At 41.3% G+C, this 57607-nt stretch overlaps 2 protein-coding genes across 2 annotated transcripts; both read right to left on the bottom strand.

Moving 5' to 3' along the window:
* Positions 1-11399: 11399 nt before the first annotated feature.
* Positions 11400-30462, bottom strand: ADTRP (androgen dependent TFPI regulating protein). The gene is made up of 6 exons (XM_087707464.1): positions 30138-30462; positions 26637-26771; positions 24906-25007; positions 16348-16463; positions 12370-12521; positions 11400-11543 (listed from the first exon to the last, which is right to left on the bottom strand). Exons 1-6 carry the CDS (start codon positions 30306-30308, stop codon positions 11503-11505), a joined length of 717 nt encoding a protein of 238 aa, XP_087563590.1. The 5' UTR covers positions 30309-30462; the 3' UTR covers positions 11400-11502.
* Positions 30463-33264: 2802 nt separating this feature from the next.
* Positions 33265-43129, bottom strand: LOC148049265 (DGAT1/2-independent enzyme synthesizing storage lipids-like). The gene is made up of 6 exons (XM_087703874.1): positions 42838-43129; positions 38134-38298; positions 37784-37977; positions 35858-35918; positions 35161-35300; positions 33265-33369 (listed from the first exon to the last, which is right to left on the bottom strand). The coding sequence occupies exons 1-6, from the start codon at positions 43127-43129 to the stop codon at positions 33265-33267; spliced, it is 957 nt and encodes a 318-aa protein (XP_087560000.1).
* Between the last annotated feature and the right edge of the window lie 14478 nt (positions 43130-57607).

The following is a 57607-nucleotide window of genomic DNA, read 5'->3' as shown; positions in this document are numbered from 1 at the left end:
CTGAACGGGTTAAAGTCAATGGTGAGCATCTGTTTTCAATGGAGAGACGATTATGCTTAAATAATGGGTGGTAACTTCTATACTTTTATATTCTCCAAGAATGTAAGCATGCTGTATTTCTTTAGTAGTCCACGCTGGACAAGATGCCACAGCATGTGATAATGTCTCAGTACTTACTTACCTGACTGTTCTGACCCCCCTCGTCCTACACCAAAGCACGCCGAGACAAAGATACTTCAAAGGTTTATTAACACACAGACTAACCTTGGCAGCAATCCAGCCTGCCAAGAGAGCCACGATAACTTCTCCAACTCTAGTAAATACGTTGACTCCTGTGACGAGCGTGTGGAAAGCCATTCCTTTTATAGTCTTGAGAGGAGCCTAATTACCACCAGCTGAGTTCAATTATCCCCTGTAACTGCATAACTGTTCTTTACACCTATTAGCCCTCCGTTTGCCGGGCATCCAGGACCAACTCTCTAGTCTCCTCCCCACTGCTCCAATGCATGACGTCAGGATCACACTCCCTTGTTTCCTCCCCACTACTCCAAGGCTTGACTTCGGGAGCACGCTCCCTTTGACTCTCACTGCTGCTCCAGGCCAAGAAAAGGCAGAAATCCAGTTGCCTCTTGAAAACGCACCTTTGGGATAGCCTTGCTTGAACAGCAGCTGTTCAGATATATCTTTTTTTGGCAGATTTTTGAGCTACCTCGGAACGTGTTGATTATTGCAAGTGGCATGTTGTAATTAAAGGTGAGCATTCAATTATCCCGTCGGTTTTTATCAGCTGGTATTGTACTTAAGTAAACGCCTAGGTATATTGTTGAAATCGGTGGAAATGTGTGTCCTTTGTCGGGTTTGTGGCTGGCACTTAAGCCTAAAACATTCCTTTATTTGAAATTTGCTCTTGCCAGTGGTGCACACTTCAGGAGCTCCGCAGCGATTGACACAATGAATTCATCCAATCCAGCTGCAACTTTTTCCTCCTTGCCAGAGTTGATGCAAATTTGCAATGGAGGGAAACCATGGTGGTAGAGATGGTCAACCCAATAATGATTCACTAACATCTCCTAGAGAAGTTCAACAGTTGCAAATATTAGAACATCCCGAGGCAGCAATCGTCTCTCCTTCACACGAGAATACAGTAATCAGGGAAATATGTGTTAGTTATTTAGCAAAAGGGTCAAATCCATTTAGCCGGCATTAGATTCTTGCTGTAATAACAATAGCAGGAAACCTGGGGCGAGAGGGGGGAACTTCTTACTTGGCTTCTGCCTGCAAGCCTCAACCCCGGGGTTGTTGAAAGAGCTGGCAGGACTTCAGGACTGCTTTCTGTTTCTTTGTACCGAAATACCGTGATTTGTTCGAATACAATGGTAGACCCTGAGGCATCAAGCCAACTGAAGCAAAATTACAGGAACCTCTTTTTTTTTAATGATGAAAAAAAGAAATTGGCCAGGTAAACTGCTCGGCTGAATGCTTGTCACCTCTTGTTTGCAAAGGAGGCATATACATTTAAGCTTCTGTATTACCTTTGGGAAAACAATGTTCAAAATAAATGCACAAATTAAACATACGCACGATTAGCCAAAAGACATTTCAGACCATTTGCATCGGCATTAAACTGGGCAGTCAGCCCCTGCGTTCATTTGTTAAAAAAAATGCAGATTTGAATTTGAATTTTAATGGATTTGTATCAGGGGTGGGTTTCAACCGGTTCGCGGCGGTCCCTGCGAACCGGTTGGTCGGCGAACCTGGAAGTAAGTAACTTCCGGGAACGGCGAAGGGCCCAGCCGCCCGCCCGCGCTCCTTACGCGGTTTTGACGCGTTCTGCCCTTCCACGCATGCGCAGGACGCATACAGCGCCTGCACGATCCTCCAGGAACAGCTGGAGCATTGCACAGACGCTAGTACACATGCGTGCGCCACGCACATGCACACGTGCGCCGCACGCATGCATGAGGACGCCGCCGGCCCCATTCCAACCGAACCGGTTGGAAGGGGGCGAGAAACCCACCCCTGATTTGTATGCTGCCCAATCCCAAAGGCCTCCAGGCGGCTCACATAAAAACAGTTAAAAATACTAGAAAATTTAAAATACAAACAAAGAGGTTAAAAAAACCACAACATATATTCAGTTCTTAGTGGGGCTGGAACTCAAATCGAGGATCAACAGCCCCAGGCCTGCCGGAACAGCCAGGTCTTAGTAGACTTTCGGAAGGCCGAGAGAGTGGGCACCTATGTGATGGCTTCCAGTTTCTTTAACTGTTTGGAGAAATTATATTCACAGCATAAAAGCCCAACTGTAAATAGAACTTCTGTTTTTTACCTCCCTATTCTGTAATTTGGGTCTGGCATATGCTCTAAACCAGGGGTAGTCAACCTTTTTATACCTACCACCCACTTTTGTATCTCTGTTAGTAGTAAAATTTTCTAACCGCCCACCGGTTCCATATTAATGGTGATTTATAAAGTAGGGAAGTAACTTTACTTTATAAAATTTATAAAGCAGAGTTACAGCAAACCCCTACCGCCCACCATGAAAGCTGGAACGCCCACTAGTGGGCGGTAGGGACCAGGTTGACTACCACTGATCTAAACCAAGGGTTACAAACTCAAGGTCCAACAGCTGGATCTGGCCTGCGGGGTGCTTAGATCTGGCCTGTGGGGTCGCCCAGGAAACAGAGAAGGACCAGCATGCAGTACAGAGGTAGGTTCCTACCGGTTCGGACCGGTTCAACCGAACCGGTAGTGGTTTGGAAGCCTGGGTTGTTGGGACTGGCAGCGACCCAGGCCTGCAACGCTCCCGAACCGGTTCTCCTACAGGGCCACCATCTTGATTTTTTGTTCTGCAAAAATGTTTCTGCACACTGAACTGGCAGTAATGCTGGGAGGCACCCCTGCTGCAGTGCCTCTGTTGGCAAAAATGGTGCTCACAAGGCCCTTCCAATTCTGTTTTCACTGGCAGAGGGTTGCAGGAGGCCATCACAGCAAAAATGGAGCTCAGAAGTCCGTCCCCGACACGAGTAACGTTGAGCTGGCCATGCCCCCTGGTCACACCCCACGGCCCCCCAGGTCAGATACAACCAGGATATGGCCCTCAATGAATGAGTTTGACACCCCTGCTCCAGAGGTGGGTTCCTACCGGTTCGCACCGGTTCAGTAGAACCGGTTCGTTAAATTTACCGAATCGGTTAGAAGAGGTTCCACCAGTGGACCCGGAAAACAGGCCACACCTACAGAAGAGGTTCCAAAAATTTTTGAAACCCACCACTGCCCTGCTCTAAACCAAAGTTAAGTTTCTTATGAAGCAGGTATTTAAATTCTCCCAGTAAAAGCAATGTTTAAATCTGACTGGCTCACACATTTTTTTTCCCCTTACAAAACTTGTATGGCCTGAATAGATTCAGGCTGATAACACATCTGTGGGATTTATTTTACACTGTACACCAGTTGCTCCCAGTTGGCAGCATCAGGCAGTTGCCTGAGGCATCGTACGATGAGATAGGAAAGCATGGAGGATGTTAAAGGGCTGAGCTTGTGCCACAAATTCCCAGCTTATCTCTTTTTGGCTGGGTCAAAGAGAGAAAAGTTCGTACAGATCTACAAACCAGCTCGCAGCATTACATGTTGAAAATCAAACACTAAAATGGCAAACACCCACACAACTGCTTGACGTTCGAGCCGAAAATAAACCACAAGAGGGCTTTAAAATGAAACTCTCTTCCTTCCAGCGCTTAAAACTTGATAACATTTTTGTCCGTTGGCTTTTAAGGAAGAGCTTCGCCAGAGTTCTTTAAAAAGAGGCAATTGAGGGTAAGATGGAAAAAAAAAAGCAGAGAAACACACTAATTTTTTTTTAACCCGGGTGACAATACATACTTACTCATATATTATCAGATCCCCCCAATTTATTTTCCCTTTTTGTAGCTTTGGGTGCAGCTTGTGTTATACAGATTGAGGTGGCGGGAATGAATGTGAAGGAAACATCTCCAGATGGTGACTGTTTTAAACAGGAAGATGCCTTACGTGCATGGCGTATTTGTAGGGCTATCTTCCACTGGAAATGGACATTCAGATTAAAGGATGAATAACCTAAGACAGTGTTTCTCAACCTTGGCCACTTGAAGATGTCCGGACTTCAACTCCCAGAATTCCCCAGCCAGCATTCGCGAATGCTGGCTGGGGAATTCTGGGAGTTGAAGTCCGGACATCTTCAAGTGGCCAAGGTTGAGAAACACTGACCTAAGAGAAGCAAACCTTGCTTTCTGAAGCAGGCATGTCATTCAGACTCCTATTACGTACTTTTGAACAATGCAGTAATCTATTAATAAGCACATGGCATCAAGAGACCCTAGAAATACAACTTACTGAATCAACAAAAGTCTTGCAGGTACTTATTCCCGTCTGAGGCAACAATAATAGCTTCAAGGCATGGCTTACCAGCAGACTTGCAAAACGCATGTTAATATTTGCATGGGGCACAAATGATGTATTTGCATGACTTCAGCTATTCGCACAGGTTGAAGGCATTTGCTGCATTCGTGTGCTTGAGCAAAAACGAGGAGATTCCTTTAAGTCAAAGAAAGCAGTGGACGTCCTTTCCAATCTGATTTTTCTGAGTGAAAATAAACATTTATTTAAAACTTCCCACTGATTTTTTTTATTTTTCATTCCTTCACCACCTTCTTTGAATAATTGTTGCTGGCATTTTTGAAACACGGACTTTGTCTGCCTGTTAGAATGCATAATAGCCTCCCTACAAAGCAAACCCCTGCTCTAGAAGCTGTTTTGTTTTCAAGAGTTGTCGCGGAGCCAGGAGTGGGAACACACACAGTAGCCCCAAATATTGCTTTTGGCAGTCCTTCGAGCCATGCACAAGGGCCATTGTTCACTTACTGGCAACAAGGAAGAGTTGAGAATGTGCCAGTTGCTTAGAATGGAGAACATGTTCCTTATCAGGGCATGTCTTAATTGTTGATCCATGTAGATGTACATGTACAAATTAAGTCGTTGAGCAATCCAGCAGAATAAAGTTATTGTTGATAGAATGGCACAGAACAATTTGTTAGATGGGAACTGAGATGGTATTCAGCAGGTTCCGACCAGTTCTGGAGAACTGGTAGTGGAAATTTTGAGTCGTTCCGAGAACCAGTAAATACCACCTCTGACTGGCCCCACCGCAGTGATGGAGGTTCAAATAATTTAACTACCGGTTCTCTGCCATAATGACCAGCTGGGTAGGCATAGCTGGGTGGTCATGTAACAATGTGGCCATGGCCAACTCACGTCGATGGGCGCTTCACCTTAGCTGTTACAATGTAATAAGGGTTAACCGGAGAGGCAGTTTCTGTAAGCAGGGCAATAAAGATTAGGCTAGAAACAACACCAGAATGTTTCCTTCCTGCCTTCCTTACAGGATTAGCCCCATAAAGTGGGAAAAAAATAAGATTTCTTCCAACAACCGGTTCTCCGAGCTGCTTATAAAGTTACGAACCGGTTCTCCTGAATAGGTGCGAACCGGCTGAATCCCATCATTGCCCCACCCCCATCTATTCATGACGATGCAGGTTTGACCCCGGTGGTCTAGTGGTTAAGGCATTGGACTAAAAGGCAGGAGATTCTTAGTTCAAATCCTGCTTTAGGCCGTGAAAGCCAGCCAGGTGACCTTGGGCCAGTCTGTCTCAGCCCAATTCACCTCACAGGATTGTTGTTGTGGGGAAAATAGGAGGTGGAAGCCATCTTGTATCTGTTTGCTACCTTGCGTTATTTGTAAAAATAATAAAAGTGGGATACAAACAAATAAATGTACTTGCTCCTGTTTATGGATACTAGGCTTCAGGATAATCATGTAGGTGTGAGCATTGCTAATAATCTATGGGCTGAAAGTCTGCTTGAAAAGTAATGCCAATGTTTTACCAATAGATGGTGCTAAACAGTTGCTCTTGAATCACTTTTTTTGAACTTGAAAAGTAATGCCAATGTTTTACCAATAGATGGTGCTAAACAGTTGCTCTTGAATCCCTTTTTTTGAACTTGAAAAGTAATGCCAATGTTTTACCAATAGATGGTGCTAAACAGTTGCTCTTGAATCACTTTTTTTGAACTTGAAAAGTAATGCCAATGTTTTACCAATAGATGGTGCTAAACAGTTGCTCTTGAATCACTTTTTTTGAACTTGAAAAGTAATGCCAATGTTTTACCAATAGATGGTGCTAAATAGTTGCTCTTGAATCACTTTTTTTGAACTTGAAAAGTAATGCCAATGTTTTACCAATAGATGGTGCTAAACAGTTGCTCTTGAATCACTTAAAAAAAAAACAACTATAGCTTTATGGAGATAGTTGACAAAGATACTAGGTGGAGCTTTTACACCTGTGAAGAAACTAACAATCAGATTCCTCTTAAACTTCGTTTCAGCTGGACATTAAAAAACAACAACCGAGTTTACATAACTAGAAAAGGTGCAGAAATAATGGCCAAAATAATCACAAGGTTGGAAAAGCCTTATAGTATTTAATATTTTTTAAAAAACCTAAACACTGGAGAGGTGGAACCATGTTATTTATAAATTTAAGGAGTACATAAAAATTATCTGTCATTCGTCTAAATTCTAATGAATAATAATTTTCAAGGAAAACATGACGTCTTGTTCACACACATTGCAAAGTCAACCTATAGTGTTTGCTCATCACCAGATTGATGGATTTTAAGGGAAATTAAATCCATTCTGGGGAATGTCTTATGACTGCCATGTTGCAATAGATCAGTGATTCCCAAATAAGACTTGTGGACTTCAACTCCCTTGAAGAGACTAGTTGAAGTCCACAAGTCTTAAAGTTGCCAAGTTTGGGAACCACTGCAATAGATCATATCCAGCATCAAAAATAGAAGCACAGTTCCAGCAGAGACTCTTATCCTATTTACTGGAACCTGGCTTTACCAACAAAACAAGATGGTTATTAGACTAATAAAGGATAATTGTAGCTCAGGGTTGAAAAGTGTTATTAGTTTTTGCCTCCTCCAGTTCCTTCAGTAACTGAAGACTACATTAAGACCTGACATTGCAGAGAAAATAGGAAGCTATCAGAAATTTGCAGTCCTGTGCCAGCACTTTAGAGTTGCATTCAACCTGAAAAACTGCAATGCCACCTCCCTCTCTAAGAGTACCAATTGGTCCCCTTTTATAGTCCTTGTTGACCAACCACTCACTTAGCAGCTATTCAAAGTTATAATGGTGCTAAAACTTTTTTTTTATACAACCAATTTATGACTTTTGTAGCATCCCTCGGTCATGTGATCTCCATAACATCAGTATGAGTTGTCGTGTGCCTGACCTGTGGGTTCCCCACAGTAGTGGGTTTCAAAAATTGTTTGAACCTACTCTGTGGGTGTGGCCTCCTTTGTGGGAGCGGCTTGCCGCCCATGTGACCGGATGGGAGTGACTTGCCGCCCATGTGACCGGATATGAAGATGCCGACGACACTTGTCAGAACCACCTTAAATTACCCCACACACAGCACTGGCATGCATAAGAATAGGATGTAAACTTGTTTTTTAAAAGGCATCTTTGGTTTGCGTTAAAACAACTTCAACACACGCAATGTTCTGATTGCACCACAAACGCAGTAGTCATCCTTACCTTTCACAGAGGCCCTGAGTTTTATAAATAGGAGCATGATAGTGTAGAATAATCATATCCAAGGACCAGCGGTGGGTTTCAAAAATTTTTGGAACCTCTTCTGTAGGTGTGGCCTGCTTTCCGGGTCCACTGGTGGAACTCCCAACCAGTCACATGGGTGGCAAGCCACTCCCACAAGAGGCCACACCCACAGAGTAGGTTCGAACAATTTTTGAAACCCACCACTGCTCCAGCTGTTCATCTGCCTCATTGATGTCTGACTCTGAAGGCAGCTGATAACTGGCATACGGCTCTGGCCCCCTCTCTGCTTCCAACACAGAGCCCTCACCAGAGCCTTCCCCAGACTCCAGGACTGGCCCATGTTCCTCTCCAACCTCCTCACTGTCCGAATCTGCTGCCAGCTCCACTAGCTGCTGGCAGGCCCCAACACGTAGCTATCTTCACATGATTTCCCATTTAGCAATTGCTTCACTTAGTGGGGAAGTTGCCAGTCTCCATTAGGACATGAAATGGGGACTACCTGTATTTGTGATATCGTTCAGGCATTAGTAGCCACTCAGCTTTCTGTGAATAAAACATGGCTTTCTAGAGTAACGGTTGAGCCAAAAGGCAGGTAAGGGCATTTGCTGTTATAGATCCTGCATAAATGTTTTTGAAATAATGTTTTATATGGGAACACACTGCATTGCCCTTCAGTTTGATTTTCATCGCAGTTTTGTATCCTTATTATGGCGCTTTAATTTTTAAAAGCAGACCTAATCACAATTTATTTTCTGTAAATTAACTGAAATTGATCCTACTCATGATTTAAAAGTTAAACACATAATGTAATAATTAGGAATAAGGCTCCGGCTTTCTTATTCATCCTCTATAAATATGCAAATTACAAGAACTATTCATTAACGTATTTATAGCATTAATTTTCTTTTGTTTAAATATGAGGTTATTTCAATTGCATTTTGATTTATACTGCACACCCTTATTCCAAGTTCTGAATTCCTGGATTTTTTTCATGTGTTTATTGTTTTTTTTAAGGAATATATAGATAGTTCTCATTCAACTTATTCAGAAACCGTTATAACGTATGAATGGTGCTCAGTGTAAAGGTTCCCCTTGCACATATGTGCTAGTTGTTCCCAGCTCTAGGGGGACAGTGTTCATCTGTTTCAAAGCCGAACAGCCAGCACTGTCCGAAGACGTCTCCGTGGTCATGTGGCCAGCATGACTAAACACCGAAGGCACACAGAATGCTGTTACCTTCCACCAAAGATGGCTCCTATTTTTTTCTACTTGCATTTTTACATACTTTCGAACTGCTAGCTTGGCAGAAGCTGGGACAAGTAACAGGAGCTCACTCCGTTATGTGGCGCTAGGGATTCGAACCACCGAACCGCCGACCTTTCCGACTTGACAAGCTCAGCGTCTTAGCCAAAGAGCCACCGCGTTCCCAGTGCTCCGTGACTGGTCCTCAAAAGTGCTGGCTGCCACAGCACTTTTGCTGTCAAGTGATTGTCTCTGTAGCTGCCCCAGCCCTATGGAACGATCTACCCCGAGATCCGGACCCTCCCCACTCTCTCGGCCTTCCGAAAGTCTACCAAGACCTGGCTGTTCCGGCAGGCCTGGGGCTGTTGATCCTTGATTGAGTTCCAGCCCCACTAAGAATTGAGTGTATGCTGTGTTCTTTTTAACTTTTTAATTTTTTTTTAGTATTTTTAAATTGTTTTTATGTAAGCCGTCCAGAGTCCTTCGGGATTGGGCGGCATACAAATTCATTAAATCTTGAATCATGAATCTAGGTGCTTGGTAACCAGCCAGGATATCAGATTGTTGAAACGTTCCCCCTGCCCCCCCGCCATGCAATTGTGATTTCCAACCTTCCCAGTTGGCTTCCCACAAGTGAAGTCAGTGGAGGAGCTGGCAGGAAGTCAGAAATCCTGATCTTGCGAGATTCTCACTTAACAACCCACATGGTCTTGGCTTAACACCAGCAACATGGCAACTTGTTGGGATTGCCATTGCTAAATCACATGGCATCATGCTTTACGACTTAGCAGCAGAAATTCCGATCCTAATTACAGTCATTAAGCGAGAACTACTTAGACACAAGGCACTTGAGAGACCGCCTGCTGCCAATTACCTCCCATAGACCCGTTAGATCGCACAGGGTCAGCCTCCTCCGGGTTCCGTCTACCAGCCAATGCCATCTGGCTACCACCCGGGGGAGGGCCTTCTCTGTGGCAGCTCCGGCCCTCTGGAACGAACTCCCCACAGAGATTTGGACCCTCAACTCTCTCCAGGCCTTCCGGAAAGACGTCAAAACCTGGCTGTGCCGGCAGGCCTGGGGTTGATGAGTTCCCCTCCCCTCTCGACTTGTATGGCCGTATGACTCTTGTGTATTTTAATTACGTGTACTGTGTTTGTATCCCCTTTCCCCTTTTGAGTTGTTCGCCGCCCTGAGTCCCTCCCGGAGAAGGACGGCATACAAATAAATTAAATCTTAAATCTTAAATGTCTACATTATTGTATTTGTAGCTTGGGCTCATCTAAAGAGGTCAAGAGGAAGATCAGACGTTATTCCATTTTATCCTCAAAATAATCCTAATTCATTCTAGCCATTTTTGTGGGCCTCAGCTGCCTCACTGGACTCTCGTATCTATTATTTAACACTGAGCATTTTATAGTGTCAGATTTCATATTACAGAAAGCCAATTATCATTTAAAAAAAGACGTGACTGACTTTGCGGTGTTTTGTTCTGTTACAGTTTAGTCACTTATACCGGCACATGTTGAATAAAGAAAATAGCTATAAATGCATCTGAATAAATTTAGAATTGCAGTTGAATTAACAAACAAATAGAATTTCACCTCATTTGTTATGCACTTGGGGGAGACAAAAACCATGTTAGTCATCTGGGTTATTTTGTCTCTTAGCGGGTTGTGAACATCCCATATAACAATCGGAATGCTCTTAATTCCGTGATGGCAAACCTCTGGCACACACGCCACAGGTGGCACGCAGAGCCCTCTCTGTGGGTACGTGAGCCGTCACCCAGCTCAGCTTGACTGCACATGCACGCACGCTTCCTGCCGGCCCGCTGGTTTTGGGGTCTGTGCTGCACATGCACAAGGGGTGGGGTGCACGTGCGGGGGTTGAATGAGCACGCATGGGAGGGTCCGGGGACACATGGGGGATCACACGTGCATGTGCAGGGAGGCTGGAGGAGCGCAGAGGGAACACACACATGCGTGGTGCGCACACAGGGGTGGGTGCATGCATGTGGGGGTGGGCGCGCACGGGCCGCCCATGCGCCAGGGGTGGGTTTCAACCGGTTCACGGCGGTCCCCGCGAACTGGTTGGTCGGCGAACCCGGAAGTAACTAACTTCCGGGAACGGCGAAGGGCCCACCCGCCCACTCTCCTTACCGGTCTTTGAAGGCTTCTGCGCTTCCACGCAGGTGCATGGCACATACAGCGGCTGCGCGATTCTCCGCGAGCAGCTGGATGGCACATACAGCGCCTGCGCGAGTCTCCGCAAGCAGCTGGAGCATCGCGCAGGCGCTAAGACGCATGCGTGAACTGCGCGCGTGCATGAGGAACCGGTTGGTACGGGATTAGCAACCTACCCCTGGGGTGTGTGCACACTTTTGGCACACAACGATAAAAAGATGGCTAACCATCTGCTCTAATCAATGGCAATATTTTCTTGACCGTAGTCCACATGTTCCCATGGATCTTTGTTCTTCTGTACAAGCAAAACTTTTTATTCTAAAGATTTTATTTTGGCTTTATACAGAGAGGTTCCTTAGCAATTTTCTTAGTTTCATCATCTGTCTGGCTCTTGGGATGACACCATCAGCTTTTCATTTGCATTTCCTCTTGTGAACACCAAGCGCTGCTTCACCTGGGCAAAGGCATAAAAGGGAAACAAAAATAGGGGAAAAAGGAATCATGAAGATTTAACCACAACATAGTTTTGCTGTCTGCCAAAGAGGTGTGTCACTACCTGAAGAATTGGCAAATGACAGCTACTGAACGAAATTTGGCACTGCTGCTGACTTTCATATGTGATGAAAATGAATTTTTTTCCAATGAAAAATTGGGAAATGGGACTCAGTAAATAGAGAATAATATTCTTACCTCTGCTCACTTCTCAGCATGGTCTGTGAATGGAGAGCTAAGCATTTATTTGGTTTAGCATGATGTGTGAATCTACCCATTATGTCTAGGGATTATCTGTAAACAATACCAGTATTGGATTGCTCAACAAATCCTGGCTTAGTATTATATGCAAATAAGAGAATTGAGCCTGCAGCAAAAGAAATAATTTGCTAGGAAAAGGACCTTCTGTTACCCACAAATAGCCAACTCTTGGCTGAGAATTAAACCACTTTCCCAGAGTATCTCTGGTTTGATACCCCAGGGGACTCCAATCTAGATCTCAGAACTTTCTACTTTTATGCTGATTAGCCTATTTATTTATTCAGCCCAGCCAAGTCTTATTTTCATACGCTAAGTAATAGACAGGACAGGAATATTTTCTACTCTTGAAGAATATACTTATCATAGCCTGCTAATTTTTAAACTCTCATTTTCTAATGAATGTACAAATCAATCCGCATCTGAAAAACAATGACAAATGGACAGAATACTGGATCAAAACATATTCAAATAGATACATAAATGTGCTCTGATAAGTTCAAAGGATTTCTTTGTAAAAGCAGACTCACCCCAAATCATGCGGTTGAGAAATCTTCCTAACATGTAGTAGAAGAAAAGAGAGATAACAGCAATTCCTGCAAACACTATCATGCCAACTGGACTTAAAAACTTGAAGATAGGATATAGCCACTTTCCTGTTTTAGCAAAAAAGTAGAAGATCCTGGAAAGAGAATCAATTTCTTTCAGTTAGGATATCTCATTATGAAACAAACAAGACCAATTGGTTCAAGTTTAATTAGAATTAGAATACTTTCCCTAGTAATGATCAACTCAAGGATCAGTACATCATCCGTCCATCCATCCAATGCAGAATTTATATCACTGCCAGAAAGACTCCCGAAGAGGCAATGATCTCACTGAGGATGGGATCAAATCATCCTCAATTCCATGGGATCTGTGATCCGTTTGATACACTAAGCCTTCTTCAGTATAGATATCCAACCACACATACCAAGGACTGTCATCCAACGTTGCCACTCGTGTGACATCACGCCACATCCTCCCTACTGCAGCTCTATGCTAGTTAATGTAATAAGAGGTATTCCTCAAGTTATGAATCTAATGGAGCCTCATACTTCGAACAGTTCACTTCCTCCTTTCACCCACCCATTTGCTAATCAAATGCCAGGCTCGTTAAGTGCACATAAGGTACTGTATTTTTCTGAGTGTAAGACGCACCTTTTCCCCCTATAAGAGGGTGAAAATTTAGATGTGTCTTATACACCAAATGTAGCCCTGCCCACCCACCCTTTGCCTTCTGCCTCCCAGCAATTTACTTCTTTGCAGCAAATGGAGAAAATGGGGCTTGCAAAGCCGACGATAGGTTATGGCAATCCCTGCAGTCGGAAACAGCTGATGATCGGGAGGCCACAATTGAAAGGGAAACTTGCTGTTTGCTTCACAGAGGTAAATGGCTGGGAGGCAGAGGCAAAAATTTTTTTCTCCTTGTGCTAATCAGGCTGTTTGCTGCAAGGAGATAAATCGATAACTATAAATGCCTATAGAACGTTCAAATTATTAGACTTATTTTTTTTAAAGATTGCTTTATTGTTGTTCTAGACAACTTAACAAAATGAAGAAGCTTTTAAAATAAAAGCTTGATCTGAAGAGGCCCAGTGCTATTGTATTTTCTTTTTTAAATAGCAGAGAATAAGGTATACTTCCAGAAAGCCACTTCAATTTTAACAGCATCTGTACGAGTAGAGTCTGAAATGTAACACCACAAACAGTGTATATCATCTGTACTGTTTGCTGTTTGTTGCAAGGAGGAAAATTGCTGGGAGGCAGAGGAAGATTCCTCCCCCCGTTTTCCTCCCCAAAAGCTAGGTGTGTCTTATATTTCGGAGCGTCTTATACTCAGAGAGGGGAAGGCCATTGGAGGCCTACTGATGGACTAGGCCACCTACTGTTCTGACCCCCCTCGTTTCACACCAAAGCACTCCAAGCCAAAGATACTTTATGGAATTTATTAATAGACAGACAGGTCCTTGGCAGCAAACCGGCACAGACAAGCCTTGGCAGCAATCCAGCACAGATAAGCCTTGGTGAGCCTGCCAAGCTCACAATACTGTTCATCAAACATTAGTTAATGCATTGACTTCTGCAAAAGGGGCGTGTGCACAAGCATTCCTTTTACAGTCTGGAGAGGAGCCTAATGACCACCAGCTGAGTGCAATTACCTCCTGTAACTGCGTAATTGTTCCTTACGCCTATTAGCTCTCCGGTGCCGGGCATCCAGGAACAACTCCCTTGGCTCCTCCCCACTGCTGACGTCCGGATCACACTCCCCTGTCTCCTCCCCACTGGTCCAAGGCTCAGGCGCCTCTTGGTGGCCAACCAGCCTCTCTGCGGCCTGCTCGGAGTCGGAACCCTGTCCAGGGTCCTCCACATCCTCCAAAGCCGACTCATAGGGCCCCTCGCTGTCGGAGTCTGGTGGCAGCTCCAACGGCTCCTGCTGGGCCACAACACTTACCTAAGACCACCCAAGGCCTCCCCGACCCACTGAAATACTTCATGCTCCCCAAATTGCTTCCCCCACCCCCAACGTGCCTCAATGTGTCATTTGACTTGTGAAGCTCTAGCAAGCAGTCTCCTCTCCAGCCTCGTGTGTCCCGTCGACACTCCGTTCAGCCCTCCACGGGCCTCCTCTCGCCCCAGGAGGCTTCATTTCGGCTGGCAAGGTGCTAAACGAGGCCTCTGGGTGGCCGAATGGGGCTTCCAAGGGGCAGATCTGCCCTTTGGGAGCTCCATTTTGCCTGGCAATGTGCCGGGTGAATGTTGCAGAGCCTCTGCGGTTGTTTGTAAGGGTGAACAACTGCCGTGGTGCTGCAAGATTCGTAGTTTCAGGCCTCATTCGGAAACACTAGGGGTCACTGATCACGTAACTTCAAACATTTGCTAAGGAAATGTTTGTAACCTGAGGATTACTTGTAACTGAACTGAAAATATTTGTGTAATAAGTTTTAGAGATAATTGAGATTGGTTGCTAAATAAGGCAATCACTAAACAGTAGTGGTGACTTGCAGGTGGGCCTACTCACCCAGGTTCTATTCTGTCCTATTTAGCCACGTTTTCTAAGCTGTGTGCATGCATGCAAGCCATGCGCACGAACCAAGCGTATGCGGAAGGCCGCACACATGTGTGGAAGACATGCATGGACTCACAGTTTTGGTGCGCTGGTGGTGAAATTATGTGAAATTTCCACTGTCCAGCATCTCTTGCCTGAAGCAACCAGTTCATTTAGTTGAGTCGAGGTGGCGCAGTGGTTAGGGTGCAGTACTGCAGCCACTTCAGCTGACTGCTAGTTCTGCAGCTCGGCGGTTCAAATCTCACCGGCTCAGGGTTGACTCAGCCTTCCATCCTTCCGAGGTGGGTAAAAAGAGGACCCGGATTGTTGGGGGTGATATGCCGACTCTGTAAACCGCTTAGAGAGGGCTGAAAGCCCTATGAAGCGGTATATAAGTCTAACTGCTATTGCTATTGCTATTATTAGGCTGGCCTAAAGTATCAAATATCTAAATAACCTAGTATTATTAGGCTAGTCTCTCCCTCCTCCTCCTAATCTGGTTTAGGGACTTTCTCCAATACATGTGGGAAACCCCTTTAAAATAAACTTCCCTAGCTAACATCCCCTTTGTTGGATTACAAGTCCTATATTTGAGAGTTCTAAGGAAGTTGTAGTTCAGTATTTCTGGCGAGTACTAAGTTGAAGAATACTCATGTAAACTTTACATTTGAAGGAGGGTTGGGAATATGCTATGTTCCACAAATTACAATTCCCATCGTTAGCTACATTTGCTGTAGCTATTAGGAACTATAATTTTTCAATAGCAGGAGGACCAGGAGGTGCTTCCCAACCCTTGGTTGAAAACAGAAGTTGTGAGAAAAGTTTTAAAACAGGAAAACTAGTAGAGGCAGTGATTTGTGCAAACTGGCATGACTAAACACTGAAGCTGCACAGAACGCTGTTCCCTTCCCACCGAAGGTGGTTCCTGTTTTTCTACTTGCATTTTTACCTGCTTTCAAACTGCTAGGTTGGCAGAAGCTGGGACAAGTCACGGGAGCTCACTCCGTTACTCAGCGCTAGGGATTCGAACCGCCGAACTGCCGACCTTTCTGATCAACAAGTGCAGCGTCTTAGCCACTGAGCCACCACATCCCAAACTGGTACTACGGAATAGCAATTTGATAACTAGCATGAATAATCTGAATAACCTTAGGAGTTAATTATCTCCCCATGTGACATAGATAAGGGTGTATAATGCAAATTCCAAAGTCCCTCAAGGTCAGATCAGAGTTCACTGCAGCTGTATTTGAGGATATTTTTCCCTGCAGGAGGGAGAGAAGAAAGTTGCTTCCAATGAGGACACTAAGGTTGGATATTCAACTAGATGAGGAACAGAACTGTTTCCTCACTTTTTTGCCAAACATCATGTAAAAACAAACAAACAAAACCCCTTTAATTCATTTATTTTTTAGAAACTTACCAAAGTAGATAGGCCAGTGCAGCCGTTCCTAAGATAGTGAGACTTTTACCCACTGCTGGATACTTATGAGGGATAACAAACATTTCTACCAGGACCAACAGAAATACCAAAGTGTGCTGGAAAAAAAGACAGTGCTTTAGACAAAGTGCATTTGTGATGAAAAAAAAAAGTTAAAAGTACAATCCCCCAAGTAACAAGAGAGTTATAGTTTGATGTAAGAGGCAAGGATGTAGGGAAGTATGGCTACTTTGACAGGCAACAGAGATCTTCCAAAGAATCTGTAGAGGTACCAACCCCCCCAAAAAAGTGGAGTTCTTTCATCTTTTCCTCCTTAATGTGGCTTTTTAAATGGAAAATTAAAGGAAGGAAGTTGGGAGAGTTTCAAAGAGAAGTCGTAGTCCTCTGGGTTCTAAGGATAACACTACGAATATGGCAGGGCAATTGGAGAATAAAAGTCCTCAAGCCTTTTTTACCTTTTAAAAACTTTATAATTCTTCTATCCCAAACCTCCAGATGGCAGCAACCGACCAGGCTTGGCTTGATTCAGAAACAAAGTCAGGTTGAGCCTGGTTAGTACTTGGATGGAGGGTTAAATAATCCCAGAAGAAAACAGCAAACCATCACTGTTTGCCAAGAAATGTGAATACAGGTGAGTCTATGAAGTCACCAAAATCATCCTTCTGGGATTCTACAGTCCCTTCTTTGTTTCTGAACTCACTTTAACAAATCAGATATTTGTTGTATTATGTATGTATGTATGTATGTATGTATGTATGTATGTATGTATGTATGTATGTATGTATGTATGTATGTATGTATATCAGTGGTGGGATTCAAATAATTTAACAACTGGTTCTCTGCCATAATGACCAGTTGGGTAGGCATAGCTCGGTGGTCATGTGACAATGTGGTTGTGGCCAACTCACGTCGATGGGCGCTTCGCCTTAGCTGATAGAGCCGAGGTGGCGCAGTGGTTAAATGCAGCACTACAGGCTACTTCAGCTGACTGCAGTTCTGTAGTTCGGCTGTTCAAATCTCACCAGCTCAAGGTTGACTCAACCTTCCATCCTTCCGAGGTGGGTAAAATGAGGACCCGGATTGTTGTTGGGAGCAATATGCTGACTCTGTAAACCGCTTAGAGAGGGCTGAAAGACCTATGAAGCGGTATATAAGTCTAACTGCTACTGCTATTGCTATTACAATGTAATAAAGGTTAACCGGAGAGGCAGTTTCTGTAAGCAGGGCAATAAAGATTAGGCTAGAAACAACACCAGAATGTTTCCTTCCTGCCTTCCTTACAGGATTAGCCCTGTAAAGTGGAAAAAAACAAAAGGAAATTTCTTCCAACAATCGGTTCTCCGAACTGCTTAGAAAGTTACCAACTGGTTCTCCCGAATAGGTGCGAACCGGCTGAATCCCATCACTGATCTATCTATCTATCTATCTATCTATCTATCTATCTATCTATCTATCTATCTATCTATCTATCTATCTATCTATCTAATCTCTATCTCTCTCTCTCTCTCTCTCTATCTCTATCTATCATCTATCTATCTATCTATCTATCTATCTATCTATCTATCTATCTATCATCTATCTATCTATCTATTTATCTATCTATCTATCATCTATCTATCTATATATATCTCACGAGTGTCAAACTCGCCACATCACGTTGATGTCACGTGACATATTCCACCCTTTTTTTTTGCCTTCAGGGAGCTGGGGTGGGTGTGGCCTGAGTGTGACACATCTAGTTTGACACCCCTGTTGAAGTATACTATATTATTACTTGCTGTATATAATGTCTAAGGGGCATGTGAATGGGTAATTACGAAACTAAATAAACCAAAGGTTTGGGGATGGTAAAACTGAGCTGGGCAAGGATTTTTTTTAAAAAAATCATTCAAGTTTGCCTCATTTGGGTTTTATCCATTGGTAACAGTACACAGTGAAAGAACAATAGTTTACAACAGCAAATTAGCTCACAGTGATTAACGTTGATACAGCCAAAGACCACAATCATTGCATGATTGGCCGCTTAGTGCAGTTTTCTATTTGCCAATGGCTTTTAATTAGCTCTCCCGAATGAATTCCTTTTGCTAGACAATGGAAAGCTGACTGCAGAAATGACATTAGTAATGGACCATATACTGCGGCTTAAAGCTAGTTGAAAGCCCTTTAAATGCATTGTTTTTTCTTCTCTGGAAACCGGTCTTTTCTCATAGCAATTTTTAATATAACTTCAGTCAAATTGCATGCCACGAGCCATTAAAAGCAATTAAACTTCATTTCCACTATAACATATTGTTTAATTTACCATTCATTCAAATAAATGCAAGCTTTGTATTTTGAGCAAATTAAAAACAAAACTGTTTGAAAAGCAAAATCGTCATAATTATGTCTCAACTCTCATCAATCTTTGAGGGTTGATAAAAATGGGACAGTGACTCATTTTTTTACAGTTTTCATTCTCTGTTTTCTTTTTCGTTTACTTGTAACAAATAAGAAAACCAACAAGGGAAAATGATGATTATACTGGGATGATCCTCCTGCTAATAAAAAGAGAGAAGAGAAAACCTGATCTGAACAAGGCATCTCACTGTAAATAATCAAAATACATGACGTTTACTTCAGTTCAGGGGTGGGTTTTTCGCCCTGTTCCAACCGGTTCGGTTGGAACGGGGCCGGCGGCGTCCTCGTGCACGCGCGCGGTGCACGCATGCGTACTAGCGTCTGTGCGATGCTCCAGCTGCTCCTGGAGGATCGCGCAGGCGCTGTATGCGTCCTGCGCATGCGTGGAAGCGCAGAACTCGTCAAAACCGGGTAAGGAGCGCGGGCGGGCGGGCCCTTCGCCGTTCCCAGAAATTACTTACTTCCGGGTTCGCCGACCAACCGGTTCGCGGGGACCGCCGCGAACCGGTTGAAACCCACCCCTGCTTCAGTTGCTCACAGACACTTTCTTTCGGTTCTGTATTGCCTTGCTTTTATTTATTTATCATAACAGAGGTATTGTTTACTTATTCATTAAAAAAAAAGGTTTGCTTTATTCAGCACCTGCTGCTCTGAGATTTTATGAAAGGGTAATAGCACGTTCAACTTATGTGCAGTGAAATACTGAGCAGAAGACTTAAGATTTCCTTCAAAGACAAACTGCAGTGTTACTCCTAAGGGAAGACTTTGCAGTTTGATTAGTTTGCAATGATAGTACAAGGTAGTCCTTGTTTAGCAACTCTTCAATTACTACCATGATGAAAAAGTAATTTTATATATTTACAATCCTTGCCGCTCTATAAAGGAAAGGAAAAGCTGACGTGAGACCATAAGCACCATCACAATTTCACATAGTGACTGCTCTGCTTAACAACCAAGTTGCCGGTCCCCAATTGTGGACACTAAATAAGGACTATCTGTATCTGCAGGTCTGTCATAATGTGTGACCCGTCAAAACCGCGGTCCACAAAAGCGCGATCGACGAAAGCGCGCATTTGACGTCATCACAGCGCGACGAAAAAAATTTAAAATTGAAATAAAAATTAAATTAAAGCAAGCCGATTCACATAAAGGTAAGGGTTAGGGTTAGGGTTAGGGTTAGGGTTAGGGTTAGGGTTAGGGTTAGGTTAAGGGTTAGGGTTAGGTTTAGAGCGTTAGGGTTACGTTTAACGTTAGGTTAAGGGTTAGCGTTAGGTTTAGCGTTACGTTAAGGGTTAGGTTTAGGGTTAGGTTTAGGGTTAGGTTAAGGGTTAGGTTTAGGGTTAGGTTTAGGGTTAGGTTTGGGGGGGTTAGGGTAAGGTTTTCGCTTTATTTTTACATTTTTCGATCACAGCGCGATGTTTTCGTCGCGCTGTGATGACGTCAAATGCGCGCTTTCGTTGACCGCGATTTTGTCCTCCGCGGTTTTGTGGTGGAACCGTCATAATGCTGCAGGTTATTTTAGGATGCACATTTAAGACCGTTCTCATTTCCACTTGTACTTAATCTCCTGGCAGTATCTGTTTTATGCCACATCCCCTTAAATTTGCCTTCTTTTTTTCCAGTCCCTAAGTGAGACAGACTTAAATTATCCTTAACTGTACCTGTTGTTAAGGTAGTGTTTTCTTCCTTATTCTGACGTTATCTAAGAGCAGTTTTAAAGGATATAAAACCTGCTAGATTTTATTACCTTGGAGGAAATAGGTAAATGCAGTGACTGAGAACAGAGGCAACACAGGATGGCAATAAGGGATAGCATAATCCAAGTGGATTTGGCTTTTTGCCAGTTGGAGGATTCTCTTAACAAGTGTGGCAGGCTTGTTACTAATTTAACTGCAGTGATTCACTTAACCATTGTGGCAAGATAGATCGGAAAATGGAGCAAAAAGCAACTGTCTTGCTTAGCAACAGAAATTTTGGGCTTCATTATCAAGAACTACCTGAGCTCTGTTACTGGACAGGTAACTGACATGAACTGTCCAATTTAATCTGTGTCATTTGTTCTATTTTAATTCTGGTAGGGAGAGCAGTGTTTCCAAGTTTTTCTATCACAGGTCTCCAAACAACTGAAAACCATCTGGGATACCTATGGTCTGCCAGGCCTGCATTTATATTCCTTTTAGAATTTTGGCCTGCCACACTTTCTCTTATTTCATTATGCTGTTTCTTTAAGTACAGTCAATGGGAGGGGGGGATTAGAAGGAGTAGGACTTTGGAATGTATTGTTTTTCATTCTTTGCTAGAAGCCAAGGTCATCCTTTGTCTCCACACCAGTACACCTGACCGGAAGAAGCTGGGCATGGACTCCAACGTGGAAGGAGATTGGACCATGGGATGGATCGTGGGTGTGGGGGCAAGATCATGAACTTTTAACTGGGTGGGATTCTGATGTAACTTCCAGAGTTGGGACCCCACAGCTATGTGCCAACATGTCTGCTTTATTAAATTGGAGCTTTAAGCATAGTTTTGCCTTCGACTCTGATTTAATTCTGCATGGTATTTGGAATGCTGACATGGTTGCTATTACAGAGGAAAGGGGCACTAATTGACGCTTCTTATGTATTGGGCTAGACCGGTTGACTTGCCAAGTCAACATGACGAACCAGAAGAACAAGAGCAGGTTATGTGGTTGAGTCCTGAAATACCTAGACGTTCAACTCGTGTAACTAGACCACCTGACAGGTTATCAGGCGTCTATAACATGTCAGGCAAATAAGGTTCCTGCAAATTACCAAGAATTAACTCTATATCCAACTGAGGAACAGAAAGCTTGGAAAGATGCAATGGAAAAGGAATTGAAATCATTGCAAAGTTTAGAGGTGTATGAAAACGTAAGGTTACCACCAGGTAAACATGCCATTGGTTGTAAATGGATTTTCAAACTTAAAAATAGTGTAGATGGGACTGTGACCCATAAAGCCAGGTTAGTTGCACGAGGGTTTGCTCAGTCAGCCAATGACTATGATGAGGTTTTGCGCCTAGTTTAAAGGCTACAACGTTACGTGCAGCATTAGTGTGGACAGCTAAGAATGAATATATCGTTAATCATTTAGATGTAGAGACAGCATATCTTCATGCACCGTTGCAACATACTATATATTTACAGAAGCCTGCAGGATTTAAAACTGATAGTATAACTGATTGCTGGAGGTTGAACAAAAGTCTGTAAGGCTTGAAGCAATCAGGATATGAATGGAACCCACGTATAGTGAAAGAGTTAACTAAGATAGGTTTCAAAGCTGGCACGGCTGATCCATGTTTGTTTAAGAAAGAAGGTGATGGTGTGATTTCATTGTTGCTATTGTTCACTGATGACATAGCATTAATCACTAAAACTGAGCAAGAAGCTATGAGTATTATAACACTGTTAAGGACGAAGTTCAGTATAAAACATCTCGGTGAGATTAGGCAATATCTTGGGTTAAAGACAGATAAAACTAGGGGAGGATACAAAATCTCACAAACCGAGAAGATTAACCAGCTACTCAGAATGTTTGTGATGGAACTGTGTAAACCAGCTAAAACTCCAATGGGTCAGGAATTTAGCCATGATGATGTAAAAAGCCTTGTGTTTGATAAAGGTATTTATCAATCATTGATTAGTAGCTTATCGTATCTGAGTAATTGGTCAAGGCCCGACATAGCATATAGTGTAAATCAATTAGCCAGGTTTAATGCTGAACCTACTGAAAGGCACTGGCAAGGCGCTAAGAGGATATTAAGATATCTTAAGCAAACGATGCATTATGCAGTGTATTTAGAACCTAAGAATGATCTGAGCTTAACTGCATATGCTGATGCAAGTTTTGCTACAGATGTGTCTACACGGAAATCAACATCAGGGTTTGTTGTATTCCTGGGAAAAGCACTAATTGGATGGCGGTCTATTAGACAAAAACATTTAAGTCTATCGACTATGGAGGCTGAATTCTCATGTTTGCCATTATTATGTACAGATGTAGTTTGTTACAAACAACTCCAACAGTATATGGGAATTAATGTACGAGAGCCTATTGTTGTTTACGAAGACAATCAAGCAGCAATTCAGATGGCATCCAATCTTGCTGTAAAAACTAGGTCAAAACACACTGATATAAGATATCTGAATGTACGGCAAAGTGTGAATAGTAAATTAGTTTCACTGGAGTATTGTATGTCTGAAGATAACATTGCAGACCACTTTACGAAAGCCGAAGGTACTATAAAGCATAAACGTTGTTGCGAGGAATACGAATTAAGATTGTAAGATTTATATATTATCCTACCCAAAGGGGAGAATATTAGGAATATAATCTAATGGTTGGGTTGGCAATATATAAATCATGTAGCAATGCTGTACCTGTTTCTTTAAATCATACTGTAAAATGTGATTGGTTGCTGTTTTCCTCAATTGGCCATAAGAGGGAGCCAGAATGACTGTTAGCTCTCTGTTTGTTAGATGCTGGGCTGATCTGATCTGAGTGTTTTGGAAGCTGGCTGTTAGAAAGTGCCATGAGCTATTGTAAGTTTTGCAACTGCTAGCAAACTTTGAGTACCGGACTGATTGTATGATACTGGACTATGTTATTTGGATTATCCCTTAACTGAAAGACGTTGATGGCTGACTGTCTTATCCGTGTATGACTTGCACTGTTTGATGGACTCTGATACCTCTATTTCCACGAAAGTAAAAGCCTATTTAAACTGCAGTGTCTCTGTATGCTGGTTTGTGTGTTCTCCAACACAACTCTCACAATGCTTCGCTGAATGTACTCGCACTCCCAACGGGGAGCCAAATTTCCGGCTGTGTGAATGATGGAAATTAATGTTGGGAAGTGTTATACATTTTGTATACATGGTATACATTTGTATACGCTGGCATGTTATACAAACTGGAGAGAGGGGTTCATGGCAGACGTGACCCGACAAATGCGTGCCCAACAGCGCGCTGACAAAACCGTGGTGATAAAACCGCGACGTCGACAGCGCGCCCACAAAAGCGCGCTGACAGAAGCGTGATTACGGTTAAGGTAAGGGTTAGGGTAAGGGTTAGGTTTAGGGTTAGGTTCAGGGTTAGGTTTAGAGCGCGCTTCTGTCGGCACACTGTTGTCGGCGCACTTCTGCACTCATTCATCGGCGCAATTTTGAACTCACGCTTTTCTCCCCACAGTTTCGTCGGCGCGCTTTTGTCGAGCACACATTTGTCGGTGAACCCATGCCAGATATTCCTGTCATTTGATCCCATCATCCTGAGTTGAAAATCTATAGCCAGTAGCCATGCCAGGGAAGATTTTAAAACTCCAGATATGATTCTCTTTGTTGGATTGACTGTTATGACTTAAGATCGTACCAATCTTTCCTAACACTGACCCTCCAAGGACTGTTAGTAAAGCACACCCCTAAAGAGCCTGTTTTGCTGGAAGCATTGTTGCCCTTGATCAGCCAAAAATGTGTCTACATATTGTTGTTGGTTGGCTTTGCTTAATAGCATACCAATTAAAACACTGAATCTAGAATACAAGATACATATAACTGTTAGCATCCGTTTTCATAAATGATTAGTATACTTAATCATTTAGTATTCTCATTTGATGCTGCTACGAACCTTAGTTGGCAACACTTATACTATGGATTTTAGGCTGTTTCATTCCTTCCCAAATTATTTATAAATAATTATCTGTATTCCCAGTCTTTCTCAATTTATATACGTACGGTTCACAGCCAAGCCTTTTCTGTAGGAACTGCAGAATAAAACCTAGAAAAGTTATCTCTGCCCTCATGTAATGAATTCACATCTTTCCATTGATTTACTCTACATTTGGCAAGGATGAATTCCACTTACATTTCCTTCAAGGCTTCTTTGGCAATTCGCACTCCCACTTTTCACATATAATAGTATGAAAAGTTAAAGAGAGAAGATGAAATGAAAAATTGTGATGTCTGGCCATGATTCTGCCAATTTAAAGCTCTTCTCGTTAACTTTTTATAACAGATTAAGTGTGCGACTGACTATTGAAACAAATGAACCTAAATCTGAATAATTAGCTGGGATAATATGCTTATTCTGACTGTTTTTGTTATGTTCAGCTTTGGTTTTTTTTACTCACCATTCCATGATTAACCCATTCAGGAACAATTGAATCCAGATATTTTGGGTAAACAAGGTTCCGATCATAGAGGTATATACTCCAAAATGTAGCAAACACAAACTAGAAAAAAAGCAAAGAAGAAAAGTGTCAATTGACCAAATTTACGATGTTTATCTACAGTATATATAGCAATAGCAATAGCAGTAGACTTATATACCGCTTCATAGGGCTTTCAGCCCTCTCTAAGCGGTTTACAGAGAGTCAGCATATTGCCCCCAACAATCTGGGACCTCATTTTACCCACCTCGGAAGGATGGAAGGCTGAGTCAACCCTGAGCCGGTGAGATTTGAACCGCTGAACTGCTGATCTAGCAGTAGCCTGCAGTGCTGCATTTAACCACTGCGCCACCTTGGCTCTTTTATACCTATCTTACAGTGTCTGTCTGTTTGTAATAAATAGCAAAACTGTCCACATTTACACTTACAAAGGATATGGAGGTGGGTTTTTAAAATGGCAACTTTTTAGATCAACTGTGTTTGAAATGGGAAGGTGGTGGGTTTACTTAGACAAGGCTTGGAGACCTTCTAAAATAAGGGTCTCCAACCTTGGCAACTTTAAGACTTGTGGACTTCAATTCCCAGAGTTCCTCATCTGGGAATTGAAGTCCACAAGCCTTAAAGTTGCCAAGGTTGGAGACCCTGCTCTAAAAGGTAGTTTTCGGTTAACTATAATAACTTGGACCAGGAACTTAGTTGCTAAGCCACGCTATCATAAATCAAAACATCACATGACCACACCAACTTATGGCTGCAGTTCTGGCAGTTCCAGTTGCTGTTGTTAGGTGAATCCAACTGGGTGTTGTGACATCTTATGGTTCAGTCGTGGGTTGCTTATCCTGTTCCAACCGGTTTGGTTGGAATGGGGCCGGCAGCGTCCTCGTGCAAGCGCGCAGTTCACGCATGCGTCGTAGTGCCTGCGCAATGCTCCAGCTGCTCACGGAGAATCAGCTGCTCGCAGAGAATCGCGCAGGCGCTGTATGTGCCATGTGCCTGCGTGGAAGCGCAGAAGCCTTCAAAGACCGGTAAGGAGCACGGGCGGGCGGGCCCTTCGCCGTTCCCAGAAGTTACTTACTTCCGGGTTCGCCAACCAACCGGTTCGCAGGGACTGCCGCGAACCGGTTGAAACCCACCCCTGTTATGGTTGCCATTTACGACCTGAATTACTCTACTCCTGCAAACGGAGCATTTTTGAGAATGTTATTTTGGTACTCTTTGATACCTGTCTTACTACCTAGCAGCCTAAACTTGACTTCTCAGATGTTTTTCCTATGTCATAACTATTGCCTCCCCCCAGTGCTATCACCAACTTTTCTAGACAGCTTGTAGTACCTATAGCTATATATCAGACAAAGAATTCACTATAACATATATATTTTTTGCTTGAAATTATCACATCAACCACACTAACAAAGCTTCCGTTTTAAAAGGAGTATCTTCAAGTATGACAGGATCTGGATTCGTTACTCAAGAATTAGGTTCTGTCTATAACAGCATTTTTGTTATCCCCAAAATGATGTACTCCTTCCGATGACCCTTATAAACACTTGGAATTATACTAAACTGGGTATCAGCTACAATTCGCTCCTGCTATAACACTAGGAATTAACTTAAAATCAAATTATTGTTTATCCAAATAATTATCTAATTCATGTAATTCATCTTGCATTGGTAAATATTATTGCAACTTACTGTGGCTACTGGAAAAGCCAAGCTACTAAAGATCAAGTCTTTAATACATGTCATGGTCGTGGCAATTCTTCGTTTCTTCATTAGTATGAATGCACTGGTCAGCAAGGCGATTGCGTAGAAGAGAAGCTGCAAAATCTAAATTAATTACATCTTGTGAGCAATTGATCATCCAAAATTAAGTTGTACATACTGTACCTCACCAAATTATATGCTTACGCTTTAGAGGATAGTTTTCAGGTTAAATGTATTTTTCTTGCTGGAAATATTTTAATGATTTAGTTTGGGTGATAAACTGCCTCATTGAATGAACTTAAATAAGAGAAGGCAATTAAATGTGTAAATATCCAGGCATTAAAAGAAGAAAATCACCTAAATAAAAAGTAATATGGATTCTACTCTCAGAGGAATTTTAATACAAAAAGGTTATTTCACATTATCTAAGTTCATGTGAAGTTGTGTATTATTCTGATTAGCAGTACTGTTTTGCTCCAAAAAACCAGATTGCTTCGATGCATCAGAACAATCCAATCCAATATTTTGAAAAAAAAACACCACCAAATTGAATCATCAAAGCAGAGCAATTCAATATACAAACAATAACCAAAAGAGAACAAATCAAAGTGAGTTGTTGCTTCAATTTTGCATTCCACATCAATGGGATTAAATTAAATCCCTTTTTTTCAATCCAGTTGAAGCCTTTATCATTTGAATCGTCCCCATGGAAATGCATCACAAAACATTATGCAAAATCAAGTCTACATTTGATGGAATGATGCTTGAGGTACCAAATAATAGAAGGGAGGAGAGCTAACCTCTCATTGCTCCTTCTTGACTGTTGTGGCCCATCAGGAGCCGTTGGAGCTGCCACCAGACTCCGACAGCGAGGGGCCCTATGAGTCGGCTCTGGAGGATGTGGAGGACCCTGGACAGGGTTCTGACTCCGAGCAAGGCGCAGAGAGACTGGTTGGCCACCAGGTAGCGCCTGAGCCTTACACCAGTGGGGAGGAGACAAGGGAGAGTGATCCAGAAGCCAGCAGTGAGTTGTTCCTGGATGCACGCCATCAAAGAGCTACTCGGGGTCATTATGCAATTACAGGAGGTAATTGCGCTCAGCTGGTGGTCATCAGGCTCCTCTCCAGACTATAAAAAAGACTGTGACATGCCCCTCTTGCAGAAGTCAACGCATTGACTAAAGAGAACGTAACTAACTTGGCAGGCTGGATTGCTGCCAAGGTTTGTCTGAATTGCTGCCAAGGTTTGTTGGACTTGCTGCCAAGGTCCTTATCTGTTTGTTTGCTTGGCTTTCAGCCACTGAGATTCTGGTCTTGCTATTAAAGGACATTCTAATTAAGCTTGTCTCGGCTTTCGTTACTGGACGGAGGAGGGGGTCAGAACACTTGACCATCCATGTCATTCCCTTCTGCTGGACCAAACTTGCCATAGGGTTTATCCTGCATTACAAATTGGTCTACTACTTCTACAGCTTTCAAGTAATATCCAATGACAGTCCAATTAACTTACCACAAACTCATTGAAGGATAGGAGAATACCATCTTGTTTGTTTGCCTCAAGCAGTAAAATGTCTAGGCTAGCTCTACAATTATATCCCAGATACTGTACTAAAAGAACCAATTTGACACAAATACATTAAAGAGTATAACATTATGCCAGGAAAACAGTATTGTATTTATTTTACTTGGTTTGGTTGGTTTATTGGATTTATATGCCACCCTTCTCCCAAGGACTCAGGGCGGCGTACAATATTAAAAAAAAACCACATATTATGAAAGACCCCTGGGTGGGGCCTGACTAGTAATCAATGCCAAATCCGCCGAAACAACTGGCTGCTGTGATACAATTCTGTTGTTGTTATAATAATAATAGTCATGATCATCATCATCATCGGCAGCAAACCGTATCAACCATTAGCACCAGTCACTGGTATTTTTAATACATTTTTGAATGTTCAGTTGGCTGAGTCTCATGTTTAATGAATGAAGTATATAATAATAATAATAATAATAGCAATAGTAATATTTGTGATACATTTTTGAATGTTCTGTTGACAGAGTTTCATATTTAACGAATAAGGTTATTATTATTATCAACAACAACAATAATAATACATTACGACGTCCTAGGCCCCTGGGTGGGGCCCGACTAGTAACCAATGCCAAATCCGGCGAAACAACTGGCCGCTGTGATACAATTGTATAATAATAATAATAATAATAATAATAATAATAATAATCGCAATAGTAATATTTGTGATACATTTTGAATGTTTTGTTGACTGAGTTTCATATTTAATGAATAAGTTTATTATTATTAGTAATAATAATAATAATAATCATCATCATCATCATCGCTGGCAGCAAATCGTATCAACCATTAGCACCAGTCACTGGTATTTTTAATACATTTTTGAATGTTCAGTTGGCTGAGTCTCACTGTTGACTGAGTTTCATATTTTATGAATAAGTTTATTATTATTATTATTATTATTAATAATAATAATAATAATAATAACACCAATCATCATCATTGGCAGCAAACCGTATCAACCATTAGCACCAGTCACTGGTATTTTTAATACATTTTTGAATGTTCAGTTGGCTGAGTCTCACTGTTGACTGAGTTTCATATTTTATGAATAAGTTTATTATTATTATTATTATTATTATTATTATTATTATTAATAATAATAACAACACCAATCATCATCATCGGCAGCAAACCGTATCAACCATTAGTACCAGTCACTGGTATTTTTAATACATTTTTGAATGTTCAGTTGGCTGAGTCTCACTGTTGACTGAGTTTCATATTTTATGAATAAGTTTATTATTATTATTAATAATAATAATAACAACAACACCAATCATCATCATCGGCAGCAAACCGTATCAACCATTAGCACCAGCCACTGATATTTTTAATACATTTTTGAATGTTCAGTTGGCTGAGTCTCATGTTTAATGAATGAAGTATATAATAATAATAATAGCAATAGTAATATTTGTGATACAGTTTTGAATGTTCTGTTGCCTGAGTTTCATATTTATTTAACGAATATGTTTATTATTAGTAGTACCAATAATTATTATTATTCATATTATAATTGCCATCACTGTTATTTTATTTGCTGGCAGGGCATGGATCTGTCAATCAGCTCTCACACAAACGGCTCCCTTTGTTTTTAAGCCGTTTGGGGTTGAAAAGCTGGCGGGACAGAGTCCATCTCTGACGTCTCCCTCTCCATCTTCTTGGCCTTTCAAGGATTCCTTTCTGCCACCGTTTTAACTCTCCTCTCTCGCGCCGACTGCTTTAAACCTTACACGGACTTTTTCTCACATTTTTACCCGTCCAACACCCGGGCTGGAATCCCCGCCAGGCTGGGCTTCTTTGCCGGAGGAAGTTTACAAACCGGCTCCTTCTTTGGCTGGGCTCCTAGAAGCGGCTGGGAGAGAGAGAGAGAGACGGGCGTCGTAGCGCACTTACCACGTCGAGAAAGCTCAGATATTTCCACTGGCTGCCCGAATACGGTTTGTGGCTGCTGCTTTCGGCTGTGCGGGGCTCCGGCAGGTTCCCCACGAAGGTGATGGAGTAGAAGAAAAAGACATACCAGGCGAAAACAACGCCGTAGTAGACGGGGCGGGCAGAGGGGTGCATGGTGCGGCTGGGGACCGAGCAAACCCTTCTCCCTTCTCCTCGCGTCTTCTTCTGCAAGCCGCGCACTCGCTTGCAAGAGCGCCGCCGGTTGCAGCGACAACTCCGGGCCGGCTTTTTTTTGCACAGACGGTGCAGGCTGAGGCTTGGCAACCGGATAGCCCAGTAAAACACTGGTTTTGCTTTTGCTTTTTTTTTCCCCGCCCGCGTTTCGTTTGGCAACCCTCCCACAATTCAGCTATTCGGGCAGAAATATCTAGCTGCAGATAAGCTGCCCGTTTGGACTTTGATCTTCTAGAATAAAGGATGGGTGGTATTTGCTAAGGCAGTGTTTTTCAACCTTGGCCACTTGAAGATGTCTGGACTTCAACTCCCAGAATTCCCCAGCCAGCATTCGCTGGCTGGGGAATTCTGGGAGTTGAAGTCCAGACATCTTCAAGTGGCCAAGGTTGAGAAACACTGTGCTAAGGTGACCAGATTTTCAGATTGGTAAAGAGGGACACCTTTGACCGGGTGGGTGGGTGGGGGGTGTTGATTAAAATTTTTATATGGAACAACAAGAATTTTCATGCAACGCAAAAAATAGTCTTGTAATATTTTTTTTTAATTTCGACGTAACTACAATTTGCAAACATAAATTGTAACTGTTGCCAAACATCCAAATTTTGATCGGTTCCACCACCAAACCGCGGAGGACAAAATCGCGCTCGACGAAAGTGATCGAAAAATGTAAAAATAAAGCGAAAACCTTACCCTAACCCCCCCAAACCTAACCCTAAACCTAACCCTTAACCTAACCCTAAATCTAACCCTAAACCTAACCCTAACCCTTAACCTAACCCTAAATCTAACCCTAAACCTAACCGTTAACCTAACGCTAAACCTAACGCTAACCCTTAACCTAACGCTAAACGTAACCCTAACGCTCTAAACCTAACCCTAACCCTTAACCTAACCCTAACCCTAACCCTTACCTTTATGTGAATTGGCTTGCTTTAATTTTAATTTTATTTCAATTTTTAATTTTTTTCGTCGCGCTGTGATGACGTCACATGCGCGCTTTCGTCGATCGCGATTTTGTCCTCCGCGGTTTTGACGGGTCACGGTGCTGCAGAGTCAGTCAGTGAGGAGGTTGGGGAGGAACATGGACCAGTCCTGAAGTCTGGGCAAGTCTTTAAGAAGATGTTGGATAGCCATTTGTCTGAAACAGTATAGGGTTAGGGTTAGGGTTGGTATATGGTATAAGGTTTCCTGCCTAGACAGGGGATTGGACTAGAAGACTTCCAAGGTTCCTTCCAACTCTGCTATTGCATTGTATTAGTTCATATGGTCGGTTCAATCTCTGAGAAGTCCTATTTGACTCTGTGCTATGTTTGGCCTTGCAAAACTAATTGGCAATGAGGGCTCTGGAAGAGTTTCAAGGGAGATAAATGTGGGTGCTTGTCAATATTACCCTGAAAGACTGTGGCAACCTGAGCAGCGTGACCCGTCAAAACCGCGGTCCACAAAAGCGCGATCGACGAAAGCGCGCATTTGCCGTCATCACAGCGCGACGAAAAAAATTAAAAATTGAAATAAAAATAAAATTAAAGCAAGCCGATTCACATAAAGGTAAGGGTTAGGGTTAGGGTTAGGGTTAGGGTTAGGGTTGGGTTAGGGTTAGGTTTAGAGCGTTAGGGTTATGTTTAGCATTAGGTTAAGGGTTAGCGTTAGGTTTAGGGTTAGGTTAAGGGTTAGGTTTAGGGTTAGGTTAAGGGTTAGGTTTAGGGTTAGGGTTAGGGTTAGGGTTAGGTTTAGGGTTAGGTTTGGGGGGGTTAGGGTAAAGTTTTCGCTTTATTTTTACATTTTTCGATCACAGCGCGATGTTTTCGTCGCGCTGTGATGACGTCAAATGCGCGCTTTCGTCGACCGCGATTTTGTCCTCCGCGGTTTTGTGGTGGAACCCCTGAGCAGACATCTGTCGGAGTGTTTGTGAATGACCATAATTCACAGCCGTCTAAATAAAAGAGGGATTTTGGGACTAAGATTGTGATTTATGCTGTCTGAGGAAGTCTAGGTCAGAACAGGCAAACTGGTTGCTGAGAAAGGAGAATGGATCCCTGGCGGACTGTTTATTGAAAAGGACTGCTAGCTGAACCAGTCGGCTATCGGATGGTGGTTGAATGGCTAGAGATCTGTCCAGGAGGACAGAGCATGGATCCCACCTACAAAACACGTGGCTTCCAGTGATGACTTCACCATTAACTTTAACAGGCCTCAATTTGTGCCGAGGCCCCAGCCGAAATAAACGTTGAGATTCTGTTTCACAGTTCCAGAGTGAAACTGTTTTGGCTAAGTCTGAACTTTGGACCATTGAGACCAGGAACATGAAGGAACCCCCAACTGGGTGTCCTCTGGGCAACAGTGATCTCTTCAACTAATCTTTTCAATCCAGACGCACTTCAGTCCTTCTGACACAAGTGTGATGTCACCAGGATTATCCAAACATAATTCATAAAAGGATGGAATGATAATCATGTAATGCCTTGGTATTTTCAAATGAAATTTATTCTGATGTTGGGCCGAGGTGGCGCAGTGGTTAAATGCAGCACTGCAGGCCACTTCAGTTGACTGTTATCTGCAGTTCAGCTGTTCAAATCTCACCGGCTCAAGGTTGACTCAGCCTTCCATCCTTCTGAGGTGGGTGAAATGAGGACCCAGACTGTGGGGGCGATATGCTGACTCTGTAAACCGCTTAGAGAGGGCTGAAAGCCCTATGAAGCGGTATATAAGTCTAACTGCTATTTAAACACATTGAAATAAACATATATTCTTCCCCATCTCAATCTTTCATTTTTATTTATTTTAGCAAAGGTTCATTGGGGAACCAAAAACTACACATTCACATATGTTATCTAAACCCGCACGCACGCACACACACACACAAAACACACACACACACACAATTGTTGTTATATCACTATTTTTCTTTGTTACATGTCTCAAAACGTTGCCTTAGAGCACGCAATATGTTTCCTGGGATTTCCTGGTGTTTGTCCCGTAAAGCCTCTATTGCCCTTTGAGTCTGTTGGAGAGATGGAATGGCATGGGTGAGATGCGGAAAAGAAAGAAAAAAGGTGACATAATTAGATTTATGTTTCAGAAATTATAGAGAGAACATTTCAGAATTAAGATATAGACTATTCTATAGAACATATTTAAACATACTATATATGTAAAATTCCAATTTATGGCAAAGATTTTTTTTCTCTGTTCCTACTGATACCACAATGTACATAATCAGATAAATCACATTTTTCCTTTGGGTTAACTCATATGGTGCATATACAGTGTAGAATTACTTCTCTGCCTACATTCAGTAGTATAATTAAAACAAAAAACAAAATAGAACCTGGATGCCTTTCATTTAATTTGCTCCTAGCTGTGGCTTGTTGAGTAAACCACAATTATCTGGATTCAGCATTTACTTGAATATGTAAACTTACTTGAGAGACCGCCTACTGCCAATTACCTCTGTGCGGCCAATTAGATCACATAGATTAGGCCTCCCCCGAGTTCCATCTGCCGGTCAGTGTCGACTGGCAACTACGCGGAGGAGAGCCTTCTCGGTAGCAGCTCCGACCCTTTGGAACGATCTCCCCGTGGAGATTCGTACCCTCACCACCCTTCAGACCTTCCGCACAGCCCTTAAAATCTGGCTATCCCGTCAGGCCTGGGGCTAAAGATTGTAACCCACCTGAATGGTATGAATGTTGTGCTTTTTAATTATGTATTGTTCTTATGTGTTAAATGTTTGTTTCCCCCTTCCCTTGAGTTGTAAGCCGCCCTGAGTCCCCCCAGGGAAAAGGGCGGCATATAAATAAACTTTCATAACTCATAACTCATAACTCAGTTTAGATGCCACAATAATTGGTTTTTCAGAACATGCATATCCCAAAGGAAATTGATTATGGCTTTATAGGCTATATGAATCTTTAAATTTCGCAGCTGAGCTTCCCTCTTGCATTCTATGTCGAGCCCATTTTTCCTCTAAGGAAAGGATGCTCCATTCTATTGATCAGAAAAATAAAGAAGCAGGACATATAGAAAGGTGCTCTAAGGACTATAAAATACTATAAATGTGACTGAGTTGAATCACTTTGTCTTCAACAATCTGGAGCCTCATATCATTAATGTGATGATATTTATCAGCATTACAAATTAAACAGGAGATAAATGGCAGACTTGATTGCTGCTTGGATTTGTGAAGGACTTGAAGGAGTTAAGAGTTGAATCCCAGAAAGTCAGATGCTTTATTATACTGAAATCATCTGATGACATGAAAATTCTGCCTACTGATCTTGACATGGTTGCAGTCTTTACAAAAGAAGTTAGTATGCAATGGGATATTTGTGAACTACAGCATTTGCTCGAACAGGAGATTGAAGCTGTGCCCTAAACAGTCCTCAACAGATCTGAAAGCTATACCTATTCTTGGACTCCGTCTTCAGACACTGACTCCTGCCTTTGTCATTTCTCAAAATGTTTTCATTTATTCTATGTGAAGCTACCATTGAAGAGAACTTTAGCTGTTTGCTGCAGTTCTTAGGGCTTTAGTATGATAGCAATTTGATGAATGTTTTCATTTAAGCAAGCAGCTAGCCTTGTTGAATAGTTTGAATAAGTGATGTTTAAACAGTGATGGATGGATGATGGATGGATGGATAATAGTCTTACACTGACAGTTAAGTACCAAGCACTGAACTATAATTCTGTATATCTAAGTTGTGTATTCTAATAACTGTTACTATAGAATTATAATTTCATGGACAAAGTGAAAATTTGAATATATATTTTATTCCCTTATAATACTTACTTTTTCAGCTAATTTTTCAGCAGATATATTTGGATCATATGGAATTGGTTTTCCAATATGGGTTATAAGTTTAACTGGAAACAATCCACGTACTGGAAAGGTAAACCATGGAATTCGCTCATATAACCATCTCATTGGTCCTGGGTACCAAGATTTAGAAAATTTTAGAAACACATATTAGCAGCAGTCTGCGAGTTATGTATTAGTCTTTCTAAAATCCTATATTTGAATATTAGCAATTTTTAGTAGCAGTATTGGAACTTAGTAAAGTAAAGGTTTTTCAGTTGAAAGGGGGGGGGAAGTTCCCATGTTTGAGAGCTACAATTTGCAAAGTTCAATTTATATTTTAAAAGGCTTAGAAAATTAGAATTATGAAAAACATACGTATAGATCTCACAAGGCTGATAGAAGGCAAGATGATGGATGGACAGACAGGTGGGCTTCCTGTAATAAGCACCAATGCATTTAAAATATATGGTTAACTTTGCTGAATTTCCATAATTTCTGGGTCAGCCTTGGGTCCATAAAATCCCATGACATCACCTTTGGGAAATGTACTGAATCAGATTTTACAGCAAAGGTCTGATGATTGAGCTACAGTATCTTTAAATTAAACATGGTAGGCAAAGATGCGGATGCATACATTTCTAGCCTCAAAAGTAATAATATTCCTGAGAATAAATAAAGTTTTACTTACGTATATTTCCATATGATACATATGCTTCTCTAATATTTTGTGTAAACATAGGTACGATTGGCTAGATGAAGGAAAAGAAAGAAATAATGAGACCATTTTAGTCCCTGTACATGAAAGAAATAAAATACTGGGTTTCACTGTCTCTTATAGGACAGGGATTATCATGGATCAAATTTCTAACTGACCGCCTACTGCCAATTACCTCCACGCGACCTATTAGATCTCATCGATTAGGCCTCCTCCGAGTTCCATCTGCCGGTCAATGCCGACTGGCAACTACCCGGAGGAGAGCCTTCTCGGTGGCAGCTCCGACCCTATGGAACGATCTCCCCGTGGAGATTCGTACCCTCACCACCCTCCAGACCTTCCGCACAGCCCTCAGAATCTGGCTATCCCGTCAGGCCTGGGGCTAAGACTGTAACCCGCCCGAATGGTATGAATGCTGTGTTTTTAATTATGTATTGTCTTATATGTTAAAAGTTTGTCTCCCCCTCCCCTTTGGGTTGTGAGCCGCCCTGAGTCCCCTTGGGGAAAAGGGCGGCATATAAATAAACATCTACAATCTACAATCTACTTTCTCTTTCATATTTAATTCTAGGAAAATAACGTAGAGAAAATCTTATTCTTTTGATGGGGATTAAATGAAAGGTTGATACACAAAAAGAATAATTGAGGACTGCAAGGAGAATTTTTTTTTAAAAAAAATATTTATGTAAAGTCACAGATTGGAAATCCTTTGGGATTCACATAAAGCCTTCATGAAATATTATTTCATACAACATGATATTAACTTAAAAAGGAATATCAGCAGAGAGCACAACCTATTTTTGAAAAACAAAACAGAAAAGAAAGAAAATCCCAGAGAAATTAAGTATTCCTCAACAAATTAGGCCCTTACAGTGACATTATCAATAGTATCAGTGAAAATTGAGGGTGTAGATGAACTAGGGATGTAGCTAGCATCTGAATAACAAAAAGAAAAAGAAGAGAAAATAATATTGCAATTAGAACAGGAAAACATAATACTAATGTAAAACGTTGCCAATAAAAAAAATCCATAAATTTTAAATGAAAGAGAAATATGTAGATAATAGTAGTATGTGTAAAGAAACCAATTTTTTGGAGCATAAGAAAGGACAGATTCGCCGTTTCCTGGTCTGTCAAATCTGATTGATGGTTGCATTCACTTTTCTGTTCTTTTGCCAATAGGTATAAATGATTGATATGAGTATTTGAGTATTTGAGTATTTGAGTATTTGAAAATTTATTTATAGGCCGCCCTTTTCCCTGAGGGGACTCAGGGCGGCTCACAACTCATGGGGAGGGGGATACAAACAATAGCACATAAAAGCAATACATAATTAAAAGTAAAACACAACATTCATACCATTCGGGTGGGGATGAGTTACATTCTTTAACCCCAGGCCTGACGGGATAGCCAGGTTTTAAGGGCTGTGCGGAAGGTCTGGAGGGTGGTGAGGGTACGAATCTCTACGGGGAGATCGTTCCAAAGGGTCAGAGCTACTACCGAGAAGGCTCTCCTCCGCGTAGTTGCCAGTCGACACTGACTGGCAGATGGAACTCGGAGGAGGCCTAATCTATGTGATCTAATGGGTCGCGAGGAGGTAATTGGCAGAAGGCGGTCTCTCAAGTATCCAGATCCACTACCATGAAGGGCTTTATGGGTGGTAAGTAGCACCTTGAAGCGCACCCGGAGATTGACAGGTAGCCAGCGCAGCTCGCGGAGGATAGGTGTTATGTGGGTGTACCGAGGTGCACCTACGATCGCTCACGCGGCCGCATTCTGGACTAGCTGAAGTCACCGGATGCTCCTTAAGGGCAGCCCCATGTAGAGCACGTAAGCATAGCCTTTACAAATACATTTTTCAGTTAAGAGCAGGACTAGGAAAATGACAAATGGCTCACCACTTTTGCATTGATGGCTGTATGAGCAAATCCTTTCCGTTTCCCCCATATTAGTTTGTAATGATTATTTCCATAGTTCTGCTCCCGCAGTCCTCCTGGTACAACTATCAGGTGGTTCCCTTGTTTCAGAATGTCTACGCTCTCTTCTCTTGTCGGATGAACGTTGTGTTGAAGGTCAAAGTACAGAGTTAGTCCTGCAAAAGCAGACCTAAAAAATCATCCAGTTCTTGCTTGTAAAAGAAAACATCATAATTCAGCTAAGAGATTAAAGGGGGAAAAAATTGGACTTTCCACACCACTGAATCAATGTCTTTTGATGATAATTAAAACTAAACGTATAGTATTTTTACCTGGTAGCCAAAAAAGAGTATGATGCATCACGCAATACCAAAATTTCCCAGTAAGTCTATACATCTTATGGACAAAAAAATAGATGTCCTTTGGAAAAGCTCCATGGTAAAAAACAAAGATTGCTGGTTCTTTTGGTAGATTTTCTACTCCAGAAACCTCATAACCTGTTAAACAGAGGATCAATGAAATGACTTCAGTATTGTTTCACAAGGGTCTCCTCCAGAAGAAAATATGATTGTATAGAAAAATTGCTTTCCTTATCTTTCTTAGCTACTTGTGAAGCTAAAGGTGGCGCAGTGGTTAGGGTGCAGTACTGCAGGCCACTTCAGCTGACTGCTAGTTCAGCAGTTCAGCGGTTCAAATCTTACCGGCTCAAGGTTGACTCAGCCTTCCATCCTTCCGAGGTGGGTGAAATGAGGACCCAGACTGTGGGGGCGATATGCTGACTCTGTAAACCGCTTAGAGAGGGCTGAAAGCCCTATGAAGCGGTATATAAGTCTAACTGCTATTGCTATTGCTAAATATTTTAAATCATATGTCACTTCTGGAACAACGTGCTGTCACATTGATCAATCAGAACATCAATGTCAATCAGAATCGTATGATATTTAGGTGTTATATTACATTTGCGACACAACATATTCCTTCTAACTTCCAATAAATCATTTAGATTCATACCAATTAAACTGACATAAAAGCTTATCTTTTATCTTAAATATCTCAATACAATCTTAGGATATTTTGACCTTTGTAAAACATTTTTAAAAGACAATTTTGGTATTCTGCTTACATTTCCAGAATTATTAACAGACATATAAAATGTTTGATGTCCATATTGCGCCATGCCAAAACCATGGTAAATGATGGGTTAGTATACAATGTAAAGGCATCAGCTTTTAAACAGTTACTGAACTGACTGAAACCTTTGGACTTTGCAGGTCATCCTTCACTTACAATCAGAATTGGACCCTAAAATTGATTTGTTGAATGGAGCGATTGTTAAGCTAATACCATGTCACCACTTTTCTTAATGACAGTAATCCTAACTGTCCTAGTTTTGATCATTAGGTGACTAGATTAGATTAGATTAGATTACTTTATTTGTATGCCGCCCTTTTCCCTGAGGGGACTCAGGGCGGCTCACAATTCAAGGGGAGGGAAGGACAAACAAGTTACAAACATGAAGACAATACATCGTTAAAAAGCGCAACAGTCATACTATTCGAGTGGGGTTGAAGTCTTTAGCCCCCAGGCCTGTCGGGACAGCCAGGTTTTAAGGGCTACGCGGAAGGTCTGGAGGGTGGTGAGGGTACGAATCTCCACGGGGAGTTCGTTCCAAAGGGTCGGAGCAGCCACCGAGAAGGCTCTCCTCCGGGTAGTTGCCAGTCGACATTGGCCGGCTGATGGGATTCGGAGGAGGCCTAATCTGTGGGATCTTATTGGCCTAGTGGAGGTAATTGGCAGTAGGCGGTCTCTCAAGTACCCAGGTCCAATACCATGAAGGGCTTTGTAGGTGACAACTAGCACCTTGAAGCGCACCTGGAGATCAACAGGCAGCCAGTGCAGCTCGCGGAGGATAGGTGTTACGTGGGTGAAATGAGGTGCACCCACGATCGCTCGCGCGGCTGCATTCTGGACCAGCTGAAGCCGCCGAATACTCTTCAAGGGCAGCTAGATACATTTTTAACTGGATTGCTGAGAAGGGACCCTGAGCTTCCTCGGAATAACGGGACAGGAGAGGACACAGGTTTCTGAATACATTCAGACTAAGGCAGAATATCAGCAAATGGCTCGAGCCTGTAAAAATGAAGTAAGGAAAGCCAAGGCTCCCAATGAAGAACGGCTTGCCACAAAAGTAAGAAATAACAAAAAAAAAAGCTTCTTCCAACATGTTAAAAAAAAAAAGAAAAAAGTTAAGGAAACAATTGGTCCATTGCTGGGAGGAATTGGCAAGACGTGACAAGCAACAGGGAGAAAGCAGAACTATTTAGCTCATTTTTTTGCATTTGTCTTTTACACAAAGGGATAAAACAGTCCAACCTATCAAAAACAGCACCACAAAAATCAGATTAGGAACACAAGTTGAAATAGAGAGGAAAATGGTAAAGTGAGCACCAGTCTACCCTAGACAAGTTCAAATCACCAGGACCGGATGGATTGTACCCCAGGGTTCTGAAGGAACTGTCAGACGAGATCTCAGAACCACTGAACTATATCTTTCAGAGATCCTGGAGCACCGGGGAACTGGAAAAGAGCTGATGTGGTTCCCATCTTCAAAAAAAAAAGGGGGGGGGAAGATCCAGGAAACTATAGACCTTTCAGCCTGACCTCAATATCAGGAAAGATTCTGGAAAAGATAATCAAGCAACGAATTAGTGAACACCTAGAAGCAAACAAAGTAATAGCCAACATGGGTTTGCAATAGCAATAGCAGTAGACTTATATACCGCTTCATAGGCCTTTCAGGCCTCTCTAAGTGGTTTACAGAGAGTCAGCATATTGCCCCCAACAATCCGGGTCCTCATTTTACCCACCTCGGAAGGATGGAAGGCTGAGTCAACCCTGAGCCGGTGAGATTTGAACCGCTGAACTGCTGATCTAGCAGTAGCCTGCAGTGCTGCATTTAACCACTGCTCAGATCATGCCAGACTAAGCTTATTGCATTCTTTGACAAAGTGACAAAATTAGTGGACCAGATGCCGTTGATATAGTTTACTTGGACTTCAGTAAGGCATTTGATAAGGTAGACCATAACCTACTACTAGATAAAGTAGAAGAATGTGGTTTGGACAGCATCACCACCAGATGGATTCGTAACTGGCTGACCAACCGCACTCAATGTGTAGTCCTCAATGGAACGGCATCTATATGGAGGGAAGTATCCAGTGGAGTACCCCAAGGCTTTTTTTTAGGACCAATACTTTTCAACATCTTCATCAATGCTTTGGATGAGGGAATAAATGGGGAACTCATCAAATTTGTAGATGACACCAAGCTGGCAGGAATAGCCAACACTCCAGAAGACAGGCTTAAGATACAGAAGGATCTTGACAAACTTGAACGTTGGGCACTATCTAAAAAAATCAAATTCAATGGTGAAAAGAGTAAGGTTCTACATTTAGTCAAGAAAAATGAAATGCACAGGTACAGTATAGGTGGTACCTTGCTCAATAGTAGTAACTGTGAGAGGGATCTTGAAGTCCTAGTGGACAACCATTTAAATATGAGCCAGCAGTGTGCAGCAGTTGCCAAAAAAGCCAACACAGTTCTAGGCTGCATAAACAGAGGGATAGAATAAATAACACATGAAATGTTAATACCACTTTATAATGCCTTGGCAAGGTTGCACTTGGAATACTGCATTTAGTTTTGGTCGCCATGATGTAGAAAAGATGTGGAGACTCTAGAAAGAGTGCAGAGAAGAGCAACAAAGATGATTAGGGGACTGGAGACTAAAAGATATGAAGAATGGTTGCAGGAACTGGGTATGTCTAATTTAATGAAAAGAAGGACTAGGGAAGACATGATAGCAGTCTTCCAATATCTCAGGGGTTGCTACAAAGTAGAGGGAGTCAAACTATTCTCCAAAGCACTTAAGGGCAGAACAAGAAGCAATGGGTGGAAACTAATCAAGGAGAGAAGCAACTTAGAACTGAGGATAAATTTCCTGACAGGACAATGAATCAGTGGAACAGCTTGTCTCCAGAAGTTGTGAATGCCCCAACACTGGAAGTTTTTAAGAAGATGTTGGATAGCCATTTGTCAGACAAACTGGGCTTGGTCCTTATCCCACAGGGGAGGACAATGGGGTGTGTACTATTGTTTCCCAAGATTTGAGATCCATCCTGTTACCCTTTTCTCCTCTTGGGATCATTCCTATTTGATTTTTGATGTTTTGTACCACTGGACATGAAAATTATACATTTTTCTAGTTATTTTTTAGGGATATAATGATACCAACATGTACATGCCTAAATATTTTTGGTAGCGTATGGGTTATATATGAAGTTTTTCTTTTTAAAAATATGCCTGACCATAGGATTCAATCAACTTCTAAGGGAGTTTCTTGACTAGTTTCTGAAGCATTTTTACAAAAAATGATTTATACATAAATTGACGCTTTACATCAGTTTTCTATTCAAATTCTATTAGATTCAGTTGCAGCTCCCAGATGGACATTACCGTGACCCGTCAAAACCGCGGTCCACAAAAGCGCGCTCGACGAAAGCGCGCATTTGACGTCATCACAGCGCGACGAAAAAAAGTAAAAATTTAAATAAAATTAAAATTAAAGCAAGCCGATTCACATAAAGGTAAGGGTTAGGTTTAGGGTTAGGGTTAGGGTTAGGTTAAGGGTTAGGGTTAGGTTTAGAGCGTTAGCATTACGTTTAGCGTTAGGTTAAGGGTTAGCGTTAGGTTTAGCGTTAGGTTAAGGGTTAGGTTTAGGGTTAGGTTTAGGGTTAGGTTTGGGGGGGGTTAGGGTAAGGTTTTCGCTTTATTTTTACATTTATCGATCACAGCGCGATGTTTTCGTCGCGCTGTGATGACGTCACGTACGCGCTTTCGTCGAGCGCGATTTTGTCGTCCGCGGTTTTGTGGTGGAACCGGACATTACTGCTCGTTATGGGTGGTCAGAAAAATGATGCTTAGACTGATAGTAAATTCCTCATCTCTGCCTAAAGAATGAATTAAGATATACTTACCGTGCAGAATTTTCCCATGCCACTTAGCTGCCAGTGCCAAAAATTTCTTTGGCTTGTCCCATTTTTTGCTCTCGGTATCATCTGGCAGATTGCCAAGCATTTTCCATGCAAACATTATTGCAGTGTATAGATACATGAGAGACAACATAGATAAAATGGGATAATATAAAATTATCAGAATTACTATCCAAGTTGAGGGATATACAATAAACCCTGACCATCCTTCCAAAATGCAAGTTGACCAGATGGCAAATTCATTTCCTAAGGTACGATATATATTTTCCTCAGACATGTTTGAAGTCAGACTTCAAGTCAGTGTATAAACTGAAATCCATTCACAGATAAAAGTATTTCTTCCTGGAAATGAAAAAATAAACATACAATCAGGCTTTATTATGAGCTCTGGGGAGAACCAGCAGAATATCAGCTGGCATTGTATACAAGATAATGACACTTTTAAATAGCCTTTGGAGGAGATTGTGCTGAGGGATGGTTAAAAAAACCAAGGGTTAGTACAATCAATCTGATTATTGATCCTTTTAATCAAACATTACTGGCGTTGTTAAGAGGTCTTTTTTTTAACCAACCAAGAAAGAAAAGGTTTAAATGACCCGTGACCCGTCAAAACCGCGGTCCACAAAAGCGCGCTCGACGAAAGCGCGCATTTGACGTCATCACAGCGTGACGAAAAAAATTAAAAATTGAAATAAAATTAAAATTAAAGCAAGCCGATTCACATAAAGGTAAGGGTTAGGTTAAGGGTTAGGGTTAGGTTTAGAGCGTTAGGGTTACGTTTAGCGTTAGGTTAAGGGTTAGCGTTAGGTTTAGCGTTAGGTTAAGGGTTAGGTTTAGGGTTAGGTTTAGGGTTAGGTTTGGGGGGGTTAGGGTAAGGTTTTCGCTTTATTTTTACATTTATCGATCACAGCGCGATGTTTTCGTCGCGCTGTGATGACGTCACGTACGCGCTTTCGTCGAGCGTGCTTTTGTCTAGCGCGGTTTTGTGGTGGAACCTAAATGACCAGCCAAAGATGTCTGTTTAGGAAGGGGTTTGTGATTTTAGAAACAACTTGTTGGATATTGTGCACACAGGACAATTCTGGACTTCTTTTCTTCCTCTGATGATATCCATTCTTTTCCTTCAACTTCAATGCCCTTTATTTTTTATGAAAAGAAATCAAGTGCAGATACTTTGCAAGAACCCCACTTTCCTTTTCCCCTCTGCTAATACCTGGTCAATACCAGGCTGTTTGGGATGAAGAGAACAAGGGCACTAGTTCTATTTGAAAATATTAATCTTCTAAAATTTTGGCAAATTAACACCATCATCACCAAAATTTTCCTCTTGTAGTTCTTTTACAGAGAAAATATCAAGGATGAGTAAAGTACGCTACATCATTCTCCAAAGAACTTCCATTGTGCTCCTTTAAACATAGGAAGTGCCCCCCCCCTTAATAAAACTCTTGGATGAGAAGTGAAAAGTCTTGAAAGGAAAATGAAAAAGTCCAGTTGCCTCTTGAAAAAGCACCTTTCTGACATGACATTCTTCACCTTCTGAAATTTGAAGGGAGGAGAAATGTGAATGGAATCATGCCCAATCAGACACATAAGTGTAGAAATGGCACCACTCCTTTAATAGTTCAATAGAAGTGCTTGATACAGGCTTCATTTAAAGATTTCCACAACATCACAGAGTAATACACAATAAGAGAAAGAATAGCTTGTTTCACAATATAAGAAACTCTGATCTGCTGACACAATGAGTCTTTCCTCTTTGTTTTTGTCAGCTAAGCTGCTCAAAGAACTAGCAGAAGTCTGATAGAAGCAATAGAATATTCCATGTACTCTGACAACTGGTATCACTATCAGTCTCTCTTCTTGGCTTTGCATGAAAATGGAAGGAAAATAGCTGTAATATTTCAGATTTTCAGGTATCTGAGGAGCATCTTCAGAAAAGTCATAAAATCCTGGAATAATATTTAGTTTTCTGCAAAAAGATTCTAAGCGCTTCATCTGATGCCCTAAGTCACTTAGAAGTAGTGTTGAAAATGGGCAATTCAACAGAATTTCCTTCAAAAGGAAGGTGCAAATTATATATTAAAAACCTTTCATCAGCCAACCTTTTTGCAATAAAAAATATCACTCTCAATTCAGTATTAAAATATGAATGGAGTTTAAAAATAATCAGAACATTATTGATTAAAAATAGAAAAATAGAAGAACCCCCCAGCCCCCCCATTCAATAAAAGAAGATGAATTTTACCTGGCTACCTCTTACAAACAGCTTGCTTGGAAAATCAGTTTTACTCTGATGTAATAACTTTTAAAATGAACTAATGTTATGTTCTCCTCCCTCAGAGGGTGGAGTGAGAACAAACTCAATTGAAATAAATCACGACCTAGAATTAACCATCATTTTAGCCAATGCCAACTAACATCGATCTAATTTTTACTACATGGAACTCGGGAGCTGTACAGATTCCTTTGCACAGCAGCCAAATTGAATAATCTAGCATATTTGCAGAACTCGATGCACGAATAAACAAAAGCGGTTATGCAAGCCCAGTTTACTCATCGGAGAGAGGAAAGGAAAACCAGTTGCTTATCAAAGAGATGGGTTGAAGTTTGACCCAGAAGTGTTTGAACATCCCCATTGCTAGATAGAAAGATAAAAGTTCATACTTTTTTTTTCATTGAAAATTTTGAAAAAAATTGAAACTTTTAAAAATGTTTACTTCCCTCCCCCTATCCTCCCCCCCAACCCCCCCAACCCCCCAACCCCCCCAACCGTCCCCCCTCCCCAACTTCCCAGAACCAATACAGGGTATAAATCTTTAACAAAGATATTCTAAAATAAACTTTAAAAAAAGTTAATATCATCTTTCATTTGAGCTTTAACTCCTCTTTGCTAGGCTAGCTCTAAACAGATTATATCATTCCTTGTTTCTTCAGTCATAAACTATCTGGAATTTCTTAGTCCCATATTTATTTTGAGTATAGTCAATCCATCTTCTCCACTCCAGTTTATATCTCTCATTGGAATGGTCCTTGAGATATGCTGATATTTTTGGCCATCTCTGCTAGGTTTGTTACTTTTAATGTCCATTCTTGAACAGTAGGCAAATCTTCCTTCTTCCAGTATTGTGCCACCAGCATACTTATCTCCTCCTCTCCGTGATAAGGGTAACGTAGAAGAAGCATAGTATTAACCCCTACCTGTTGCAGATTTTTTTTTTTACTTTAATATATTTTGCAGGATTTGATGCTTTGATTTGCATTTTCCAACAGTTAAATCCTAGCCAATATGAGCAGGTATTTGTATTTGTATTTGTATTTAAGTTTATTTATATGCCGCCCTTTTCCCTGGGGGGGACTCAGGGCGGCTTACAACTTAAAAGGGGTGGGGGGAAACAAACTTTTAACATATAGAACAATACATCATTAAAACACAACATTCATACCATTCGGGCGGGTTGCAATCTTTAGCCCCAGGCCTGACAGGAAAGCCAGTTTTTAAGGGCTGTGCGGAAGGTCTGGAGGGTGGTGAGGGTACAAATCTCCACGGGGAGATCGTTCCATAGGGACGGAGCTGCCACCGAGAAGGCTCTCCTCCGCGTGGTTGCCAGTCGACATTGATTGGCGGATGGAACTCGGAGGAGGCCTAATCGGTGAGATCTAATTGGTCGAATGGAGGTGATTGGCAGTAGGCGGTCTCTCAAGTACCCAGATCCACTACCATGGAGGGCTTTATGGGTGGCAAGTAGCACCTTGAAGCGTATCCGGAGATCGACAGGTAGCCAGTGCAGCTCGCGGAAGATAGGTGTTACGTGGGTGAAGCGAGGTGCACCCACAATCGCTCGCGCAGCCGCATTCTGGACTAGCTGAAGTCGCCGAATACTCCTCAAGGGCAGCCCCATGTAGAGCACATTGCAGTACTCCAGCCTAGAGGTCACAAGGGCACGAGTGACTGTTGTGAGAGCCTCCCGGTTCAGGTAGGGGCGCAACTGGTGCACCAGGCGATCCTGGGCAAATGCCCCCCTGGTCACAGCTGACAAATGGTGTTCGAAAGTCAGCTGTGGGTCCAGGAGGACTCCCAAGTTGCGGACCCTGTCTGAGGGGTGTAATGTTTGACCCCCCAGCCTGAGCGATGGAACACTTGCCAAATTGGCGGGAGGGAAACACAACAGCCACTCGGTCTTATCCGGGTTGAGCACGAGTTTGTTAGCCCTCATCCAGTCCCTAACAGCTTCAAGTCCCTGGTTCATCACGTCCACCGCTTCATTGAGTTGGCACGGGGTGGACAGATACAGCTGGGTATCGTCCGCATACTGGTGCCATCAATAAGGGATAAAGGGAAGGGGCAAAGATTGTAGATAATAGGGCTTACTGCTCCCAGTAATAGAAGTAATGCTTTCATGCATTTAAAAAAAAAATAACATTAGTTTCCCTGTGTTGCAGGATTACAGAATGGAATAAAATACTCAGTTACTTGTAGAAATGGATACAGAATGATCCAGAAAATACCTTTGCATAACGTGAGAAATCCAGATTTCCAAATCTGGAGTTTCCATGCTGTCTTGCCGTCTAATCTATGCAAAGCACCCCAGAGAAATATTACTGTTTCTTATGCATAGAAGTGTGTGTTTTGAAAGCAGCATATTAGCATGAAATGTGACTCCTGGTGGCATTTTAAAAGTTCCAGTTTAAGAGTTTTCTAGTCAGGACCAGAAAATGATTGATAACACAATGTTAGCTTTCTATCTCTTGTGAAAATGCCTTAAGAAGTTAATGAATCAATGACGGTTATCGGTAATGTTTGTAGTACATCATGTACTGTATTCAAAGGCTGCAGCTGAAACTGTTGCAGAAGATGACAGGCTTTAGACTTCTCAGGATACAGGGAAAGTTTAATTTGGCAGCCAGGTTGAGAAAGTTAGCGAAAATTCAGAATTGCAAATTCTGAACCACCTTCATTATCGAAGCACGCGTTCTTATACATTCTCAAAGGGAGCGTAACACGGAAATAATTAATTCATTTCCTATTGGTTACCTTGAGGAAAAAGCCTTATAAGGAGGTGGGGGTCTTAATTCTCCTTTTGTTACAGGTATGGACTACGTGTCATTAACGAACTTTATCTGAACCTTGTGGTTTGGACTTTTGACATAGGGACGTTGGCTAGAACATCTTGTGGTTAGAGAATGATGACATTTCTTTTAAGCAAGCTTCTAACTATCCTTTTTATGCCATGTCTTCATTCTTATATTTGTAATCCGTAAGCACGATTCAGCAGAAAATAATTCTTGTCAATGAAGGACACACCATAGCATCATTTTGTGTAATTGGACATCTAATAAATATGTTTAGGCTTAAAAACTTAAAGCACACTCTAATATATATATATATATATATATATATATATATATATATATATATATATATATGTGTGTGTGTGTGTGTGTGTGTGTGTGTGTGTGTGTGTGTGTGTGTGTGTGTGTGTGTGTGTGTATATATATATATATATATATATATATATATATATATATATATATATATATATATATATATATATATATATGATTTTTACAACCCCTGGTAAGCCCCAATTATGGGAGGAAGCTAACTGCTCCCATCATCTGTCAATCGGCTCGTCACAAGAGTCCATCACGACAGAAACCCAATATTTTTACTGTTGCCTTTGTTATATTTGTGTTTTTTTATTTGTGCTGATAAATAAATAAAGGGAGACTAGTATAGATCTATTTCAAGCTATTTAGCTCTCGTCAGCTAGCCATACCCTTACTGGGATTTGAACCTGGGCTGTATTACATCCTAGGCAGACTTCTTAGCCATTAGGCCACAGGCTCTTATCCGTTATCAGCGAAGCCAGGGTGAAAGGTATCTATTAGTTTTTTACAACCCCCGGTATGCCCAAATATGAGAGGAAGATCACTACTTCCATTCTCTGTCCTTCGGCTTGTCACAATAGCAATAGCAATAGCAGTTAGACTTATATACCGCTTCATAGAGCTTTCAGCCCTCTCTAAGCAGTTTACAGAGTCAGCATATCGCCCCCAACAACATTCTGGGTCCTCATTTTACCCACCTCAGAAGGATGGAAGGCTGAGTCAACCCTGAGCCGGTGAGATTTGAACAGCCGAACTGTAGAACTACAGTCAGCTGAAGTAGCCTGCAGTGCTGCATTTAACCACTGCGCCATCTTGGCTCATCCCGGCAGAAACCCAATATATACATACATACACACACACACACACACACACACACACACACACACACACAGAGAGAGAGAGAGAGAGATTATTATATATATATCAGCATAAATATAACATATATATATATATATATATATATATATATATATATATATATATATATATATATATATATATATATATATATATATATATATATATATATATATATATATATATATATATATATATATATATATATATATATATATATATTCTAAGATTGCAGTCTTCTTAATCACTGCAATCTTTGAGATTTCTTTTTGAGCCAGGTTGCTGTTTTACAGTCTACTCTTCATCTCAAGTAGTAAAGAGGTGGGGGCATGTCTCTTCCTTCAATATTAATATGCCTCATGGGTTCTCCAGAGGTTAGGCTGAAGAAGCCTAGGATTGATTTGCAAGTTGCAACCCTTAAAAAGAAAACAATTATGCAAATGATATGCATCTGGAAAATCTACACACGACATTTTTTTATGTTAGGGAAAGCTGAGCCTATGCTGCTGAAAACATTATTTATTGGACGTAACCTGTACTGTACACACTTGATTTGAGAACTAAATCTATTTCAATCCCCTCTTGAGGAAATAAACAGAGGGAACAGAGCTTGAACTCTATGATACCATCTTCTGAATTCTCTCGAAGAAAAGTGGTACGCACACGGTTGGCAGTTCCATTCTAATTTGTGGTAACCCTTGGCAATTATGCTTTAGTACCCTGGCAATTCTAGTTTGTGACAATTGAGCCATAAGACCTTGCCTCAGAGTCCTTTAACTAAGAGATAAGGACTTCTTTTTATGATAGGTTTTCATATAGTTACTCAAGTTAAAGATGTAATCAGCATTTCTTGGAAAGTCTTATGGTATAACACAGAATTCTATCATCTTCTGGAGCTTTATTCAAGTTGAGTAGGAGCATGGCGGCTTGCTGGGTTGGAGGTTAGCAAGCCCACATTTGAGACCCAAATGCTGCCGTCAGCGGGATGAGCTCCCATTGTTTGCTCTATCTCCTGCCATGGACATGAACGACTCCCCCAACTGGACATCACCAGACAATGGTGATGTCACTAGCTACTCCTTTAGCAATAGCGCTTGGACTTATATACCACATCGTAGTTCTTTACAGCCCTCTCTAAGCGGTTCACCATTGCCCCCAACAATCTGGCTTCTCATATTACCAACCTCAGGAGGATGGTAGGCTCTTGAGCCTGGTGAGATTTGAACTGCCAAATTGCAGGCAGCTGACAGGCAGCAGAAACTGCACTCTAACAACTGCGCCACCATGGCTCTTTCAACCCCAAAGTGTCGAATAATGGTGTAGAATAATCATATCCAAGGACCAGTGGTGGGTTTCAAATTTTTTTTGTAAAGTGATATTGGTATCTACCACAGGAGAAATTGTCTAGAATGTCACTGCAAATTCATTTTGGAAATGTGAACAAGGAGGAACATTTTACCATGTTTGGTGGACATATAAAAACGCTAGAAAACTTTATATACTGTACATACTGATTCAGAAGACTTTAAAAATTAATATACAACTGAGATAAGAGATGTTTCTTAGGGAATTGACGGACAAACAATTCGAAGAAAAAATCACTGAACTTGGCTTTTTGTAGATGATTAACTGCAGAGAGATTATTGTATGCACAAAGGTGAAAAGATTAAGCATTGGAGAAATTGTTGATGAAGAATATAGAACTTACACTGATGGCTGAATTGACTTCTTTGAGAAAAGGAAAGACAATATCAATGTTTATTGCTGACGAAACGCCTTATGGATTTTTGTGTGTGTGTAAAACAGAAAATAAATGAATTTTAGGATTTATGATTTTGGTAGGTACAGTAGATAGGATAAATTATAGAAAGTAGAGGATCTTGCTATTAGAGCAAGAGGTAAATTGATAAATGTACTTAAGTTTTTTGCTATCATATGGAACATAAATTGAGACATTTGTTATTTTTGCAAGTTTGGTCTGAAGAATAATATGAGTTCTTTCTCTAAAAGCATTTGTACATTTTTCACATATATAAGCTACTCCGTTTTTGACTAGGAGGTTTGTATTCCAGCAGATTTTGAAGGCATATAATGTGCTTTTTTCCTTTTTTAACTTACAAAATATTTTTCTCTTTTAAAAATATCCAGTGCCCAGCGCAGTTCTGATTTTCTGTTTGTTCTTGATCTGTACTCCCTGAAGTACTAGCTGCTTGATCCAATTTTCAATCTGTCTATTCTTGGTTTTGATTCCCCTCTTCTGTTACAGATAAAGATTAAAGCATTCTGTTAGAATTGTCAACAGAGCACGCAAAACCTTTGCCTCAATCCATAAAGACCTCCGGTCAAAAAGTACCCCATCTATATCTAATATTTTTATCTCTAAGAATACTTGTCAAACATGTCATATATCTCTCCTTTTGGGGTATAATTGCGATTTCTAATCCGATATATTTCAGCGATTGATAATTGGTTAAAGAAAATGAAGCAGAGGATTATAATAAATGGAGACAATAAATTGTTGCCTACCTACTCTAGCACGTGGCACGACAAAACCGCGGTCCACTAAAGCGCGCCCGATTAAAGCGCGTACCTGACGTCATCAGCAGCGCGACAAATACGACCGCGGAGAAAAAAGGGCGCTTTAAAAAGCGCTTTTAAAGCAAGCCGATTCACGTTAAGGTAAGGGTTAGGGTTAGGGTTAGGTTAAAGGTTAGGTTTAGGGTTAGGTTAAGTGTTAGGGTTAGGTTTAGGGTTAGGTTAAGGGTTAGGTTTAGGGTTAGGTTTAAGGTTAGGTTAAGGGTTAGGTTTAGGGTTAGGTTTAGGGTTAGGTTTCGGGGGGTTAGGTTTAGGTTTATGCGTTAATTTTAGCTTTACAGCGCACAGCGTGCTTTTTTCGTCGCGCTGTGATGACGTCAGGTACGCGGTTTCGTCGAGCGCGCTTTAGTCGACCGCGGTTTTGTGGTGGAACCCTCTAGCATACCTATGGTGGAATTCTGTGGTTGCTTTTAAATAATGCCAAGCATTTACATGTAATTACAGAATTGCAGAAGATTGCGTAGTTAATTGATGTAGAAAGAATCTTGAGTCAAAAATCCCATATTTACTGATGGTTTTCTGATGTGGCAATAGCTAACCAGAAGAGAGAACTCAAAACAGGATGCAAGAGTTGAATCTTTGGTCTCTAATCAATAATTCAACAGGTCTGATTTAATTTCTGGCTGTGTTTTAAAAGGAACAAACCCAGTATTACTGGTAAATATAGGGTGTTATAAGATAACCACTTACACATTGTCAAAAAAGAAGAAATGCCTTTGTAAATCACAGTGTGAAAGATTGACAGGTGAGTTACTTGTGGTTTTAGCCGGCTGCGATGACTAATGATGGTCCACCTTTCAAGCCCCCCCCCCCTTTCTCTATTCTTGTGGGCTTTTATCCTTCAATCAAGAAGGACTCAGAAAACAAAATAAAAATAAAACAACTTATAAGTAACACAGGATTCCGGGCCATCCTATTAAATAATAGGGAAGAGAAAGAAAGGGAAAGGGAAGGGAAGAAAGTTAGGAGGGAAGGAAAGAAAGAAAGAGAAAGGAAAGGAAAAGGAAGAGATCTCGTGTCAAAAGAGCACTGCACGCACTCACCTGATCTATGGTAAAGTTGCACCTGTACCTGAATGAAGATTAATAAAGTGAGAGGAGAGGTTCATTCATTTACATGATCTCTATCCACAGTTTTAGTTAAAAAGACAGGAAATTGGACAAAAATATTATGTACTCTATAATATGTTCTCATTTCTCTCTTAATACATAACTTTTAGTTTTTGTTTTGACTTTATTTTTGGAGGGGGGGGGTGTTGGAATGCTGTAATTCCAACCACCGAGCCGTGGTGGTGCAGTGGGTAGAGTGCAGTACTGCAGGCTACTTCAGCTGACTGCTAGTTCAGCAGTTCAGTGGTTCAAATCTCACCGGCTCAGGGTTGACTCAGCCTTCCATCCTTCCGAGGTGGGTGAAATGAGGACCCAGACTGTTGGGAGCGATATGCTGACTCTGTAAACCGCTTAGAGAGGGCTGAAAGCCCTATGAAGCGGTATATAAGTCTAACTGCTATTGCTATTGTAATGTGTTCTACACGGTGCTGCTCTTGAAAAGTATCTGGAAATTTCCGTGGTTTCAAAATGCAACCGACTGCATCGTTCTGTGCAAATTGAGATTTGTCCATGCGTCGCCTCTTTTGTGGAAGCTGCGTGGGTTAACCGTTTTGTTTGCAGGTGGAAGCCAAGGTGCTAGTCATCACCTTTAAAGCCGCCTTTGCTTGGAGCCAGATTATTTGAAGGGCCATCTCTTCCCATTTACATCTACCCAGCCCATCAGTGGGGCAAGGTAAGTTGATGTTGTGTCTATTAGGGAAGTACATCTAGTGGTATCAAGGGAAAGAGCCTTCTTTGTGGTGGCATCCTTTCTTTGGAATACTATTCTCCTGGAGATAAGATTGCCCCTCAGAAGTTATCAGCTAGCCCTCTCCCAGAAAAAAATGAAATAGCCTAGGAAATATTGAAAAGGCAGAATATTTCTCTGGATGTGAAAAGAAAGAAACATGTTTTAAAAGACAGAATAGCTGCCTGTAGCTTCCTGCCCATCCCCACTTTGTCAATGGGCCATTAAGAAGCCCAGGCTAGTCCACTTTACATAATAAAGACTTCTCCACTTCAGCTCCAGGAGGGATGGGATTAAAGCATGATAATATTGGCCCCAACTGACCACATGGCATCTGAGAACTCAACCAAACCTGGATTCAAAACACAGCCTAGAGAGTTGCCTCTGCATGGCCCCATGGGAGTCTGACAACCAATCAGAACACATTTCTTACACAGGAACAGGAAACAGAGAGGTGGGACTGAACAGGTTATAAAAAGCCTAGCAAGCCCCTCCCTCAGCCCTTCACTTCTTCTCCACCAACATTGAAGCATGTGATCACCTTTTCTGTTCAGGACTCAAGCCATGTGGTCCTGTCCACCATTAAACCATCTTTCCAAGCAGCCTCCATGTCTCCAGTGTCATTTTCCCCACTTGGAGCCGAACCCAGAAGGACATTTCTTTCATCATCTGGAAGGCCCTGAAGATGTGCTGCTGTCCGTGCATTAGAGAACCCAAGTTGATTTACATAGACCTGGTCAAAAGGCTTATGTGATTGTCTATTTACCGCTGCTAGGGGGGAGGTAGAGATTTATGGGTTCTTACATTGTGAAATTTCAGTGTTGTAAGATGTCCAGAGTCACTGTGTGTGAGTTGGGCAACCATGTAAATTTATTCCGTAAATACATACAAATATTCATGTATATTACAAATGTACACTATACATTTTAATATTTTAAACACGTAATATTTTAAATATTAAATGTTCATTGAACAACCTTATCGTTCAACCTGTTTATCATGTTTTCATATGGTATTGTAACTGAGCACAATATCTAGCAGAATCTGTTGTTGCCTGGATATTTGATCATTTTTAAGCTACATACATTCAGATCCATTTTTATAAGGGAATGCATATTTTGATTTTATATTAGGAAAGAGATTTTAAAAATTAGAGTTCACAAAGAACTAATACAATTTTCATTATTTTTTTTCAAAGCTTTGTTGCAAAGCTGAGAAGTTAACCATTCTCTTAACAATCTTGGCCCTTGTGACTAACAGCAACAAAATTTATCACACACATTAGCAGTGATATTAACACTTACCTCCATGTAATTGATAATTTTATTGTCAATTTGGGTAAATCAAGAAACTGCTAAATATTTTTGTTAGATATAATACCAGAAAGGTATGATAAAGAGCAGAGGTGGGTTGCTCCCCAGTTTGCCCCGGATTGGGTGAACCGGTAGTGGTGGTGGCAGTGGCGGGAGGCTCCACCCACCCGCCTGGACACTTCTGCGCATGTGCAGAAGCAGAAGGGTCGCACGAGCGCACATGAGCGAACCGGTAGTAAAAAGAAATAGAAACCCAACACGGATAAAAGGACTATATACTTAATGCTACATGTATTGATGGCGGTGAGAATTGCATTTGCACAATATTGGAAAAATGAGAACACATCACCAGATAAAAACATAATTCAGAAAATATTCAGTTGTGCAGAGATGGATAGACTGACATTGAAAATGAAAAATAAAGGAGATATAGAGTACTATTCAACTGGAATAGATTTCATCAATGGTTAGAGATAAGAGGTAGAAATTAGATGAAGAAAGATTATTGTTATATGTAAATAAAATATGAATTGTTTATAATTATAAGTATGTTAGTACAATTAATATCATAAATAAGGTAATATAATTATAAATATGGTTGTAATTATGTGTATAATCATCATTATTATCAGTATATCTGTTATTTTTCCGGACAAATACACTGCCTTCAAAATATTTATATATAAATTAAAAATTTGACTTTAAAAAAAACTGCTAAATGTAGTCACAGAAAGTTTAATTTTTTCAGATCCTTTGTCAATGCCTGCCATCTGATGGCCATGTCATTGCTGATAATTACAGGGCTTTTAAAACTTGGAACGAAAATCCTTTTTCTCTTGCATTTTCCTCTCTTTTCTGCATAGCACTACCTGTGCTCTAAGTTACGTCAAGGAATCCAAGATATTTAATTCATTTACTTTATATTCCTTTCAAAACTCCAAGCTATCTTTATAGATTTTTATTCACTGAATTAAACATCAAAGGATAAAGCCTTTTTAAGGCCACCAAATCAATAGCACTGTATCTTCAATCCTTCAGAATTCTCCCATGGTTTTTTTCTGATTAAAACAACCTGTCTCTTCATTTATTCAAACACTTTTCAAACATCTTACTTGTTGTTCGTAATAATAGCACAACGTCAACTTCCTCACTACCTCTGTAATAGCCCTTTGAAGGGAAAAAAGGCACTAACCTCAGCAGAAATCAACGACTTTTCAGGCTCAGTCCATGTTTATAGGTGGCAAACCTATACGTAAAACTCAAGTGCAGTTAAGTACAGGAGGTATGAATTCGACTTGAATTTGAAAAGGGTGCGAAACATGTAAGAGGGAGTAGGAATGAATCTGAAATAAAATTATGCAAATATGACAAACGTGTAAACACAAGAATTTATAACTTGCTGCTAAAATATGATACAGAACAAGTTACAGAACAGTGGTGGGATTCAGTCAGTTCGCACCTATTCGGGAGAACCGGTTGGTAACTTTCTAAGCAGTCCTGAGAACCGGTTGTTGGAAGAAATCTCCTTTTCTTTTTTTCCCACTTTACAGGGCTAATCCTGTAAGGAAGGCAGGAAGGAAACATTCTGGTGTTGTTTCTAGCCTCATCTTTATTGCCCTGCTTACAGAAACTGCCTCTCCGATTAACGCTTATTACATTGATCTCATACATAGTCTGGAGAGGAGCCTAATGACCATCAGCTGAACGCAATTACCTCCTGTAATTGCGTAATTGTTCCTGACGCCTAGTAGCTCTTCGATGGCGTGCATCTAGGAACAACTCACTGCTGGCTTCTGGATCTTGCTTTGTGGATCCTGAGCCTTTCTTGCGGAACTTGGATTTCGCTTTGTGTTTTCTGAACTTTGGCCTTGCTTGGCGGACTCTGAACCTTGTTTGTGGACTGTGACTTTCTCCTGGCCTCAGAACAAAGTGAGATGTGTAACGCTTGTTATTCTATATAGTAGATTAAGGGAATTGTAAGGAACATTGAACATTAAGGATTGTTATTTAAAGACAATTAAGGGTAACCTAAGCCAAGATATGGAAAAATGGAGAGGAAACATGAAATATACTTATAATGGGAAATTACTGAGATTTAAAGACAGAATCACAAATTTGGGGCGTATGAGATGCACGATTATATAAATATAATGATGAGAATAGCTGGGAATTGTAACGAGGTTTACATCTCGGCCAAAAATAGGCTGGGGGGGGGGGAGAGACTTAAAAATACAATTACTATATATATGTATACTTTTTGTTTTTCTCTTGTTTAAAAAAAAGGAGGAAGATATATGTTAAAATTAAATATGTATACTGAGGTTCATTACAACTAATTTACAGACCTAAAATGTCTGTAATACTGACATGATTGTTAATTACATCTTGTAACATCAGTTTTCCTCTGAGAGCAACATTTTAACCTCACAGAAATCCAATGAGAAAATAAAGCTACTGATTTGCCAAAGGCTAATCTGTGAACTTCAGGGTTAAGCAAAAATGTCTGGCCATTTTCACATGAGAACGCTGCACCAGTTCAAAAGCAACTGGGGAACTCTGCGATCCTACAACGCCTGCTGAATTCATAACAGAGGTGGGTTGCTCCAGGTTCGGCCGAACCAGCAGCGACTCAGGCTCGCCACGCCTCCCAAACTGGTTCCCTCACCGCCGCTGATGCCGCTGCCATGTTGTTTTCTAGTGACCGTGTGCGCGCAGTTCACTGTAAATTGTTTTGCGCATGTGTGAAGATCAATTTACATTGAATT

Source organism: Thamnophis sirtalis, unplaced genomic scaffold, assembly GCF_051295495.1.
Source record: "Thamnophis sirtalis isolate CommonGarterSnake01/CBP01778 unplaced genomic scaffold, rThaSir2_p1.2 scaffold_2, whole genome shotgun sequence".
NCBI lineage: Eukaryota > Metazoa > Chordata > Lepidosauria > Squamata > Natricidae > Thamnophis > Thamnophis sirtalis.
Note: the sequence above shows the minus strand (reverse complement) of the source record. Positions and strands in the feature narration are given on the sequence as shown.

Bases quoted from the DNA above. Each gene is read 5' to 3' on its own strand.
- ADTRP (XM_087707464.1), bottom strand. From the start codon at position 30,308: ATGCACCCCTCTGCCCGCCCCGTCTACTACGGCGTTGTTTTCGCCTGG. The intron at 26,772-30,137 runs GTAAGTGCGCTA...TAATTAATTTAG, and splicing joins ATCTGAGCTTTCTCGACGTG to ATTTTGCAGCTTCTCTTCTA. The intron at 12,522-16,347 runs GTAAGTTTCTAA...TTCTCTTTCCAG, and splicing joins GCACTGGCCTATCTACTTTG to GATCTTCTACTTTTTTGCTA.
- LOC148049265 (XM_087703874.1), bottom strand. From the start codon at position 43,129: ATGTCTGAGGAAAATATATATCGTACCTTAGGAAATGAATTTGCCATC. The intron at 38,299-42,837 runs GTAAGTATATCT...TCTGTTTAACAG, and splicing joins GCATGGGAAAATTCTGCACG to GTTATGAGGTTTCTGGAGTA. The intron at 37,978-38,133 runs GTAAAAATACTA...CTGCTTTTGCAG, and splicing joins TACTCTTTTTTGGCTACCAG to GACTAACTCTGTACTTTGAC.